Source organism: Rutidosis leptorrhynchoides, chromosome 11 (genome assembly GCF_046630445.1).
Source record: "Rutidosis leptorrhynchoides isolate AG116_Rl617_1_P2 chromosome 11, CSIRO_AGI_Rlap_v1, whole genome shotgun sequence".
NCBI lineage: Eukaryota > Viridiplantae > Streptophyta > Magnoliopsida > Asterales > Asteraceae > Rutidosis > Rutidosis leptorrhynchoides.
Window position 1 is genome coordinate 281,007,535 of NC_092343.1, and position 72,089 is coordinate 281,079,623.

Genomic DNA, 72,089 nt, shown 5'->3' on the forward strand with positions numbered 1-72,089 from the left:
CCGGAAATTTCCGACCAAATTTAAACCTAACCTTTATATGTTTCCGACACGATAAGCAGAATTTGTAATGTTGAATCTCAAAAAGTTTGGAACTACATTCATGTAATCAATTACCCTTTGACCGTGTTCGATGATTCACGAACAATTATGTGTATATAGATATGTATATATAATATATAATAACTGAAAACATTAACAAAGTATTTGATATATATGATACTTTACATGAACATATTTGTTTCGATATATTTATCGACAGAATTCAGAGATAATATCAAATGATTGAATTATCAGATACATTATGATATGATTACGGGCCAATGTTATGAGGTCCACTGTGATTTAAGAAATCTATTTTTTTTGACAATATTCGGAAAATGGTAAAGTGATCTATAAGTAAGAACGTGGAGTGTAAATAACTTAGATGTTGGATATCGACAAGTTAAGTAACTCGACATTTTTCATTAAGATGATTTCATACGTTTATTAAACCTTTGGATTTTATCCCATGCTTCACCAACAGACTGTAATTTAAAAACTTGAAACCTATTATGAATATATATAATTCTACTTTTCTAAAATGTTTTATGATATAACGATTTAAATTAATATTAAATATATTTATACACGTATTATACGTACATAGTTTTATACTTTTACTATACTTTAACTTTACCTTTACTTTACTTTTACTTTACTTTTACTTTAATAATTCACTTTAATAATTCACTTTAATAATTCACTTTAATAATTCATACTTTAATAATTCACTTTAATAATTCATACTTAATAATTCACTTTAATAATTCATACTTTAATAATTCACTTTAATAATTCACTTTAATAATTTAAAAATCTATTATAAATAGAATTCAATAGGTTTTATTATTTTATAGAAACTTGAAAATATATTTCTCTAAACTCTCTCAATCGAATTACATATATATATTTACTTAGTATTATTTCAAGATATTATTAGTATACATAAAATACTACGACGGAGTTATATTCAGACGATTTCAAAATAAGTTTTCAAACGGGATAGAGCTAAGGAAATTATGGGTTATAGCTATGGAGGTTATGGATATTGTTCGAGGGTATTGCTCGTGAGGTCAACCTAACGTTTATCATTTTCGTTGCGTCTACTTACTTTCCTGCAATATTGAATCACAATATTGATACGTGAGCATTCATATCTTATCTTTTATATATTAATAGTGTATCCCTGACTAGTGCTCGAGTATATATGATTATGCATGTTTGTATGCTTAGTTTCGTCGTTAAATAGTTTATGATAAATCACGAATTTGATACATATGCTATTGAGATAAGGTATATGATATGCATGTCGTTGAAAAGCTAAAGAAAAATTAATAACTTTTCATTTAGAAATCGTGTGGGTTCGATGAACGGATTAAAAGATATGGTCAACTGAATTATTATTAATTTTAATATTATTATTAAAACGATTATTATAATTGTTATCAGTTGATGTTATTACTAAAATTATTTTTATTACTAAAAATTAATATTTTTATTGAAACTATCATTTTATTATTTTTATCATTATTATTATTATCAATATTATTTAATCAAATAAATATGCGTACAAAGATATTTTTACCACACGTAATATAATTACATTAATAATACATACCACTATATTTTTATGATATTAAGTGAATTTTTTAAATTTTATTACTTGAGATATATAAAAGTATATTTTTATCATATATGAATTTAAATATAAATTTTTATTTATTAATAAATGACTTGTATTATTTAGTATAATAAGATCTGATAAATATATTTAAATATATAAAACGACTATATATAAGTTATATAATAAACATGTATAGATTTTGGAAGTCATTTTGGGTCAAGTTGACTTTTGTTGACTTTTGTATGTCGGTCTCGAGCATTAGGATTGTGATACACTACGACCTGACCTAAATTGTTAGACAGATATTGACCAACATATAAATATATATATACTTAATATAGGTTCATGAATCCGAGACAAACCCTGCACTTGTTCAGTGCCGTCATATACATAATTGCTACGAAATACAGTATTGTGAGTTTCATTTGCTCCCTTTTTAATTGCTTTTGCAATATATATTTTTGGGCTGAGAATACATGCGCTGTTTTATAAATGTTTTACGAAATAGACACAAGTACTAAAACTAATTCTACGTGGGTTTAAACCAGAAATATACCCTTAGCTTGGTAACATTAAACTACTTGTCTATGTACGGTAGGCGTGAATCCTAAAGATAGATCTATTGGGCCTGACAAACCCCATCCTGACTATGGGATTCTTTAGTACTTCGAGGTTATATTAAACACACCTGATCTGGTGTACTTCAGAGGGTAAAACATGAATGTTAAGGCTTGTTACCGGGTGCCTACAACTTATAGAATACTTTTATACACTTGCGAGTGTACATATATTTATAAACAAAAATCTTGTGGTCTATTAATATATTGAAATGATTGATATGATAAACCTATGAACTCACCAACCTTTTGGTTGACACTTTTAAGCATGTTTATTCTCAGGTATTAAAGAAATCTTCCGCTGTGCATTAGCTCAATTTAAGGATATTACCTGGAGTCATTCATGACATACTTTGAAAGACGTTGCATTCGAGTTGTTGAGTTCATCAAGATTAATATTAAGTCAATTATAGTTGGATGTAATATGAAATGGTATGCATGCCGTCAATTTTTGATGTAAAGAAAGTTTGTCTTTTAAAAACGAATGCAATGTTTGTAAAACGTATCATATAGAGGTCAAATACCTCGCGATGTAATCAACTATTGTGAATCGTTTATAATGTATATGAACGGATCCTTTCAGTTGGTATCAGAGCGGTGGTCTTAGCGAACCAGGTCTTGCATTAGTGTGTCTAACTGATAGTTGTTAAGATGCATTAGTGAGTCTGGACTTCGACCGTGTCTGCATGTCAAAAGTTTTGTTTATCATTTTTAGTCGGAAATCATCTACTTACCATCCTTAGGAAATTACCTGCTTATCATTCTTAGTCTAGACACGTCTTGCTGCATTGATTGCATGAATAGTGTATAGACAAAATTCATATCTTAGCGTATCTGCTAAATCATATCTTATCGTATCTATTACCGTAAACTTTGCCAAACATATTCCGTAAATTCCTCCGTAATCTATGAAATCTTTTGATCTATATATATATATATATATATATATATATATATATATATATATATATATATATATATATATATATATATATATATATATATATATATATATATATATATATATATATATATTCTATGTAGTTAGAATACCACCCGATAGCCGGAAAATCATTTCGTATCAAAAAAATCCTTTATCAAATCGTACGAAATGGAATTCGTCATCAGTTCAAGTTCCTCAGATTCCGAAATGGAATCCCACTCAAGCTCCGAAAGCAGTGTGACTGGAATGGCTCAACCAATCAGCCATCATCTATTCTGGATGAATTGGGGATGAGTTCGTAGCCTCCTTAATCATTGGAGACAAGAATAAGGCGATCCTTTCCATCCACCACATTGCCCTCTTGGCAATGAACCTGAAGCACTTACCGGCGAACCTGTCTGAAACACCATTTTTTCTCTCATTTCCAGAGTATCTCGTCATGATTATATACTACACCAAATTCTAGATCTTATTTATCTGCTCGTCCGAACCGACAATCACCCCTGTGTAATAGAAGAAGTCAACGAGCTTCGCGCTTGGGTAGTGGCTTTGGAGAATATGGTGCAAAGGTTACAAACACCAGCAGCAGCACCAGCAGCATAACCAGTACCACCATCAACAACATCAACAGTACCATTACCACCACTAACAACAACCGCATCGCAAACCTCAACTTCACAATCTGTCCCACGAGCATCGACGTCATACGCCATGTAGATACCAAGGAATACCACAACGATGAAGTACTGATTCATAACTTCATTGGGAAAACATTCTACGATGATTATGTAATTTCTAAAGTTTAGAAATTATCTATCCTAGCCTTAACCATAAATCAAATGAGTTTAATTTAATATTAACTCATTAAATCTATATTACATCTGAAGAAATATACACATATATATTTCCATAAAGACTGTAATAAAATTCTTTTGTACAAAATATTAATTGTGAAATTTTTTTTAACGGGTAGGTAATACCCGAGAGATATATAAATTCACAATTAATATGTTACATTCTTCGAATCTGATTCAGCAAATCATCCATTATACTCCCTACTTTCACAAAAATATACATTCTTTTATAGAAATCAAAACAACCATACTCATTCAAAATCTAATTACATATTCTGATTTTGAAATCTCAGAATTCGATTCAAGATATAACCGAAATCATCACTCTTATATTTCTACATCTTTCAAAACTATACTTTGACTTCAAAACTGTCCTAGAACCTCATTTCTATTCATGGAACTCACAAAAATATTTATATCATTCAAAATCTTAGAACATCATATGTATATTAACAATTACAATATGTGTTCAAACACTTCGAAATTATTAAAGACATGCGAGATTGTAAGACCCAAATATTGATTGTACATAATGTATTTATGGTGTATGATGCGTGTATGAAGTGTACGTGTTGCTTGCTCGAACGTCGAAGGAAACTGGACGTTGTCCGATGTGACAAGGTGTGTACGTATCTTTTTAACCCCAAATAAAGTTTGAGTTGATGTTTCAAAGCCTTACCATTGGATAGAATATCTTATTACGTTTCCAACGATATTTGATTCATCAAAAACGGAGTTACGGTCGAAAAGTCATGGCCAAAACAAGTTGCTGAAACCTGTTTTGGGCTCGACCACAATTTCCAGTTATTTGGAGCGGCGCTCCACATTCTGGCGCGGCGCGCCGATTTCTGCAGAGGCAATTTTCAGCCTTTTTAAAAGGTTTAAATGAAGGGCAATTGGGTAATTTCACTTGGGGCCGGATTTGTGAGCCATATTGGCTGGTTTGGATCAGTTTTGGATCATTTTCACATCCATTCATCACTCTCAAACTATTTTAGAGAGAGAGAGAGAGATTCTAGAGAGAGATTTAGGGTTTTGGTGAAGAAGGAGGCCGAATTGATCAAAAGCTCGAGTTCTAAAGTTGTTCCTTTCGTTCCTAGCTACGTTGTGGTGGTATTGGTAAGCTCAAACTCCGAATTTCATCTATTTGATTTGATATTCAAGTTAGGGTTTGAGTTAGTTTGATGAAAAACCCTTTTAGATGATGAAATGGGTTTAGTGATGCTAGTAATTGGGTTTATTGTTAATTGTTGGTGGATTTTGGGTTGGTGAACTAATTGGCCATGTTTAGGACTTGAAATTGAGTTTAATCACTTAAGTTAGTGATTATGGAAGTATTGAAACCCATTTAAGGTTATTTGGTTGACTAATTGTGACTTTGGGTCAAATTAGGGTTTGGTGGTGATTATGACCCATTTGGCGATTTAATGAGGTTTATAAACTTAAAATGGATTAAGTTGAAGTATTAAACGAAGTTAAATGTGTTTTGGTGTTAAAACTTGTAAATGGTGAGATTTTGACTTAATGGGCCAAAATTAGGGTTTAAGTGTCAAAATGGGTATGACACGTGTTTAACACTTGAGTTCGGGTTTAATTGGCGTATTAGGACCATTCTCACTTGTGTTAGTGATTATTGGTTAGTTTTGGGCACGGTTTGTGCTTGGAAGTGCATTTGGGTCGAAATTGCACTTAGTGACGAATTGGGTTGATTTGTAAATCCACTCTAAGTGTATTGTTGTAATTGTGAAAATGGAATAGGTACTTTCCATTGGCGAGTTGCGGATTATTTGGAAGCATTCTTCAAGACTTCAAGGTGAGTGTTAATATCCTATATGCATATGTATGTGTAGGATGGGTGCGGGTCGGGTGAAGTGGTTCTCGGTTATAGAGCTCACTTCACATATAGGTGGATTTGATGGACTTGTGTATAGGTCCAATTGGCACGGTTGTGCGTTTTAGTTTACCACCTTTGGCGAGGTGCACACTTTGTGTGTACGTTATCACATGGGCGTGTGATGTGGATTATATAACCCCAATGGTGAAGGGTTAATATTGTGAGTGGAGTAATTATACATGTATGTATATGGTATATTTATTTGTAAGCTATGGTGTGACCCACGGAGCCGGGAATGCCATAGTGTGTGTGTGAATGTGCTATGATGTGAACCACGGTGCCGGTAGCATCATAGTGCATGTTTGAGATGTGAACCATGGAGCCGGTAGCATCGGAGTGTGAACCACAGAGCCGGTAGCACTATAAAATGAGGTGTGAACCACGGAGCCGGTAGCACCAAAGTGTGAACCACGGAGCCGGTAGCACTATAAAAGAGTATGACTCAAATGCGTAGTGACGTGAACCACAGAGCCGGTAGCGTCATAGCATTGCGTATGGTGTGAACCACGGAGCCGGTAGCACCATGACGCGTTTATGGTTAACCATATAGTTGTTTATGTATATGTTGTGATGTATCGTATTATGTTGTTGGATATTGTTAGCATGTTAAATATTGAATACGTATAATGTTGTATTGTCGTGATGTAGCTAACCCTCCGGGTGTAGCTTATTGGCATTGTTCACATCATTGCTGGTGAACTTATATTTTGTTGATATATCTTTAGCTCGTTGCTTAGTGATCTTACGGTATGCTTAGACTAGCTTGCCTTTATGCTTGGATGCTCCGGTATGCGGTATTTGGTTTTGTGTGGCGTGTCCATTTTATACATATATATGTATGTAGTATGTTATCATTCACTAAGCGTTAGCTTACCCTCTCGTTGTTGACTTTTTTATAGATTGCATGGATGCGGAGGCTCGGGTAAGCGGGGACTAGTGGACTCGCGTAGTTGCTTTAGAAGGCTTGCTTTTGGATTGATTAGGATTGGGTAGCATATCCCCAATCGCCATGCTCGACCTTTATTTTGTATTACAAATCATGTGGTTGAAAACTCGTATTTTCGTACGAAAGTCGTAAAACGGCCGATGTGGGCCCGGTCTTCGTAAAACTAATTTTATTAATGGAACGTGTTAGTTCTACATATATTAATGTATGGTTAAAAGCGTTTTGTCTAAATACGTCGGGAAGTGGTCAAACATTTTCGCATTTCATGACTTTTTGGACAGGCCACTTTGGCTCGCCGCGAGGCCATATGGCACGCCGCGCCATGTGCTGTACCAGCAAAAAAAAAATTTTTTTATCCGCGTTATTGGTTGGTTAATGGGTTGGGTTGTTACAAGTGGTATCAGAGCATGGTCTAAGGGATTTAGGTGACTTGAGATAGGTGCCTAGACTTAGACTTGTGTGTGCTTAAATTGTTGCGGGACTTGTAGGATTACGGGTCGGAATGGGTTTGGTTAGTGCCTTGGCTATAGGTTGACTAACGTTTATATTAGTAATGCGGATATTATTGATATGTTGTTGTGTTGTGATAATAATTCTCGCGTGTGTTTGTACCGCGTAGAATTTTGGTTGTGTTTGTGTATATCGTCGAGCGAGACGGCCGTTGTACTAACGAGTCGATGCGGCATGTGTGCGTAATAAGAACTTGCAAACCTTATTACGGGTGCAAATCGTGTCTAACAAGTGATGTACGATGAGTGTTTAGCAAGATGGGGCTGTGTCGTGCGTACGGTTTTACACGTTCGTGGACTAATCGTTTTGCATTCTTTAGAATGACGACGCGAAACGAGACCGAGGCGAATGACGCGGAGTTTAACACTAGGGTTGCGGCCGCCGTTGCGGAGCAAATGGGTGCGTTAGAAGAAAGAATGGAAAGGAGGTATTCCGAACTTCAAAGTAGTGGTGAAATGGAGCGTTATCTTAAGAGCTTCATGAGGACTAAACCCCCGATGTATGACGGAAAGCCGGATCCTTTGGTATGCACAACTTGGATTTCGGACGTCGAAGGGTGTTTCCGTACTATTGATTGCCCTCCCGAGAGAAAGACGAGACTCGCTACGAGTTTGTTGCGGGGTAGGGCAAGGGATTGGTTGGATGGTAAGATTGATCTTGTCGGTGGTGAACCGTTTATGGCGTTATCATGGGACGAGTTTAAGAAGGAATTCTTCGAGGAGTTCCGAACTTCAGCCGATTTGTGGGAATTGCGTAATGAGTTGCGAAATTTGCAACAGGGTTCTATGGATTTGAATACTCTCAAGACAACCTTTATGGCGAAGGCTCGTTTTTGCCCGGAGTATTTGGGGAATGATCATTTGTTGATGCAAGATTTCTATCGAACCTTGAATGATGACTTGAAGAGTAATATTAGCAGAGTTCAGGCGAAATTGTTTACGGAGTTATTCGCCGCGGCTAGAGGTTTCGAGTCGTATTCACGATCGGAGAAGGGTGAACCCTCAAGGGAGAGAAGGGTTGTTTCTTATGGTGATCCGAGTAAGAGGACTAAGGGTCCGAGTGTGAGCACGGGTGGTACGCGAACGGGTATACCGGATTCTAGTGCGGCTAGATGTTACAATTGTGGTGTGAGGGGTCACAAGTCTTGGGAATGTTCGGTACCAAAGGATGATGGCATGGTGTGCTTCCATTGCCAAGAAGAAGGACATCGTAAGTCGAAGTGTCCCAAGTTAGCGGGGACAGGTGCGGCAAGGAGACGTTAAGGTACGTTTCATTTTAATAAATATGTCCTTTGATTATTTATTATGTGCCGTTGAGTTGAGTTTATTAGATGCATTATGTTGTGCTTGATATTGTTGTTATGGGTGACGTTCCTAATGGAAGTACCATATGGTGACATTTTGATTGTTGGGCGAAGGGCGTAAGACTTGGTGCAACCAAGCATTCCTTAGTATTGGGAAATGTTTCTACCAAGCCATGTGGATGGGCTTAGGTGTTCGGATGTTAGAGCGTGTTCGCCCTCGTGTTAAAGTTGATGAACCGTGAGGTTCGTCGGGTGGTTGGAACCCTTGAGATCGAGTGTTTTGGACCTCGATGTATGTTGGTAATGGAGTCTACATGACGCGACATTAGGTACCTCTCTTATACCTACTAGCGTGGTGTTCGACTCCGATAGTGATGCGGTTACGTTGTACTTAGGGTACCGGAGAAACCCTTAGGTACATGAGTGACTGGGTTGAAATCTGACAAACTAAAGCAATTGGATGATTGCGAGAGTATAGTTTGCGCATTTTGTGGTACACTTTCATTCGAAGTGTTTAAGGATCGTTGAAATCCTTTGTATGCTCATGGTTGGAGCAAGATGTAGTGATGGGTCGTGTGAACCCAATTGTTGGTAAAGTCTACCTTTGGTAGCATTGTACGAGTTGTGGATATTGGAATGTAGTTCCAAGTGGGGGAGTTACACTCCCGCACGAGGAAGTTTTAGTGTGAGATTTCAGATGATGCTTTTGGTAGATCCGGAATTTTGGTCGAGACACAGTCTGGGTCGATTTGTGGTAGAGTACAATTTTGGTTAACTTGTACTTATGATATTGGATTTGTAAATTATCACTGAGGTGGTATGTTGGTGAATCTCGTTCAGAGATAATGGACGTGTTTGACGAGCAAGGTAAAATCCCTCGGTTAAGGGATGTGTGTGAGTCGGGTTCTCTTTTGGAGAATTATTGTTTGGTACCTATGATCGATATAGGTGGTTCTTGCTCGATTGTGGATGGTTAGTGGTATCCGCTAGGGTTCACTATAGTGTAACTGAGCGCGATGTTGCACTACTCGTTGTTTGAGGCCGAAAGTGCTTATGTGATTGATGAAGCATGACCTTCGGGGTCCGCTGACTTCATCGTGGTATTGATGAATGATGAAGCATGACTTTCGGAGTCCGCTGACTTCATCAGGAGAGTAGTGTTACGTCGGCATGGCATAGCATTATCGGGAAATGCGAGTACCGGTGGGAAATGAGAGTACCATTCTTGAGTTGTGTTGTGGGAACTATCGGTTGTTTTATACGCCGATGGTGGGGTTGTGAGGACCGTGTGGTGTGATTTGTGATGCGATAGCCGTGTTTCGCTCACATGTTATCACGGGTGTGACAATAGCCGATTTTGTACACCTTAGGACTAGCGTTGCCATAGTCGTTTTGGGCACTATCGGTTTTAACCGTTTGTGATGATGTTACGGTAGTGGCATATGGGTCATATTGCGCACTACAAGGGATGTTTAGTGATTGGTGTTATCCGTAAGGATTCGTTCGGATCGGTCTTCATCGTTTCAGGTTGTTGACCTTGGATTGAGACTTGGTTGTTTTTAGCATTGTACTTGGAAAGGGTACACTATAGGGTTGATAACTCGGTACGAGATCGGTTGAGTTTTCCTGATGAATGGGGGATTGAGCAGGTTTTAGTGCTCGGATTTTAGTTTCGATAAAATTGCGGGTGACGATTTTAGTTGTTAAAGGCGATTCGTTGGGAAGAATTGCTTAGAAAAGTCGGATTAGGACTTATAATTGAGGACCATTGAGTAGTTCCGAATTGGTTAAGTGGAGAAGATCACGAGCACGTGATCGAGTTTAAGTGGGGGAGAGTTGTAAGACCCAAATATTGATTGTACATAATGTATTTATGGTGTATGATGCGTGTATGAAGTGTACGTGTTGCTTGCTCGAACGTCGAAGGAAACTGGACGTTGTTCGAAGTGACAAGGTGTGTACGTATCTTTTCAACCCCAAATAAAGTTTGAGTTGATGTTTCAAAGCCTTACCATTGGATAGAATATCTTATTACATTTCCAACGATATTTGATTCATCAAAAACGGAGTTACGGTCGAAAAGTTATGGCCAAAACAAGTTGCTGAAACCTATTTTGGGCTCGACCACAATTTCCAGTTATTTGGCGCGGCGCGGCGATTGCTGCAGAGGCAATTTTCAGCCTTTTTAAAAGGTTTAAATGAAGGGCAATTGGGTAATTTCACTTGGGGCCGGATTTGTGAGCCATATTGGCTGGTTTGGATCAGTTTTGGATCATTTTCACATCCATTCATCACTCTCAAACTATTTTAGAGAGAGAGAGAGATTCTAGAGAGAGATTTAGGGTTTTGGTGAAGAAGGAGGCCGAATTGATCAAAAGCTCGAGTTCTAAAGTTGTTCCTTTCGTTCCTAGCTACGTTGTGGTGGTATTGGTAAGCTCAAACTCCGAATTTCATCTATTTGATTTGATATTCAAGTTAGGGTTTGAGTTAGTTTGATGAAAAACCCTTTTAGATGATGAAATGGGTTTAGTGATGCTAGTAATTGGGTTTATTGTTAATTGTTGGTGGATTTTGGGTTGGTGAACTAATTTGCCATGTTTAGGACTTGAAATTGAGTTTAATCACTTAAGTTAGTGATTATGGAAGTATTGAAACCCATTTAAGGTTATTTGGTTGACTAATTGTGACTTTGGGTCAAATTAGGGTTTGGTGGTGATTATGACCCATTTGGCGATTTAATGAGGTTTATAAACTTAAAATGGATTAAGTTGAAGTATTAAACTGAGTTAAATGTGGTTTGGTGTTAAAACTTGTAAATGGTGAGATTTTGACTTAATGGGCCAAAATTAGGGTTTAAGTGTCAAAATGGGTATGACACGTGTTTAACACTTGAGTTCGGGTTTAATTGGCGTATTAGGACCATTATCACTTGTGTTAGTGATTATTGGTTAGTTTTGGGCACGGTTTGTGCTTGGAAGTGCATTTGGGTCGAAATTGCACTAAGTGACGAATTGGGTTGATTTGTAAATCCACTCTAAGTGTATTGTTGTAATTGTGAAAATGGAATAGGTAATTTCCATTGACGAGTTGCGGATTACTTGGAAGCATTCTTCAAGACTTCAAGGTGAGTGTTAATATCCTATATGCATATGTATGTGTAGGATGGGTGCGGGTCGGGTGAAGTGGTTCTCGGTTATAGAGCTCACTTCACATATAGGTGGATTTGATGGACTTGTGTATAGGTCCAATTGGCACGGTTGTGCGTTTTAGTTGACCACCTTTGGCGAGGTGCACACTTTGTGTGTACATTATCACATGGGCGTGTGATGTGGATTATATAACCCCAATGGCGAAGGGTTAATATTGTGAGTGGAGTAATTATACATGTATGTATATGGTATATTTATTTGTAAGCTATGGTGTGACCCACGAAGCCGGGAATGCCATAGTGTGTGTGTGTGAATGTGCTATGATGTGAACCACGGTGCCGGTAGCATCATAGTGCATGTTTGAGATGTGAACCATGGAGCCGGTAGCATCGGAGTGTGAACCACGGAGCCGGTAGCACTATAAAATGAGGTGTGAACCACGGAGCCGGTAGCACCAAAGTGTGAACCACGGAGCCGGTAGCACTATAAAAGAGTATGACTCAAATGCGTAGTGATGTGAACCACGGAGCCGGTAGCGTCATAGCATTGCGTATGGTGTGAACCACGGAGCCGGAAGCACCATGATGCGTTTATGGTTAACCATATAGTTGTTTATGTATATGTTGTGATGTATCGTATTATGTTGTTGGATATTGTTAGCATGTTAAATATTGAATACGTATAATGTTGTATTGTCGTGATGTAGCTAACCCTCCGGGTGTAGCTTATTGTCATTGTTCACATCATTGCTGGTGAACTTATATTTTTTTTGATATATCTTTAGCTCGTTGCTTAGTGATCTTACGGTATGCTTAGACTAGCTTGCCTTTATGCTTGGATGCTCCGGTATGCGGTATTTGGTTTTGTGTGGCGTGTCCATTTTATACATATATGTATGTAGTATGTTATCATTCACTAAGCGTTAGCTTACCCTCTCGTTGTTGACTTTTTTATAGATTGCATGGATGCGGAGGCTCGGGTAAGCGGGGACTAGTGGACTCGCGTAGTTGCTTTAGAAGGCTTGCTTTTGGATTGATTAGGATTGGGTAGCGTATCCCCAATCGCCATGCTCGACCTTTATTTTGTATTACAAATCATGTGGTTGAAAACTCGTATTTTCGTACGAAAGTCGTAAAACGGCCGATGTGGGCCCGGTCTTCGTAAAACTATTTTTATTAATGGAACGTGTTAGTTCTACATATATTAATATATGGTTAAAAGCATTTTGTCTAAATACGTCGGGAAGTGGTCAAACATTTTCGCATTTCATGACTTTTTGGACAGGCCACTTTGGCGCGCCGCGCTGCCATATGGCGCGCCGTGCCATGTGCTGTACCAGCAAAAAAAAATTTTTTTTTATCCGCGTTATTGGTTGGTTAACGGGTTGGGTTGTTACAGAGATGATGATCCAACCACACATTACCCACTGCTATGCACCTGAAAAGCTCTCGAAACCAAAGTTATAGTTTAACACGTATCCATGTCAGATCCTTTGATATTTATTACCAAATATAATTTTTCAATCTCTTTCCAAAATAGACAGTTTTGTCATAGCTTCAACAAATCACCTTCATTTGTTTATACGAATAAACCTTATTATAACAATTACCCCTTCATCATTGTTACCGGGGAACCTTTCATATCTCGCCACATTAGCAGTAAACTTATCAACAACTTCATTAACCTTCGACTTAAGCCTCTCCGAAAAGCCACTATACTTATTCATTAAAACCCCATCATGTACTCACCTACATCCTATAACAATAATTATCACACCAACTACTGGGAATTAGCAATCAGTATTTTGAATTTCAGAACAATTTTACGTCAAAAGTTATATGTATACATATAGCGTCTATCTCCTAGACTTACATACTTCGAATGTGAATTTTCTGAAAAACATCCCAAACTATGAACTAGTTCTCCGAAATTGGAAAAATGCTAATGAAGCAGCAAAAACTGTAAACGACTTTAACAGTCAAAAGTTTGATGATAAAGAATAGTATGGTGGTAAAGCTGAGAAAAAGAGAAGGTTTAAAACTGGAAAACGGATTGAGCAGACCATGAATGAGGCTGTGGACAAATCACAAAGACTAAACCTGCCTTCAAAGGATCCAAATGATTCAGTGTCTACTGAAATAGTTAGCAAACACCTTACTTCTTATTCTAAACCTTCACAGACAAATCTTCTTCATCATCCATCCATGTTAAGAATTCTAAGATATTATCGTATCTTTTATTATAAATATCTTCGATATTCCTGAAGATATTTTCACAACTATTCTTATCCAAAATCTTCTATCTATTCGCAATATCTGCGTTACAACATAAAAAGAAACTGTGTTAGTTTCTAAATTCTGAAGAAAAAAAAATTCGAATTTAAAATAGGAATGTTTTTGAAGTAGTATTGGGAACTGAAGCATGAGTTAGTATAATATAATGACACTTGATCAATGTGATTATATTACAATAAGTCATACTGAGTTTCTAATGGAACGTGATGATTCACAGAACATACCGTCATCATGTACTATTTACACGACTCTTACATTCTACCCAATTTCCAAACATATTAAGAACATATCATCTTGATAGCTCTATATTTTAGGATATTCTGGTAATTTGCCAAATCAAGATCGTGCCATTACGATTTTCTTCTTGGAACATTAACTATGTTCATCCAAAAATTCATATCTACAAATTCTGGACCATTATCCGCTTGACTTAAGGTCGGGAAGAGAAAACGAAAGCATGAAGCTCCGAAATATAATGGAGAATATAAAGCCCGATAACAACCCCAAAATTACAAACCTTGTATATCAATGCGTATAGCAATATAAAGACACGGGAGGATGAAAAACACAATAACCCCAAGGTAATGGTAGAAGAAAATAACTTCCTCCGATGGTAGATGAAAAAGAAGAATGATAGATATGAAAGTTAAGAGTATATCAAGAATCAATACTGGATGAAGCATATTAACGAATGCTTTAAAGTATGAATTGGGGAGAAAGACTAGAAGGTGTGAACTGTGGAAATAAAGAAACGAAGGGGTGGATTTATAGTAAAATATCAGACAGAGAAATCGAGACAGATTATCGCATTTAATCAAATAAGTTCCTGATTTCCTTAATCGCCATAGAACCAAATCTTATTGCAAAGATTTTCTTTAAATTCCATGAATTCCGGAAATCAATCATAACTACGTCATCGGTTAAAACGAATATACGTTTACTCATTTCACTCTCTTGCGATAGCTTCACTTATACTCTTCGCGTAATCAAATTGTTTTATCTATATTACTCAATGATGATAAAACTCTATTTATCAACTCATATTAGTCATGAAAACATTTTTAAAGTTAGCCATGACGACCTCGATCAAATTTCGGGACGAAATTTCTTTAACGGGTAGGTACTGTGACGACCCGGAAATTTCCGACCAAATTTAAACCTAACCTTTATATGTTTCCGACACGATAAGCAGAATTTGTAATGTTGAATCTCAAAAAGTTTGGAACTACATTCATGTAATCAATTACCCTTTGACCGTGTTCGACGATTCACGAACAATTATGTGTATATAGATATGTATATATAATATATAATAACTGAAAACATTAACAAAGTATTTGATATATATGATACTTTACGTGAACGTATTTGTTTCGATATATTTATCGACAGAATTAAGAGATAATATCAAATGATTGAATTATCAGATACATTATGATATGATTACGGGCCAATGTTATGAGGTCCACTGTGATTTAAGAAATCTATTCTTTTTGACAATATTCGGAAAATGGTAAAGTGATCTATAAGTAAGAACGTGGAGTGTAAATAACTTAGATGTTGGATATCGAAAAGTTAAGTAACTCGACATTTTTCATTAAGATGATTTCATACGTTTATTAAACTTTTGAATTTTATCCCATGCTTCACCAACAGACTGTAATTTAAAAACTTGAAACCTATTATGAATATATATAATTCTACTTTTCTAAAATGTTTTATGATATAACGATTTAAATTAATATTAAATATATTTATACGCGTATTATACGTATATAGTTTTATACTTTTACTATACTTTAACTTTACCTTTACTTTACTTTTACTTTACTTTAACTTTAATAATTCACTTTAATAATTCACTTTAATAATTCACTTTAATAATTCATACTTTAATAATTCACTTTAATAATTCATACTTTAATAATTCACTTTAATAATTCACTTTAATAATTTAAAAATCTATTATAAATAGAATTCAATAGGTTTTATTATTTCATAGAAACTTGAAAATATATTTCTCTAAACTCTCTCAATCGAATTACATATATATATATTTACTTAGTATTATTTCAAGATATTATTAGTATACATAAAATACTACGACGGAGTTATATTCAGACGATTTCAAAATAAGTTTTCAAACGGTATAGAGCTAAGGAAATTATGGGTTATAGCTATGGAGGTTATGGATATTGTTCGAGGGTATTGCTCGTGAGGTCAACCTAACGTTTATCATTTTTGTTGCATCTACGTACTTTCCTGCAATATTGAATCACAATATTGATACGTGAGCATTCATATCTTATCTTTTATATATTAATAGTGTATCCCTGACTAGTGCTCGAGTATATATGATTATGCATGTTTGTATGCTTAGTTTCGTCGTTAAATAGTTTATGATAAATCACGAATTTGATACATATGCTACTGAGATAAGGTATATGATATGCATGTCGTTGAAAAGCTAAAGAAAAATTAATAACTTTTCATTTAGAAATCGTGTGGGTTCGATGAACGGATTAAAAGATATGGTCAACTGAATTATTATTAATATTAATATTATTATTAAAACGATTATTATAATTGTTATCAGTTGATGTTATTACTAAAATTATTTTTATTACTAAAAATTAATATTTTTATTGAAACTATCATTTTATTATTTTTATCATTATTATTATTATCAATATTATTTAATCAAATAAATATGCGTACAAAGATATTTTTACCACACGTAATATAATTATATTAATAATACATACCACTATATTTTTATGATATTAAGTGAATTTTATAAATTTTATTACTTGAGATATATAAAAGTATATTTTTATCATATATGAATTTAAATATAAATTTTTATTTATTAATAAATGACTTGTATTATTTAGTATAATAAGATCTGATAAATATATTTAAATATATAAAACGACTATATATAAGTTATATAATAAACATGTATAGATTTTGGAAGTCATTTTGGGTCAAGTTGACTTTTGTTGACTTTTGTATGTCGGTCTCGAGCATTAGGATTGTGATACACTACGACCTGACCTAAATTGATAGACAGATATTGACCAACATATAAATATATATATATACTTAATATAGGTTCATGAATCCGAGACAAACCCTGCACTTGTTCAGTTCCGTAATATACATAATTGCTACGAAATACAGTACTGTGAGTTTCATTTGCTCCCTTTTTAATTGCTTTTGCAATATATATTTTTGGGCTGAGAATACATGCGCTGTTTTATAAATGTTTTACGAAATAGACACAAGTACTAAAACTAATTCTACGTGGGTTTAAACCAGAAATATACCCTTAGCTTGGTAACATTAAACTACTTATCTATGTACGGTAGGCGCGAATCCTAAAGATAGATCTATTGGGCCTGACAAACCCCATCCTGACTATGGGATGCTTTAGTACTTCGAGGTTATATTAAACACACCTGATCTGGTGTACTTCAGAGGGTAAAACATGAACGTTAAGGCTTGTTACCGGGTGCCTACAACTTATAGAATACTTTTATACACTTGCGAGTGTACATATATTTATAAACGGAAATCTTGTGGTCTATTAATATATTGAAATGATTGATATGATAAACCTATGAACTCACCAACCTTTTGGTTGACACTTTTAAGCATGTTTATTCTCAGGTATTAAAGAAATCTTCCGCTGTGCATTAGCTCATTTTAAGGATATTACCTGGAGTCATTCATGACATACTTTGAAAGACGTTGCATTCGAGTCGTTGAGTTCATCAAGATTAATATTAAGTCAATTATAGTTGGATGTAATATGAAATGGTATGCATGCCTTTAATTTTTGATGTAAAGAAAGTTTGTCTTTTAAAAACGAATGCAATGTTTGTAAAACGTATCATATAGAGGTCAAATACCTCGCGATGTAATCAACTATTATGAATCGTTTATAATGTATATGAACGGATCCTTTCACCTTTCTACTCAAAGCGTTGGCTACCACATTTGCCTTCCCCGGGTGGTAACGAATCTCAAAGTCGTAATCATTCAACAGTTCAATCCACCTACGCTGTCTCATGTTCAGTTGTTTCTGATTGAATATATGTTGGAGACTTTTGTGGTCGATATATATAATACTTTTGACCCCATATAAGTAGTGCCTCCAAGTCTTTAATGCAAAAACAACAGCGCCCAATTCCAAATCGTGAGTCGTATGATTTTGCTCGTGAATCTTTAATTGTCTGGACACATAAGCAATTACCTTCGTTCGTTGCATTAATACACAGCCGAGGCCTTGCTTTGAGGCGTCACAATATATCACAAAATCATCATTCCCTTCAGGCAATGACAATATAGGTGCCGTAGTTAACTTTTTCTTCAACAATTGAAACGCTTTCTCCTGCTCATCCTTCCATTCAAATTTCTTCCCTTTATGCGTTAATGCAGTCAACGGTTTTGCTATTTTGGAAAAATCTTGGATGAATCTTCTGTAGTAACCAGCCAATCCTAAAAATTGACGTATATGCTTCGGAGTTTTCGGGGTTTCCCACTTTTCAACGGTTTCAATCTTTGCCGGATCCACCTGAATACCTTCTTTGTTCACTATGTGACCGAGGAATTGAACTTCTTCCAACCAAAATGCACACTTTGAAAATTTAGCGTACAGTTTTTCTTTCCTCAACAACTCTAGCACTTTTCTCAAATGTTCTTCGTGCTCTTGATCATTCTTTGAGTAAATAAGTATGTCATCGATGAAAACAATGACAAACTTGTCAAGGTATGGTCCACACATTCGGTTCATGAGGTCCATGAACACGGCTGGTGTGTTAGTCAACCCAAACGGCATAACCATAAACTCGTAATGATCGTAACGCATTCTAAAAGCAGTCTTCGGAATATCATCCTCCTTCACCCGCATTTGATGATACCCAGAACGTAAATCAATCTTCGAATAAACTGACAAGCCTTGTAGTTGATCAAATAAGTCGTCTATTCTCGGTAGTGGATAATGGTTCTTGATGATAAGTTTGTTCAACTCTCGGTAGTCGATACACAACCTGAATGTACCATCCTTCTTTTTGACAAACAAAACAGGAGCTCCCCATGGTGATGTACTTGGTCGTATAAAACCACTCTCTAAAAGTTCTTGTAGTTGGCTTTGGAGTTCCTTCATTTTGCTGGGTGCGAGTCTGTATGGAGCACGAGCTATTGGTGCAGCTCCTGGTACAAGATCTATTTGAAATTCAACGGATCAGTGTGGAGGTTATCCCGGTAATTCTTTCAGAAATATATCGGGAAATTCTTTTGCGACGAGAACATCATTGATGTTCTTTTCTTCGGTTTGTACTTTCTTGACATGTGCTAAAACAGCATAGCAACCTTTTCTTATTAGCTTTTGCGCCTTCAAATTACTAATAAGATTTAGCTTCGCGTTGCTCTTTTCTCCGTACACCATTAAGGGTTTTCCTTCTTCTCGTACAATGCGAATTGCATTTTTGTAACATACGATCTCTGCTCTCTCCTTTTTCAACCAGTCCATGCCAATTATCACATCAAAACTCCCTAAATCTACTGGTATCAAATCAATCTTAAACGTTTCACTAACCAGTTTAATTTCTCAATTTCGACATATTTTATCTGCCAAAATTAATTACCGTTTGCTAATTCGAGTAAAAATTTATTATTCATAGGCGTCAACAGACCACTTAATTTAGCACAAAAATCTCTACTCATATAGCTTCTATTCGCCCCCGAATCAAATAAAACATAACCAGATTTATTGTCAATGAGAAACGTACCCGTAACAAGCTCCGGGTCTTCCTGCGCTTCTGCCGAATTAATGTTGAAGACTCTTCCACGGCTTTGCCCATTTGTATTTCCTTGGTTTGGGCATTTACTCTTGACGTGGCCCAGTTTTCCACATCCATAACAAATAAAGGCGGCATTACTTGTCCCGACATTACTCATTGCATTATTTTTGTTAATCACCGGTCCGTAGATTTCACACTTCCTCGCGCTATGACCACCTCTCTTACACTTAGTACACGTTGTCGTACAGAACCAAGTCGGATGGTATCCTTCACACTTCTGACATGGTTTTTGCCTTTTGTTATTATTGTTGGGATGGTTGTTGTTGTTGTTGTTGGGACGTTTGTTATAGTTATTGTTAGGATTGCGATTATTGTTGCGATTGTTGTGGCGGTTGTTGGGATAGTTGTTGCGATTGTTGTTGTAATTGTTGTTGTTGTTGTATTGGTGACTCTTGTCACCGTTTTTCTCCCACTTCCTCTTGAGTTGTTTCGTGTTGGCTTCTTTAGCCGCATGCTCTTTAATTCTTCCCTCAATCTGATTTATGAGTTTATGAGCCATTCGACTTGCCTTTTGTATGGAAGCTGGCTCGTGTGAACTCACATCTTCTTTAATCCTTTCTGGTAACCCTTTTACAAACGCGTCGATCTTCTCTTCTTCATCTTCGAACGCTCCCGGACACAATAGGCACAACTCTGTGAATCGTCGTTTATACGTGGTAATGTCGAACCCTTGTGTTCGTAACTCTCTAAGCTCTACCTTGAGCTTATTGACCTTGTTTCTGGGACGATACTGCTCGTTCATCAAGTGCTTGAATTTTGACCACGGTAACGCGTAGGCAGTATCTTGTCCCACCTGCTCGAGATAGGTATTCCACCATGTTAATGCAGTACTTGAAAAGGTATGCGTAGCGTACTTTACTTTGTCTTCTTCATTACATTTACTTATGGCAAACACCGATTCAACCTTCTCGGTCCACCATTTCAATCCGATTGGACCCTTGGTTCCATCAAATTCCAAAGGTTTGCAGGCAGTGAATTCTTTGTAGGAGCATCCTACAAGATTTCTTGTGGAATTAGTTCCACTGCTAGAACTAGAGTTATTGTTGTTATTTTGCATTACGGCCTGAACTGCGGCTATGTTCGCAGCAACGAAAACACGGAAGTCTTCCTCGCTCATGTTCAAGTTCTGACGAGTAGTCGGTGCCATTTCCTTCAAAAATAGCCAAAAGAATTAAGTTAATCATATAGAATATTAAGAGTAGTCAATAGTATTTGGTAGCATAATATGAACTTATTTATAAAATCTTTTTCTTCATATTAGTGTTTTATAAGTTTTAATTCGGGTAGTACCTACCCGTTAAGTTCATACTTAGTAGCTAACATACAATTTAACTACTACAATTCTATATGAAAAACTGATTACAATAAATTTCACGTTAAACTTTTATACAATATTTTACAAATTTACAATACTGCTATTTTACATATAGCATAAAATATAGCATACAATAATTTTCATACAAAACAGTTGTGACAACAATCCTAGTTGATACGCAAGTCGTTCAACAAAGGCAATAAAAACACGTAATTCATAAGTCCAGAAACAAGTCATGCATTCTGGTTGTACTAATATTATTTCTCATCTTTGGTTATGTGGCAGATAACCATTATGACCGTTAGCTAGGCAGCATGTTGTAACGTCATCAAAAGGACGAGGGTTTCGTAATGCCCAACAGCCCCGTAACAATCTAAAAACCTTGTTTCTCACCCCAACTCCCGAATCCGTCACTTGTGGGAAGGTTTTATTTAAAAGTTGTAATCCGATGTTCTTTTTCTCACTTTGGTGAGAAGCGAACATCATTAACCCGTAAGCATAACATGCTTCTTTATGTTGCATGTTAGAAGCTCTTTCTAAAGCACGAAGTCCTATGTTGGGATATGTTGAGTCAAAATAGGTTCTTAACCCGTAGCATAAAATTGCACTTGGGTTCCCCGCATTTAACGCTTTAAAGAAAACACGGCGTAACTTAAGGTCTCCCCAATGTGATATACTCCATCTTTCAAAAGAAAGCCTTTTATTAACTAAGGCATGCCTGGAACGTTCTTCAAATGTTCTACAAACTAATTTTGCCGTAAACAATTGTGCCGACGAATTCTGACTGACTCTAGACAAGATTTCATCAATCATGTCCCCGGGTAGGTCTTCTAAAATTTTTGGTTGTCTATCCTTAACATCCATTTTGTGTTTTTATAATGTAAAAATAGACGAGGGTTAGATTCATAAAAGATATTTAACAAATAATACAAGCAATTTTTACATTTATCATAAAAGCACAAGCACACTATTTTACATATATTACATCGCATGATTACAACTCTTTATTCCGACTCACTTGTTTCTTCTTCTTCGGACTTGGTTTGTTTCGCTAATTTCCTAGGGATATATGGTGCTCCCCTAATACGAGCCGTCATTTTCACAAATGGTTTAGAAAAATCTGGTGGCTTAGAGGTTCCCGGGTTATTGTTAAAATTTAAGAAGTACGGGTGTTTACGATATATATAAAGTTCATCGGGGTTGTAATCAGGTTTCTCTATTTTGATGCCTTTTACCTTATTGTTTTCTTTTGCTTTTTCAAATTGGGTCGAGGTAATTTCTATAACATCATCGGAATCCTCGTCGGGATCCGATTCATCAGAAAATTGGTAATTTTCCCAATATTTTGTTTTCTCGGCGGAAACACCATTGACCATTATTAACTTTAGTCCGTTGGTTGAGGATTTTCTTTTATTTAATCGTTTAACTGTAGGTATTAATATTTCTTCCTTCGAAACATCTTCTTCTTCCGGTTCCTCCTCTTCCGATTCCTCTTCTTCCGGTTCCTCCTCTTCCGGTTCCTCCTTGGGATTTTGTGAATCTTCCCAAAATATATTCGCCTCTTTATTATTATTAGGTAAGTCGATGGGATTGTACTAGAAGTAGACATCTATCACACAATATCAAACACGTTAAGAGATTAATATATCACATAATATTTACATGTTAATAGTTTCCAACAAAAAGTGTTAAGCAATCATTTTTGAAGAAAACACGGTCGAAGTCCAGACTCACTAATGCATCCTGACAACTCGGTAAGACACACTAATGCAAAATTCTGGTTCTCTAAGACCAACGCTCAGATACCAACTGAAATGTTCCGTTCATATTGATTATAAACGTTCCATATTAATTGATTTCGTCGCGAGGTTTTGACCTCTATATGAGACGTTTTTCAAAGACTGCATTCATTTTTAAAACAACCATAACCTTTATTTTATTGATAAAGGTTTTTAAAAAAACATTACGTAGATTATCAAATAATGATAATCTAAAATATACCGTTTACACACGACCATTTCATAATGGTTTACAATAAAAATATATTACATCGAAATAAGTTTCTTGAATGCAGTTTTTACACAATATCATACAATCATGGACTCCAAATCTTGTCCTTATTTTAGTATGCAACAGCGGAAGCTCTTAATAATCACCTGGGAATAAACTTGCTTTAAACGTCAACAAAAATGTTGGTGAGTTATAGGTTTAACCTATATATATCAAATCGTAATAATAGACCACAAGATTTCATCTTTCAATAACATACAATCTGTATAAAAATCATTCATATGTTGAACACCTGGTAACCGACATTAACAAAATGCATATAGAATATCTCCAAAACAGAAATCCATCAGTATTAATAACTCGAAGTACTAAAGCATACCATTTTCCAGTATAGGGGAGTTAGTGCCCGTAGATCTACCTTTAGGATTCGCGTCAATTAGAGTGCATGTTCCCTAATTCTTAGGCTACCAAGCTAAAAGGGTGATATTCGGTGTTCATAATCCAACATAGAATGTAATTTCAAGTACTTGTGTATATTTTGTAAAACATTTACAAAACTGCATGTATTCTCATCCCAAAAACATTAGATTTAAAAGTGGGACTATAACTCACTTTCACAGATTTTTACTTTGCCAGAAATAAGACTTGGCCACTGGTCGATTCACGAACCTATAACAAATATGTACATATGTATCAAAGTATGATCAAAATATAATTACAACATTTTTATTACGTTTTAATGATTTGAGTTTGTTAAGTCAGCAGTCCTCGTTAGTAACCTACAACTAGTTGTCCACAGTTAGATGTACATAAATAAAGTAATATATATTATCTCGAATCAATCCACGACCTCGTGAATACAAGTCTCAGGCTAGATCACAACTCAAAGTATATATAATATTTTGGAATCAACCTCAACCCTATATAGCTAACTCCAACATTACTGCATATAGAGTATCTATGGTTGTTCCGAAATATATATATAGATGGGTCGATATGATATGTCAAAACATTGTATTCGTGTCTATGGTATCCCTAGATTACATAATATATGTTAGAATACATGTATAATACAATATAAGTTAGTTAAGTTATGATTTGTATAATTTTGTTACAAATTTCACGTAGCTACAACAAGCAAAATTATCCAATATTGTTTTACCCATAACTTCTTCGTTTTAAATCCGTTTTGAGTGATTCAAGTTGCTATGGTTTCATATTGAACTTAAGTTTATGAATCTAAACATAAAAAGTATAAGTTTATAGTCGGAACTACAGGTTACAAGTCATTTTTGTAAAGGTAGGCATTTCAGTCGAAAGAACGACGTCTAGATGACCATTTTGGAAAACATACTTCCACTTTGAGTTTAACCATGATTTTTGGATATAGTTTCATGTTCATAAGAAAAATAATTTTCCCAGAAGAATAGCTTTTAAATCAAAGTTTATCATAGTTTTTAATTATCAAACCTAAAATAGCCCGCGGTGTTACTACAACGGCGTATGTCCGGTTTTATGGTATTTTTCGTGTTTCCAGGTTTTAAATCATTAAGTTAGCATATCATATAGATATAGAACATATGTTTAGTTGATTTTAAAAGTCAAGTTAGAAGGATTAACTTTATTTGCGAACAAGTTTAGAATTAACTAAACTATGTTCTAGTGATTACATGTTCAAATCTTCGAATAAGATAGTTTTATATATGAAATGAATGATGTTATGAACATCATTACTACCTCAAGTTTAGTACGTAAACCTACTAGAAGTGACAAAAATTAATCTAGCTTCAAAGATTCTTGGATGACTTGAAAGTTCTTGAAGTAGAATCATGACACGAAAACAAGTTCAAGATTATCACTCGAAATAAGATTGTTATAGTTATAGAAATTGAACCAAAGTTTGAATATGAGTATTACATTGAATAAGAAAGATATCTTACTATAAATAAGAAAGATTTCTTGAGATTGGATGATCATTTGAAATGGATTAGAAAGCTTGGAAGTAGACTTGTAAACTTGAGAGTATTCTTGATTTTATGAAACTAGAACTTATAGAATTTATGAAGAACACTTAGAACTTGAAGATAGAACTTGAGAGAGATCAATTAGATGAATAAAATTGTAGAATGAAAGTGTTTGTAGGTATTTTTGGTTGTTGGTATATGGATTAGATATAAAGGATGTGTAAGTTTGTTTTCATGTAAATAATTCTTGAATGATTTATAATATTTTTTGTAATTTTGTGAGATATTTCATGCTAGTTGCCAAATGATGGTTCCCACATGTTTAATGACTCACATGGGCTACTAAGGAGCTGATCATTGAAGTGTATATACCAATAGTGTATACATCTACAAGCTGTGTATTTGAGTACCAATACGGGTGCATACGAGTAGAATTGTTGATGAAAATGAATGAGGATGTAATTGTAAGTATTTTTGTTAAGTAGAAGTACTTTGATATGTGTCTTGAAGTCTTTCAAAAGTGTACAAATACATCTTAATACACTACATGTATATACATTTTAACTGAGTCGTTAAGTCATCGTTAGTCGTTACATGTAAGTGTTGTTTTGAAACCTTTAAGTTAACGATCTCATTTAATGTTGTTAATCCATTGTTTATTATATCTAATGAGATGTTAAATTATTACATTATAATGATATTATGATGTATGAATATATCTTAATATGATATATATACATTAAAATGTCGTTACAACGATAATCATTACATATATGTCTCGTTTCGAAATCCTTAAGTTAGTAGTCTTGTTTTTACATATGTAGTTCATTGTTAACACACTTAATGATATACTTAATTATCATTTTATCATGTTAAACATAGTGTATCTATAACTTAATATGATTCATATGTATTTAGTAAGACGTTGTTATAACGATAATCGTTATATATATCGTTTCGAGTTTCTTAATTCAATAATCTCATTTTTATGTATATCACTCATTGTTAATACACTTAGTAAGATACTTAATTATCATAATTTCATGTTAACCATATATATGTCTATATATATAACATCATGTAGTTTTTACGAATTTGTAACGTTCGTGAATCGCCGGTCAATTTGGGTGGTCAATTGTCTATATGATACCTATTTCAATTAATCAAGTCTTAACAATTTTGATTGCTTAACATGTTGGAAACATTTAATCATGTAAATATTAATTTCATTTAATATATATATAAACATGGAAAAGTTCGGGTCACTACAGGTTATAGGTACGGTTATATGTTTGAGAAGTGTCTGGAAAAGAATGAGAAAAGAAGAAGAATAGTTTACACTTAAGAAGGTTGGAACCCATACCCCACTTTGCAAGAATATTTACCAGTTATCTGATATCTTTCGTACTTCGTTAGGCGGCCCTAACGGAGTATAAATTAAATAAACAGACCTATTTCGTTACCCTTTTTATAAACTGGTCCTAACTAAACAATCAGATAACTCTAAAAACTTAATTAAAGTAAAAGCACATAAAGACACATATAAAAACCCTAAGGGAAAAACCGCCATTTTACATCTAGCCTGAGTTTCCGTCTGTTATAAAAGTGGACTATGAGTTAGACCGCTAAAGTGGACTATGAATTAAACCACATAATGAGTGGGTTATGAGTTTGACCACGGAGCGAGTGGACTATGAGTCAGGCCACTAAAGTAGACTATGAGTTAGGCCACTAAAGTGGACTACAAGTTAGACTACTAGATGACTAGTGACTTTAAATTGAGGCATTAGATGACGTTGGGCGGCCACCCGAAGATTTGGATATTTATATGTGTTATTTATGTAACAACACAACCCAATATCCAAACGAAATACGCAAATTTTTATTTTTTTTATATTGAACAGTGCGCGGCGCGCAGCACCCTAGGGTGCGCGGCGCGCACAGGCCATTCTAACTTCTGTCCGATTTGGTCATTTTTCAAATAAAGATCTCCCACTTCCCGACGTATTTAGACGAAACGCTTTTCACAACATGTTCAAATATGTAAAACTAACACATTTTAATGATAAAACAAGTTTTATGAACCCGGGCCCACATATGGCTGAAATACGAGTTTCGTACAAAATATATAAGTTTCAACCGAATTAGTTTAAATTCCAAACGACACTATAGCATGATGTTTGGGGGTTAAACTACCCAAATCTCGGTCAACTCCAAAGGCTATCACATCAAAACCGTCCCCTACAAACAAAGCGGGATCTCTAATCCATACGAATGCCCTTACCATTGTCTCCGCCGGAGCCTATAAAAAGATAAACAACGAGAGGGTAAGCAAAGCTTAGTGAGTGCAACAATTATACATACACATATATAACCCATCTATTTGCGTTCGCACCCACCAAATACCTCATACGAAAATACAACTCAATTAGCATGCCGTCATACTCATAATGCTAACAACTCGTACACTATCACAACACCACATTAGCATATACTCAACACAATATATATATATATATATATATATATATATATATATATATATATATATATATATATATATATATATATATATAGCATGCTAAACAATATCCAACAACATAATATTGTTAACCATAACGCTATGGTGCTACCGGCTCGTGGTTCACACCATACGCAATGCTATGACGCTACCGGCTCGTGGTTCACGCTACTAAGCATTTGAGTCTCACTCGTTTATAGTGCTACCGGCTCGTGGTTCACACTTTGTCGCTATCGGCTCGTGGTTCATGCCTCATTTTATAGTGCTACCGGCTCGTGGTTCACACTTGATGCTACCGGCTCGTGAAAGGACCCGTTCATATACATTATAAACAGTTCACAATAGTTGATTAAATCACGAGGTACTTGACCTCTATATGATACATTTTACAAATACTGCATTCGTTTTTAAAAGATAAACTTTCAATACATCAAAAGTTGATGGCATGATACCATTTCATAATATATCCAACTATAATCGACTTAATAATAACCTTGATAAACTCGATGACTCGAATGCAACTTCTTTTGAAATATATCATGAATGACTCCAAGTAATATCTCTAATATGAGCAAATGCACAGTGGAAGATTTCTTTCATACCTGAGAATAAACATGCTTTCAAGTGTCAACCAAAAGGTTGGTGAGTTCATTAGTTTATCATAAACATTCATTTCCATCATTTTAATAAACCACAAGATTTTCATTTCTCATAAATATATGTCTCATGCATAGAGACAAAAATAATCATTCATATGGTGAACACCTGGTAACCGACATTAACAAGATGCATATAAGAATATCCCCTATGATTCCGGGAAATCCTTCGGACATGATAAAAACGAATTCGAAGTACTAAAGCATCCGGTACTTTGGATGGGGTTCGTTAGGCCCAATAGATCTATCTTTAGGATTCGCGTCCATTAGTAGATCGGTTTACTAATTCTTAGGCTACCAAGCAAAAGGGGCATATTTGTCACGACCCGGAAAATTTCGACTAATTTTAAACCAAACTCTCGATACGATTTAATATTTTTGACAAGATAAGCAAAGTCTGTTGGGTTGAGTCTCAAAAAGTTTGAACTGTTTCATATATTCAATTGATATTCAACCATTTCCGACGATTCACGAACAATTACTTGTAAATGAATATGTATATGTATATATATATGTATATATATATATGTATATATATATATGTATATATATATATATATATATATATATATGTGTGTGTGTGTGTGTGTGTGTGTGTGATAATTTGAAATAAAATACAATTTAATTATTAGAATTAAAGATGTAAAATATTATATGAAATAATAAAAATTGTTAAATGGGTCTATATATATAATGTATATTAAATGAAATTATTAAATGATTGTAACCCTCGTTGATCATTCGATTATTATTTAGATAAACTTAATTCCAACTTATGTGATTTTAAAAAGATAAACGATGATCCATAATTAAGATATATAAAATTTGGAATTTAGCTGAGTACTTTTTATCCGCCCCTGATTTATCAACGGAGTATGATTTAGGAGTCCATGAACACTGTCGGTAACAAACTTACAAAACATTGATGGCTTACTGTACTAGATTTCGATGATTGAAGAATTAATATCATAGAATTATTATTAATTATTATTAAATTAATATTATAGTACATGAGCTGAGCTGTAAAAATGTTTCAGAATTTGTGTAAGTTGTTATACGTTCCTTTCAACTTTTCTTTTAATGGATTTATATTAGAATTATTAATAAGTATCACTATTTATCTTCTATTCTCTACTTTATATATAATGTAGAGGAGTCAAGGAACACCCATTTCATTTTTATGTTTCCTTTCAACAACAACCAAAACACAAACCACCGGAGTTATCACCACCAAACTTGTTTTATTATCTAGTGTTTTCTCTTCTTGTTTATGATTGTGCACAACGACATTACCATCGAACACCTAAACAAATCACCACCCTTCTTCATATCCATTCTTCGTGAACCCATAAACACCACCAACAAAACCGGCTACCACCTATGACTACAACCGTATTACCCCTTCCTTCGCCACCATATAACTTCCGGTCACCATCTTCAACCACCGAGAACAACCGTCACCCAACACCCTTAACAACCCACCTTGATCACTAACTCAAACTGCCGCCCACAACCACTAACACCACCTTCTTGTTTTGCTTCATGTTTTGCTATTAATCGACACCCTCATCACCTAGCCTAAACAAAGAACCATCAAACTCACTTCTTTCTTTCTACCACGACAACACCATGATCATCGTACAACCAGTGAAAATCACCACCACTATTACGATCAAACCAACATCATCGCCTTTAATACTTTTGTTTCTCTTTATTTGATCCTATGATTATCTCCTGTCTTGCTTCTGTCTGCAACTACATCCCAAACACCACTATTATACCACTTAAGTTACCACCACCTCTTGTCACCTTCGGTTTCTGTTTGCAACCATCACCGAAGCCACTATACTACTTGTTTTCTGTTACTTGTTACAACTGAACCCATATAAACATTTTCATTCGAACCTATTTATGATGTTCATTAAGTCTGAATTGAAAGAAGAAATAAAAAAAAGGGTGATCGAATATATTTTATTTGAAAGATATTGGGTCACATAAAATATATATATAAGGAGTAGGTATAGATATGGATATATCATGGGAAACAGCTGGGGTACAAGATCAATAAGTAATTATTAGAGATATAGAAACAGGAACCGAATTTGTTTAGGTAGTGTCAAATAAACTGAGATTGGGATTGGGCCATATAAGATTTGTTTGTTGGGCTTGTGATCGAGTTGGGCCAAGATCAAATTTTCATTTGGGTCGGGTTAGATATAGACTTAAACATAGGATTTCCATGATACAAGCCATCGAAACCAAGTGACTGTTATTTCTGTAATTTTATGTTCACCATAATAGTCACCATGAAATACTGCTACTGTAGCGATGCTGATTTATGATAATGATGACTGCAAATGAAGATAATAATGATTTTATGATCGCTATAGGATTATGATTATGATAATGGTTAGACAACAATTAGGATTATGGTTTGATTATGATATAGATAAGAATAAAGTTGGTTAAGGAATGAATATGATGATGAATTATAATTGGATGAAGAGATGATTAAAAGATGATGATGAAGGCCGTGAAGTAAGAAGGTGAAAATTTTGATAATTAGATCGTAATATTTAAGAATGATGATATGATGATGATGAAGATATGAATTAAATAGGTTTTGTTTAGGAAGAAGACAATAAGTTTTATAAGGTTAAATAAATTTACCTTGCTGATTAGTTCACGAAAGTAAATATGATTTAGTGGTTCAGAGTGTTAGTTGGGTTACAAATGGTTGTGAGTTCAATCCCAAGCTACAGCAAATTATATTTTTTTTTCGTTGAGGGGCTGTTTGCTTCGTTTTCCAATTGGGCCGAGGATTAGAAATCCTCTTGGGCCGAGATATTATTTCACTTGGGCCGATTATGGGTAATTGTTGTTGGGCCATGATTAAATTGGGGCGAAATAGATAAGAGGTAAACAAATACGTTGCGGATTATAACATAAGAAAAATATGAATGGTGGAATGGTTTAAGGTGTTGCTGGGTTTCGAGAGGTTGAGGGTTCGAGTCCAGTTCACAGCAGTCTTTCTTTTTAAGACTACTTTTGAGGTAGCCACTTAATCAATATTGTTATTATTAGTATTATTATTATTATTATTATTATTATTATTATTATTATTATTATTATTATTATTATTATTATTATTATTATTATTATTATTATTATTATTATTATTATTATTATTATTATTATTATGATTATTATTATTATGTTATAATTATTATCTACTAGGATTATAGTATTACTAATATATCAAATAAAGATTTTTTTTCTATATAAAATATATTATTAACATAAAACATAACAATATTAAGATTTTGTAATAAATACGAGTTCTATTTAATAAATATATCTAATTAAGTATTAATGAATCATCTACTTATCATCCTTAAGAAATTACCTGCTTATCATTCTTAAGTCTATACGCGTTTTCCTACATTTATTGCATAATAGTGTATAGACGAATTCTTATCTTAGCATATCTGTTACTGTGAACTTTGACTGACATCTTTCAAAGATTCCTCCGTAATTTATGGGATTTTGGTATTATATATACATATGTAAATTATGTATTGAAGAATACCAAATCTAAATTCTACAATCTATTTCACACCAAAAATACTTTCCCTGATCATACAAGATGGATCCCTCAACCAGTTCGAGTTCCTCGGATTCCGACAGCTATGCCGATATGGATTTCCACATGAGCTCCGAAAGCAGCGTGACCGGAATGGATCAACCAATTAGCCATCATCTATTTTGGATGAATTGGGGATGGGTTCATAATCTACTTAACCATTGGAGACAAGAAGAAGGTGATCCCTTTCATCCACCACATTGCCCTCTTGGCAATGAACCTGAAGCACTTACTGGTGAACCTGTCCGAAACACAATTTTCTCTCTCATTTCCAGAGTATCTCGTCATGATTATATACTACACCAAATTCTAGATCTTATTTATCCGCTCGTCCGAACCGACAATCACCCCGGTGTAATAGAAGAAGTCAACGAGCTTCGCGCTCGGGTAGTGGCTTTGGAGAATATGGTGCAAAGGTTACAAACATCAGCAGCAGCACCAGCAGCATAACCAGTACCACCATCAACAACATCAACAGTACCATTACCACCACCAACAACAACCGCATCGCAAACCTCAACTTCACAATCTGTCCCACGAGCATCGACATCATACGCCATGTAGATACCAAGGAATACCACAACGATGAAGTATTGATTCATAACTTCATTGGAGAAACATTCTACGGCGATTATGTAATTTCTAAAGTTTAGAAATTATCTATCCTAGCCTTAACCATAAATCAAATGAGTTTAATTTAATATTAACTCATTAAATCTATATTACATCTGAAGAAATATACACATATATATATTTCCATAAAGACTGTCATAAAATTCTTTTGTACAAAATATTAATTGTGAATTTTTTTTAACGGGTAGGTAATACTCCAGAGATATATAAATTCACAATTAATATGTTACATTCTTCGAATCTGATTCAGCAAATCATCCATTATACTCCCTACTTTCACAACAATATACATTCTTTTATAGAAATCAAAACAACCATACTCATTCAAAATCTAATTACATATTCTGATTTTGAAATCTCAGAATTTGATTCAAGATATAATCGAAATCATCACTCTTAGATTCCTACATCTTTCAAAACTATATTTCGACTTCAAAACTGTCCTAGAACCTCATTTCTATTCATGGAACTCACAAAAATATGTGTATCATTCAAAATCTTAGAACATCATATGTATATTAACAATTACAATATGTGTTCAAACACTTCGAAATTACTAAAGACATGCGAGATGATGATCCAACCACATATTACCCACTGTCATGCATTTGAAAAGCTCTCGAAACCAAAGTTATAGTTTAATACGTATCCGTGTCAGATCCTTTGATATTTATTACCAAATTTAATTTTTCAATCTCTTTCCAAAATAGACAGTTTTGTCACAGCTCCAGCAAATCACCTTCATTTGATTATACGAATAAACCTTATTATAACAATTACCCCTTCATCATTGTTACCGGGAACCTTTCATATCTCACCACATTAGCAGTAAACTTATCAACAACTTCATTAACCTTTGACTCAAGCCTCTTCGAAAAGTCACTATACTTATTCATTAAAACCCCATCATGTACTCACCTATATCCTGTAACAATAATTGTCACACCAACAACTGGGAATTAGCAATCAGTATTTTGAATTTCGCGACAATTTTACGTCAAAACTTATGTGTATACATATAACGTCTATCTCCTAGAATTACATACTTCGAATGTGAATTTTCTGAAAAACATCCCAAACTATGAACTAGTTCTCCGAAATTGGAAAAATGCTGATGAAGCAGCAAAAACTGTAAACGACTTTAACAGTCAAAAGTTTGATGATAAAGAATAGTATGGTGGTAAAACTGAGAAAAAGAGAAGGTTTGAAACTGGAGAACGGATTGAGCAGACCATGAATGAGGCTGTGGACAAATCACAAAGACTAAACCTGCCTTCAAAGGATCCAAATAATTCAGTGTCTACTGAAATCGTTAGCAAACACCTTACTTCTTATTCTAAACCTTCACAGACAAATCTTCTTCATCATCCATCTATGTTAAGAATTTTAAGATATTATCGTATCTTTTATTTTAAATATCTTCGATATTCCTGAAGATATTTTTACAACTATTCTTATCCGAAATCTTTTATCTCTTCGCAATATCTGCGTTACAACATAAAAAGAAACTGTGTTAGTTTCTAAATTCTGAAGAAAAAAAATCGAATTTAAAATAGAAATGTTTTTAAAGTAGTGTTGGGAGCTGAAGCATGAGTTAGTATAATATAATGACACTTGATCAACGTGATTATATTACAGTAAGTCATGCTGAGTTTCTAATGGAACATGATGATTCACAGAACATACCGTCATCATGTACTATTTACACGACTCTTACATTCTACCAAATTTCCAAACATATTAAGAACATATCATCTTGATAGCTCTATATTTTCAGATATTCTGGTAATTTGCCAAATCAAGATCGTGCTATTACGATTTTCTTCTTGGAACATTAACTATGTTCATCCAAAAATTCATATCTACGAATTCTGGACCATTATCCGCTTGACTTAAGGTCGGGAAAAGAAAACGAAAGCATGAAGCTCCGAAATATAATGGAGAATATAAAGCCCGATAACAACCCCGAAATTACAAATCGTGTATATCAATGCGTATAGCAATATAAAGACACGGAAGAATGAAAAACACAATAACCCCAAGGTAATGGTAGAAGAAAATAACGTTCTCCGGTGGTAGATGAAAAAGAAGAATGATAGATATGAAAGTTAAGAGTATATCAAGAATCAATACTGGATGAAGCATATTAACAAATGCTTTAAAGTATGAATTGGGGAGAAAGACTAGAAGGTGTGAGCTGTGGAAATAAAGAAACGAAGGGGGTGGATTTATAGTAAAATATCAGACAGAGAAATTGAGACAGATTATCGAATTTAATCAAAGAAGATCATGATTTCCTTAATCGCCGAAGAACCAAATCTTATTGCAAAGATTTTCTTTAAATCCCATGAATTTCGAAAATCAATCATAACTACGTCATCGGTTAAAACGAATATACGTTTACTCATTTCACTCTCTTGCGATAGCTTCACTTATACTCTTCGCGTAATCAAATTGTTTTATCTATATTACTCAATGATGATAAAACTCTATTTATCAACTAATATTCGTCATGAAAACATTTTTATAGTTAGCCATGACGACCTCGATCAAATTTCGGGACGAAATTTCTTTAACGGGTAGGTACTGTGACGACCCGGAAATTTCCAACCAAATTTAAACTTAACCTTTATATGTTTCCGACACGATAAGCAGAATTTGTAATGTTGAATCTCAAAAAGTTTGGAACTACATTCATGTAATCAATTACCCTTTGACCATGTTCAACGATTCATGAACAATTATGTGTATATAGATATGTATATATAAGATATAATATTAACTGAAAACATTAACAAAGTATTAGATATATGTTACTTTACATGAACGTATTTGTTTCGATATATTTATCGACAGAATTAAGAGATAATATCAAATGATTGAATTATCAGATACATTATGATATGATTACGGGCCTATGTTATGAGGTCCAATGTGATTTAAGAAATCTATTCTTTTTGACAACATTCGAAAAATGGTAAAGTGATTTATAAGTAAGAACAAATGTGTCAATTAACGGGAACTAGACAAGGGTTAGTAGAAATTCCTGTTTAATTTTCAAGGCATGTTTTATAATATTTTCCTCGTGACCTTGATAAGATAACTATGTTAACTTTCATTTTATTTAATATGAAAATAAGAACGTGGAGTGTAAATAACTTAGATGTTGGATATTAACAAGTTAAGTAACTCGACATTTTTCATTAAGATAATTTCATACGTTTATTTAACCTTTGGACTTTATCCCATGCTTCACCAACAGACTATAATTTAAAAACTTGAAACCTATTATGAATATATATAATTCTACTTTTCAAAAATATTTTATTATATAACGATTTCTATTATTTTAACCTTTTAACAAAATGATTCTTAAATATATTTAGTTTTGGAAAACAAAATTATCATATTTATTTGATTTAGTTTCAAAAGTACAAAAAAAAAATTATTTTTAGTTTAAAAAGAACTTTATTATTAAAACGTATATATCTTTTATAAATATCTAGAACCACTTTTGACAACTCATTACTTAACCAGTATGATAAGGATAACGATATTTATATTTTATTTTATTAAATATATATAACGATTTAAATTAATATTATATATATTTATACGCGTATTATACGTACATAGTTTTATACTATTACTATACTTTAACTTTACCTTTACTTTACTTTTACTTTACTTTTACTTTACTTTAACTTTAATAATTCATACTTTAATAATTCACTTTAATAATTCATACTTTAATAATTCACTTTAATAATTCATACTTTAATAATTCACTTTAATAATTCATACTTTAATAATTCACTTTAATAATTTATACTTTAATAATTCACTTTAATAATTTATACTTTAATAATTCACTTTAATAATTCAAAAATCCATTATAAATAGAATTCAATAGGTTTCATTATTTCATAGAAACTTGAAAATATATTTCTCTAAACTCTCTCAATCGAATTACATATATATATATTTACTTAGTATTATTTCAAGATATTATTAGTATACATAAAATACTACGACGGAGTTATATTCAGGCGATTTCAAAATAAGTTTTCAAACGGGATAGAGCTAAGGAAATTATGAGTTATAGCTATGGAGGTTATGGGTATTGATAGAGGGTATTGCTCGTGGGGTCAACCTAACGTTTATCATTTTCGTTGCGTCTACGTACTTTCCTGCAATATTGAATCACAATATTGATACGTTCGTGAATCCGAGACAAACCTTGCACTTGTTCAGTGCCGTCATATACATAATTGCTACGAAATACAGTATTGTGAGTTTCATTTGCTCCCTTTTTAATTGCTTTTGCAATATATATTTTTGGGCTGAGAATAAACAAGGATGTTGATGAATTCGTCTAGGTGGATAAGGACAGGTTATTACAATATTCGGCTTCGATCATTCACCCATATAATGTAGTTTCAATTACTTGTGTCTATTTCGTAAAACATTTATAAAAATTGCGCATGTATTCTCAGTCCAAAAATATAAAGGGTAAAAAGGAAAATGAAACTCATAATACTGTATTTTGTAGTAAAAATACATATGAAGACATTGAACAATGCATGGTTGGCCTTGGATTCACGAACCTATATCAATTGTATATCTATTAAAACTTATACTTGTAATCAGACAAATATATACATTATTATGAGTAATATAATTTTTAATGTTAATAAACTATATATCTTATTAAGTATATTCATTTTATATATTTTAATAAATAAGATATAAATATAGTTTTTATGATGTATATTAAGTATATCGTTATATGAATATCATTTGTTAGTTAACTTTATGAAAATATTAAAAATAAGGGTAATAATACTATTAGATTTGATAATAATAATAATTATGAAAATTTTATATAATTTGATAATTTTAATGATACTTATAATGTTAATAATAATGATACTTCTAGTATTAATGATAACGGTAATAATACCGATATTAATAATAACTATAAAAATAATCATTTTATTACTAAAGATATTAATTTTAGTAGTAGTTCATTAAACTATATTTATGTTAATAATAATAATAATAATAATAATAATAATAATAATAATAATAATAATAATAATAATAATAATAATAATAATAATAATAATAATAATAACAACTTGATAATAATACTAATATTAATGATAATAATAATATTTTGCGTTATTTTTGTAATAACAATAATAATACTGATCATAATCATACTTATATCAATGATAATAATAATAATACTAATACTATTAATACTTAATGATATTCCATAATAATAACTAAAATGACAATAATAACAATATTCCTAAATAATAATACATGTTAGTGATAATAATATTAGTAATAACAATGTTAATATTAACTATAATTACTATAATTGTAATAATGTTAATAAGTAATAAATAACAATGATAATAATTATAAGTCTAATAATAATAATAATAATAATAATAATAATAATAATAATAATAATAATAATAATAATAATAATAATAATAATAATAATAATAATAATAATAATAATAATAATAATAATAATAATAATAATGAAAATGAAAATATAAAAGTGTATACCCTTTTGAAAGCTTTTCTAAAAAGAATTGCCCATGACGGGGCTCGAACCTGGACCTCTTGCTCACCCTCATCATACCCAACCACTGGACCATTTCGTTTTTCTGGTTAAACTCCCATATCATTTATTTTTAACCCCTTATTCGTCTGTTTCTTTCCCTCTTCTTTTTCTAAAAAAATGACATGGCCGTGGATTGAACCCGCGACCTCCTGGTCATCCACAACACTACCAAACCACTCCACCATCACAGCTTTCTATTTTAATAAGTAATATAATTATTTATAAACTGATTTAATTCGTTTCCAATTCATCTCCATCTTCACTGAATCGATCAACAACCCCAAAAATCATTTACAGCCAATTAACTTTGGAATTTCGAAAAACAAATGGTCTATAAAGGTTCTTGAATTGATTGAAACACAAAAAAAAAAAAAAAAAAAAATTGCAGGTACCCTTCTGTTCGTCGTAAGCCTTTAAAAAAAAATTGATTTTGCAATTGAGCATGTTTTGAACAAAATTTATAACACGAATTTGATTTGAAATCTATATTAGAAACTATAGGAATCGTTAATTGTAGTTGAAACATAAATACGAACCCGAATTCCTTCAAGAACAATTTCATTGACTTTTTGAAAAATAGCTTTGACTTCGAAATTCGATCTCAATTCTACAAGTTTTGATTTGATACTTTCCAGAAAGTTTCAAGAGAATAAAATAAGTGTTTCTGCAATTTTAGTTTTCCTCGAATCCTTAGAAATCAGTCGTGAAGTCAAATGGGTCAAAGATGAATATGAACACCAAAAATTAATCGAATTCTCTGTGAATATGTTACTGTAAAGATAAAATGATGATTTACAAAGTTTAGGAATCATAACATGAACGAATTATAGTATTTAATTCATATTGAAAAGTTTTAGAAATGGATTTTTGGTTTGTGGGTCTTTCGAATGAATGAAAATCGAACAGGAGTTGTTTTCTCCTTTTTTTTAGATGAAAAGGATCCAAGTATATGGTAATTGATATAGACAATAGCGAATTCATCTGATTTTGTCAACTAATTGATGAATGATTAACAAGTCAACATAGAATCACAGGTGCACAGAAGGATAATAAAAAGCTAAAACTGATTTTTGACTTATGCAGAAATCGCCTAATTATTGTCTCTATTTTATTTATTTATTATTATTATTATTATTTTTTTATTAATATTAATAAATATTTTTTTTATAATAATACTATTAATATTATTTTAAATTAAAACTTTTTATGAGTAAAATATTATATTCTATCATTTTGTAAAATATATTTCAAAAATGTAACTTATCTATATTATGAATTTTTATTATTTAGTCTTTCAAACGATGTTTATATTTCAGAGTATAATCGTTTACATAATAGAAAATATTGTACTATACAACGTTTTCTAAACTTTAATAAATATAGTTTAGTAGTACTAGTGTTTACTTTAACTTCTTAACGTACTAGTTAGCATGTCCAATTATTAATCTCATCAATAATCGAGTGTTGCTATCTAAAATCAAATATACCTAATATACATAAACATGTCTTAGTACACGTTGTAGGTTATTAGTTCTAACAAACAACATTCCAACTTATGTATATATTCAAATTCATTAGAGGGTTCATTTATATCATAAAATACTATGAAAACTAAAAGATTAACTTATCAAAAGACATGAGACAATTATTGTAAATCATGCTCTTGAAAATTAAACAAGAATCTCACTAACCTTTTGACTAACTTTCGTTAATGGACACATTGTCCTAACATGAAAATCACTTTATCATTATTTTTCGAATATCGTTAAAATGGAAAGGTTTCCTAAATCAAAGTGAGCCTCTCAATAGGGACTTGTAATCATCAGTGGCGAGTTTAGGTTTTAGGGAGCGGGGTCCCGTGACACCACTAGTTTTTCGAAATTTCTTACAAATATTTTTTTTTATGTAGGATACCACTAAATATAAAAATGTGAACCCATATATTTTTAAAATTTATAATTTAATAGTTTAGACTACTAAAATATTTGAAATTAGCCCACTTATGATTTTATGGTACGGGCCATTTAAATATTAAAAATAAAAAATAATATAAAATAACAAACCCTTTATCTAATTTCCTCCAGAGTCCAGACTCCAGACCTACAACTACTTCCCTTAATCTCAATTTCTTAATTCATATCCTGCTTCCTACAATCTTCAATTCTTTAATTCTTCATCAATCATTCTTCAAGATTATGCAATCTGCCTTAAATCCTCAATCAACTCATCCATACATCATATATGCTAGCTTGGTAAGCAATGATCTTTTATTAAGGTTTTATTATTTATGGAAATTATAAAATGCTTGATTCTGTTGTTAGCGTATATATGTGTCTAAGTTCTAATTTGTTTCTTTAAATTATCCATGGTGACAGGACATAATGTTATTATTTATTAAATTTGTAAAATTGATAATTGCAAATTGCTCGATTGGTTTGTATCTTGTTGGTACTAACCTGATGTAGTGATTTATCATTTATATAATTATATATATGTTTATAATTTGTTTGTTGAAATTATCCATGATTAATACATAGTGTAAATGTGTAATAATTCATAGTTAATAACATGATCGATCTTTCACTGATTCATTCTTTTGTCTTAAAAAATTGCACATTTATAGCTATTGTTTCATATATTAAGTTGAAGTGTATTAACTTAATTTTGGTTTTGAACTTGACAGCTTTTGTTAATATGTTAAGATACTTCAAAAAGTCAGGGTCTGCTAGTGATTCGGTAAACGCCGATGAAGAACAACCTTATGTCCAGAAAAGAGTATTTGAAGAGGATGAATGTCAAGCCCCTTTCAGAAAGTATACAAAAATTGATTTAAATGAACTTCCAAATGATCCGGGAGAGCGTCCGAGCATGGAACACTATCACCCAAGTCAACGAGATGAAATTAGAAGAACATACTTACTAAAAGGTCCTTATCAACCCCGAAATCATACTTTTCTGTAAAGAGAGATCGGAGGTAAAAGCCATAAATTTATTTCAGTATGGTTTGATGAACATAAATATTGGTTGGAGTATAGCATAAAGAAAGAAGCAGTATTTTGTTTGTGTTGTTATCTATTTCAATCCAAGATAAAAGTCCAAGGCGGAGCGGATACTTATGTTAAAGGTAGATTTCAGGCATGGAATAAGAAAGAACGCTTAGATGTACATAGTCATAGCAAGCCACATAATATAGCTATCGAAAAGTGTCAAAGTTTGTTGAACCATAAGCAGTCCATCACTATAGCCTTTTTAAGCAAAATTATGCACTTAATAAAAGTTGCCATATTCGGCTAATTGCTTCTATTGATTCTGTGAGATTCTTATTACGACAAGGTTTAGCTTTCCGTGGTCATAATGAAAAGGAAGATTCAATTAAAAAAGGTAACTTTCTTGAATTACTACATTGGTTAGCAGATCAATGTGAGAAAATAGGTCATGTTGTGTTAAAGAAAGCACCAAGAAATTCACAAATGAAGTGTAGCTCTATACAAAAAGATATTGTGCGTGCTACTGCAGTAGAGGTTGAGAAGGCTATAGCAAAAGAGATTGGAAATGAGTTCTTTTCTATTCTAGTAGACGAGTCCCGTGATGTATCTTGCAAAGAGCAAATGTCATTGGTTTTGCGATTTGTAAGTAGTGAAGGGGCTGTTGTGGAGAGGTTTGTTGGTATTAAACAAGTCAATGATACTTCAGCTTTGTCACTAAAGTCAGCCATTTATTCAATGTTGTTAGGACAAGGGTTGAGTCCATGTAGTATTCGGGGGCAAGGTTACGATGGAGCTAGTAACATGAGTGGCGCGTTCAATGGTTTGAAGACCTTAATCATGAAAGAATCTCAATCTGCACATTTTATTCATCGTTTTGCACACCAGTTACAATTGGCACTTGTGTTTGTTGCAAAAAATCATTGCTCAATAAATGATTTCTTTGAGCAAATTTCCGGATTGTTGAACATGATTGGCTCATCTTATAAGCGGCGAGACTTACTTAGAAAAAAACAAGCAACATATATAGTGGAGGCATTGGCTACAGGTATGTTGTAGTATAATTTTTTTTTTTCACATCTGACTTTATATACATTAATACATATAGTGTTATAAGTAAGGACTGTCTAAATTATATATGCATATGTTATGGACTCCTAAAATTATATATGTTATGGACTGTTGAGATTATGCAAATGTTATAGACTATTGAAATTATATAATGAGTCTAATTTATGCATATGTTATGATTTATGCATAGAGTAGGCTTAAATTGGTGTGTTTTGAACATAAAGTAGGCATACTGTGCTAGGCTTAAAGTGGTGTTATGATTTATGCATATGTTATGCTTAATGTACTAGGCTTAAAAGTGCTATTATTTGAACATTAAGTAGTGTTTTGGGTCTGTTCACTTCCATGCTTTATTTTAGCATAAATATAATCTTACAACAGGTGAACTTGAAAGTGGTACAGCTCAAAATCAAGAAGTTGGAATTAAACGTCCGTGTGATACTCGTTGGGGTTCTCACTATGGTTCACTTCTAAATATATTGACTATATATTCTTTAATTTGTGAAGTACTTAAGGACATCAGTGTGAATGGTAATTGTTAAGATCAAAGAGCAGAAGCATTTCATCTTTTGAGGACATTACTAAAGTTTGATTTTGTTTTTTTGTCTACACTTAATGGTTGATGTCTTGGAGATTACAAATGATTTAAACACAACATTTCAAAGAAAAGATCAAGATATTGTAAACGCAATGCATCAAGTGAGGGGTTCTAAGACAAGACTTCAATGTATGAGAGACGATGGATGGGAACTACTTTTTGGGAAGGTTAGTTTATTTTGCGAAAAAATGATATCGAGATTACCAATATGGAAGACCCATATTATGATTGCATAAGTCATCGTAGAGGTTCACATGTTAGTTCATTACACCACTACAAAGTGGATGTATTTTATATGGTCATTGATATGCAACTTCGAGAGCTTAACAATCGTTTTAATGAGGTGAACACAACATTACTTATTTCTATGGCTTCTTTGAACCCAAGTAAGTCGTTTAAAGCATTTGAAGTGGAAGATCTTATGACGATGGCTGAATTTTATCCTTCTGAGTTTCCAAAACACGAGCTTGGATTTCTTAGAGGACAACTTATGAATTACATTAGTGACGTACGTGGTGATGAAAGGTTTAGTCATTTGAAAGGAATTGGGCAACTTGCAAAGATGATGGTTAAAACGAACAAGAGTATAATATATCCGAATGTATATCTTCTTTTGAAACTTGCGTTGATTTTGCCAGTTGCAACATCCAAAGTGGAGCGTGCCTTTTTAGCAATGAAGTTAATAAAGAACGATTTGCGAAACAAATTGGGAGATCAATTTATGAATGATTGTCTACTTGCATATATTGAAAAAGATGTGTTAGATGGTATTAGTAATGATGCAATTATGGACAAATTTTATCGTATGAAACCTCGTAGAAAACAATAAAAGCTAACTTTTAGTACTTAGTGGATTGAATATATGATATTTTTTATATAGGGGCTTATTTGTGGAAATATTCCCTTTTTGTATAAATGATAATCTTTTGTATAATACTTGTTGTAATGACAATAGTAAAAAGTATGAATAACCTTATATTTTGTGACTACTATCCAATTTTATGTTTATGTTTTGGGTACTACCCGACCCGACCGACCCGACCCGATTTGACCCGATACATTCAATATTTTGTGCAAGTAAGTTATCGAAAAAAAATTGGGACCCCATTGAGTTTTGATCCTAGAATCGCAACTGGTAATCTTCATTCAATGTATCTAATAATTCAATCATTTGATATATCTTCTAATTCCATCGATAATATATTTTGAAACAAATACGTTCACGAAAAGTATTATACGTCTAATATTTTATTAACGTTTTCAAGTTATAATATATACACATATACATACATAATTATATACGTTCATTTAATGGTTCGTGAATCATTGGAATTTGGTCGAGGTTAAATGAATGTATGAACACAGTTTAAGATTTTTGAGATTCAACTTACAAACTTTGCTTATCGTGTCAGGAATATATAAAGATTAAAGTTTAAATTTGGTCAGAAATTTCCGGGTTGTCACAATACCTACCCGTTAAAGAAATTTCATCCCAAAATTTGATTGGGATGGTCATGGCTGACAATTAGTATGTTTTCATGACGCATATAAGCTAAAGATTAGAGTTTTATCATCATTGAATAATATGGATAAAACCATTTGATTTTGTGAAGAGTACGAGTGAAGCTATTACCAAAAGAGTGAAATGAGTAGGTATAGATTCGTCATATCTTTTGACGTAGATAGGATTGATTTCCAAGTTCAAGAGATTTGGTGAAAATCTTCGTAATAATATTTGATTAAGCAAATTAGGATCCGCTTTAAATGCGATCATCCATTTTGATTGCTCTGTCGGATATTTTACTATAAATCCACTTCCTTCGTTTCCTTACAACTCACACTTCTCTTCTTTCTCCTTCAGCTCATACTTTAAAGTATTTGTCGATATGCTCCATCCAGTTCTGATTCTCGATATACTTCTAACTTTCATATCGGTCGTTCTTCTTTTTCATCTACCGCCGGAAGAATCTATCTACTTCTACTATACTCTTGGGTTTTGTAATGACCCGCACTTTTTCGATCGTTCTATACTTATAAGATTAATATTTACATAAATTAAACCTTACCAACATGATAAGCAATCCAAATTGTTGAGACTTATGTTTTCGAAAAGAGATTTACACAACGTTTGACCGTCTAGTTTGACCGATGATATCACGAACTATACAATATATGATAATTATACGTTTGTGTATATATATGTATATATACATATTTAACATGATCTAAGAATGTTTTAATATCTCATTTTGTATTAATAACAATAAGTTATAAGTATATTTTGAAACTACTAACTTAAGTTTTCAAAACGATAACCATACGTAACGTTATTTGACATTAATACTTATGACTTATAATGTTTATACATATATCGTATAAGTAATGTATTTAATCACTTTTAATAACTTAAATACATAAAACAATATAAGTGTATTTACAAAAGATAGCTATATTTGAATCCTCGTTCCGTTTTCTCAAAGATTTCTATACGTATACCTAGGGTATATGTACCCGTATCATACGCAGCTTCTAGATGTATTTACTATTGGTATATACCAATAAAAATCTGCTCCTTAGCAGCCTTAAATAATTAAGAAACATGTGGAACCAACCATTTGTCAAGTAGCATGAATTATTTAGCAAGAAAACAAAGTTAGGTATCTTTTTTTTCCTTTATAACCTAAAAACGTTTTTATGCATGCACACCATTTCTTCACCCCATTTTCTCATACTTACACTTCCATTTCTCTCTTAAAATACTCTTAACATCATACTTGATCATCTCCAAGCATTTTCCCCATGAATTAGCTTCAAAAACCTTACTTAAACACCATAAGAAAACCATACAAAAACACTTCAAGAAATCCTTCCAAGAACACAAACTTACTTCCAATCTTTCATCCAATTCCATCACCCTTTTGGTTCTAGGTTTTTACTCCTCTTTTACAGCAACCTTGTCCAAGGAACTTGAGGTAGAATCTATGTTTCTAACCTTATTCGATTCATATATATATAGCTATCATATTTTGTGGTATACAATTTTAACAACAAGAACATAGTTTGAAAGTTTTCAAACTTGTTTGCAAACTAAATAGATCCTTCTAACTTAACTTTTAAAATACTTCAAGACCTGTAATATAACTTAAATATATGCTAATTTAACAAGGTATAACTTGGTTTTTCAAAGAATATCTTAAAAACTGTTTTTACGACGTCGGAGTGTCACCGGGGACTGTTTTGGGTTGGATAATTAAAAACCATCTTAAACTTTGAATTGGAGGTTTATGTTCTGGAAAAATGATTTTTACTATGAATATGATAACACATAAAAATTTCATGATTTAATTCAAAGTATAAGTATTTTTAGAAAAATAACCATTTAAGGTTGTTTACATAAAGGAAAATGTTTAACTTCATAAGTTTCACTAAAGTTTCACCTATGCCGTGTGATTTTGAATACAAACTAAGGTATTTACAGTTCATAGTCTTAAAGAGGGACTCGATCCAAGGAGATGGCAAGTTGAATCAACGAAAACGGAGTTGTAACGAAGAAACTATGACCGAAACAAAATTGGTTATCCAAGACTAGTTTAACTTCGGGATTAATTGGGAAAAATTAAATAAAATCACATCTTTCTAAGATAACATGATATTTTATATATATGTACTTATAATTCAATTTTATATGGTTCAGGATCACCCGTAAACAACACGAGAAGATTAATCATAAGATCCCATGATTGTACGCAACACGTCATTTGACCACACCGGTACTTTATGTACGCAACACGTCATTTGACAACACCGGTACCATGGGTCAAGATTAATCTCGACCAATACATATACGATGGGGGTTTTTATTTATTTCATTGGGGGTTTATTAAACACCTAAAAATGAACCATTAAAATTGAATTACTAACATCGGACTGCTAACTACGGACTAAGAAATTATTAAAACTATTAAAAGTATAAAAAGTATATATATGTGACGATTGTTTAAAATAGAAATATATTGATAAACTATATATGGATAGGTTCGTGATATCAATCGGAGACCAAGTCGAAATTACATATCTTCAAGACGAAAGTGAGTATATAGTCCCACTTTTAAACTTTAAATATTTCGGGATGAGAATACATGTATTTTATGTTTTACGATATGGACACAAGTAACTGAAAAATATATTCTACGTTGAGTTGTACCACTGGCATACTTCCCTGTAGCTTGGTAACTACTATTTACAGCGGTATTGTATACGCGAATCCTGTTGATAGATCTATCGGGCCTGACAACCCCAACCGGACTGGACGACCAGTATTCAACGGTTGCACAGTACTTCGTTTCGTGACTACACTTGGTACGGTGTAGTAAGATTTCATAATAAAGGGAATATGCGACGTGATTAAATGTTAAGTATGGTTACCAAGTGCTCAACCACTTAGAATATTTTTATTAAACTGTTTATATATGAAATCTTGTGGTCTATATATATATTGTTGCCGGCACTAAACCTATATCTCACCAACTTTATGTTGACGTTTTAAACATGTTTATTCTCAGGTGATAATTAGAAGTTTCCGCTGCATTATGTTGAATTTGAGCAGGATCTTGCGTACGCATATTTGTGTCAAAAATAAGACTGCATATCCAAGAACTTGTGTTGTAAAATATGCTAGAAATCGTGTTGTTATCATCATTTGTAAAGTTTGTAAGTCGAAGATTATCGCTAAACGATAATCATCTTTATTTTGTCCAAAGCTTGTATCAAAAATAAGAATCATGGTTTGTAATGTATAATATATGCAGTTTTTCTTTTAAAAATGTCGCATATAGAGGTCAATACCTCGCAATGAAATCATACGTTATCTAACACGTTCTTACGGTTAAGGACGGGTTATGACAGGTTTATAGTGTTTTTAGTTCTCCCGTGTCTTTATATTGCTATTCGCATCGATATATACGGTTTATAATTTCTGGGTGGTTGTTGGATTTTATATCTTCTCTTATATTTCGATGTCTCTACTTCTATCTCCCATAATCATTGTCATCTCCAGTTAATGCTCTCTTTTATTTGCTGCGATTTATACCCTAATTTCTATTTCAGAATTTTGTCCTTTCGTTTCTTCTTCTTGCGATTAAGCACCGCTTGTAATGGTCCAGAATTCGCAGATATGAATTTTGGAATGAACATTGTTAATGTTCTAGGAAGGAAATTGTAATGGCACGATCTTGACTTTTTAAAATTACCAGAATACCTCGGAAAAAGCCGAATCATCAAGAAATATTTTCTTGATATTTTATAGGTTAAATAGAATACAAGAGTCGTATAACATGGCACATGATGATGTTATGATCTGTGAATCATCACATTCCATTTAGAAACTCAGCATGACTTACTGTAATATAATCACGTTGATCAAGTGTCATTATATTATACTAACTCATGCTTCAGCTCCCAACACTACTTCAAAAATATTCCTATTTTAAACTCGAATGTTTCAGAATTTAGAAACTAAAATATTTTCTTTTATGATATAATACAGATAGCGCGAAGAGGTAAATGATTTCAGATAAGAATAATTATGAAAATATCTTCAGAAATATGGAGGATATTTATAATGAAAGATATGATGATATCTTAGGATTTCTAATATCAGAGGATGATGAAGAATATTGTCCGCAGGGGTTTAGAGTCAGGAGCAAGGTATTCGTTAATGACTTCAGCAGGTACTGAATCATTTGGATCCTTTGAATATAGGTTTCGTCCTTGTGATTTGTCCACAGCCTCTTTCATACTTTGCTCAATCCGTTTTCCAGTTCCAAAACTTCTCTTTTTCTGAGCTTTGCCAATACACTATTCTTTATCATCAAACTTTTTACTGTTAAGATCGTTTTCAGTTATTGCTGCTTCGTCAGCATTTCAAGAACTAGTTCGCAGTTCAAGGTGTTTTTCAGAAACTTCACATTTAAAGTATGTAAGTCCAGGAGATAGACGTTGTACGTACATATATAACTGTTGGCGTAGACATGCTACAAGATTTCAAAATACTGATTGCTAATTCCCGATGATTCGTATGGCAATTCTCGTTATAAGATGCGAATGAATAAATGATGGGGTTTTGATAAATATAATGATTCTTCGGAAGGTCAAAGATCAGTGAAGTTGTGAATAAGTTTATTGCTAATGTGGTGGAACATGAAAGGTTCTCCGGTAATAAAAGGGTAATCATATATTATGATAAGGCTACTCCGAATGAAAAATCGAACTTGTCTTGCTGGAGCCGTGATAGAATTTGCTACTTTGAAAAGTAATTGCAAAGTTATTTTTGCTAATAAATGCCAAAGGATCTGACACAGATATTTGTTGAATTATGACTTTGGTTTCGAGAGTTTTTTTTTTAAATACATAACTGTGGGTAATATGTGGTTGGATCATCATCTCGATTGCTCATTATTTGAAGTGTCTTCAGAAATTTTCGAAGGGTTTGAACACAGATTGTAATCGTTAATATACATTTGATGTTCTAACACAGTTTTGAAGTCAAAGTATAGCTTTGAAAGATGTAGGAATCTAAAAGTGATGGTACCCGTTATATCTCGAATTGAATTATGAGGTTTCAAAATCAGAATATATAATTGAGTTTGAATGAGTATGGTTGTTTTGATTTCTATGAAAGAATGTATATTATTGTGAAAGTATAGTTGATAATTTGCTTAATCAGATTTGAAGAATGTAACATATTAATTGTGAATATATATATATATATATATATATATATATATATATATATATATATATATATATATATATATATATATATATATATATATATATATATATATATCTCGGGTATTACCTACCCGTTAAAAAAAAATTTTACAATTAATATTTTCTACAAAAGAATTTTATGACAGTCTTTATGAAAATATATATGTATATATTCTCTTCAGATGTAACATATATTTTAATGAGTTAATACTAAATTAAACTCATTCGATTTACGGTTGGAACTAGAATTGAATAATCCCTTAAAGGCTTTAGAGATTTCATAAGTATTCCTTCAATAATATTGAAATTATGAATCAATACTTCGTATTTGTTGAGGCGTGATGTTGGTTTTCGTTAAATTCTTGTGAACTTCGCAAAATACGAATGATGTTATCTGAAAAGTTTCGGGTACATCGATGATGAAAGTGTAAAATCAAATATATACTTGATTTATTATGAATTGGAGTTTGTTGAATTGAGACAGAGATTGTAGTTAACTATGGTTAAGTTGCGGGCGAATGACGTACATTATTGCATATTTGTAATATGAATTAACCGAGTAGTTAAGATTCACACACAATAACTTAGCACGGAAAGATTTATTATGGTTTGGAAATTTATATATATATATATATATATATATATATATATATATATATATATATATATATATATATATATATATATATATATATACATATAAATCCTTCAGTGGAAATGAGTTAATACTTCATATCTTATTGATATGACATACTTGTTGTTGATTTGTAATAATGTCCATGGTGATTCTTGAACTGTCAGAGCTTGTGATGTTATAGGTGCTTCTAGGGCTGATGAAGCTGACGATACTGATGGTGCTGGTGATGCTACGGTACTGTTGATGCTGTTGGTAAAACAAGTCTAGCTTGTGAATCACGCATTATTCTTGTCAGGGTTTCTACTCTTCCTTCTATCATTTTGGTTCACTCATCTAATTTCTGGTTAGGGTTAGAATAGATAATCTCTAAGACTTTAGAGATTATATAATCATTGTAAAATGTTTCTCCAATGAAGTTATGAATCAACACTTCATCGTTTGTTGTTGGTGGTATTTCTTGGTATCTATAGAGTGTATGACGTTGATGCTCGTGGGACAGATTGTGAAGTTGAGGTTTAATACGCGGTTGTGGTTGGAGGTGGTAATGGTACTGTTGGCGTTGATGATGGTGGTACTGGTTATGCTGCTGGTGCTGCTGCTGGTGTTTGTAACTTTTGCACCATATTCTCTAAAGCCACTACCCGAGCACGAAGCTCGTTGGCTTCTTCTATTACACCAGGGTGATTGTCGGTTCGGACGAGCGAATAAATAAAATCTAGAATTTGATGTAGTATATAACCGTGATGAGATACTCTGGAAATGAGAGAGAAAATGGTGTTTCGGATTGGTTCGCCGGTAAGTGCTTCAGGTTCTTCGTCAAGAGGGCAATGTGGTGGATGAAAGGGATCACCTTCTTCTTGTCTCCAATGATTGAGGAGGCTACGAACCCATCCCCAATTCATCCAGAATAGATGATGGCTAATTGGTTGATCCATTCCGGTCACACTACTTTCGGAGCTGGAGTGGGATTCCATTTCGGAATGCGAGGAACTTGAATTAATGATGAATTCCATTTCGTACGATTGAATACGGATTTTTCTATTTGAAATGATTTTCGGTTATCGGATGGTATTCTAATTACATAGAATATCCATAGATATAGAACAAAAGATTTCGTAGATTACGGAGGAATTTGTGGGATATGTCAGGCAAAGTTTAAAGTAACGGATACGATAAGATATGATTTGGCAGATACGCGAAGATATGAATTTTGTCTATACACTATTCATGCAATTAATGTAGCAAGACGTGTCCAGACTAATAATGATAAGCAGGTAATTTCATAAGGATGATAAGCAGATGATTTCCGACTAAAAATGATAAGCAAAACTTTTGACATGCAGACACGGTCGAAGTCCAGACTTACTAACGCATCCTAACGACTTATCAGTTAGACATACTAATGCAGACCTGGTTCGCTAAGACCACTGCTCTGATACCAACTGAAAGGACCCGTTCATATACATTATAAACGATTCACAATAGTTGATTACATCGCGAGGTACTTGACCTCTATATGATACATTTTACAAACATTGCATTCGTTTTTAAAAGATAAACTTTCAATACATCGAAAGTTGACGGCATGATACCATTTCATAATATATCCAACTACAATCGACTTAATAATAATCTTGATGAACTCGATGACTCGAATGCAACGTCTTTTGAAATATGTCATGAATGACTCCAAGTAATATCTCTAATATGAGCAAATGCACAGCGAAAGATTTCTTTCATACTTGAGAATAAACATGCTTTCAAGTGTCAACCAAAAGGTTGGTGAGTTCATTAGTTTATCATAAAAATTCATTTCCATCATTTTAATGGACCACAAGATTTTCATTTCTCATAAATATACGTCCCATGCATAGAGACAAAAATAATCATTCATATGGTGAACACCTGGTAACCGACATTAACAAGATGCATATAAGAATATCCCCTATCATTCCGGGAAATCCTTCGAACATGATAAAAACAAATTCGAAGTACTAAAGCATCCGGTACTTTAGATGGGGTTCGTTAGGCCCAATAGATCTATCTTTAGGATTCGCGTCAATTAGTAGATCGATTTACTAATTCTTAGACTACCAAGCAAAAGGGGCATATTCGGCTTCGATCATTCACCCATATAATGTAGTTTCAATTACTTGTGTCTATTTCATAAAACATTTATAAAAATTGCGCATGTATTCTCAGCCCAAAAATATAAAGGGTAAAAAGGCAAATGAAACTCACAATACTGTATTTTGTGGTAAAAATACATATGACGACATTGAACAATGCAGGGTTGGCCTTGGATTCACGAACCTATATCAGTTGTATATCTATTAAAACTTATACTTGTAATCAGACAAATATATACATTATTATTAGTAATATAATTTTTAATATTAATAAACTATATATCTTATTAAGTATATTCATTTTATATATTTTAATAAATAAGATATAAATATAGTTTTTATGATGTATATTAAGTATATCGTTATATGAATATCATTTGTTAGTTAACTTTATGAAAATATTAAAAATAAGGGTAATAATACTATTATATTTGATAATAATAATAATTATGAAAATTTTATATAATTTGATAATTTTAATGATACTTATAATGTTAATAATAATGATACTTCTAGTATTAATGATAACGGTAATAATACCGATATTAATAATAACTATAAAAATAACCATTTTATTACTAAAGATATTAATTTTAGTAGTAGTTCATTAAACGATACTTATGTTATTAATAATAATAATAATAATAATAATAATAATAATAATAATAATAATAATAACTTGATACTAATACTAATATTAATGATAATAATAATATTTTGTGTTATTTTTGTAATAACAATAATAATCATATTCAGAATCATACTTATATCAATGATAATAATAATAATACTATTAATACTTAATGATATTACATAATAATAACTAAAATGACAATAATAACAATATTCCTAAATAATAATACATGTTAGTGATAATAATATTAGTAATAACAATGTTAATATTAACTATAATTACTATAATTGTAATAATCATAATAAGTAATAAATAACAATGATAATAATTATAAGTCTAATAATAATAATAATAATAATAATAATAATAATAATAATAATAATAATAATAATAATAATAATAATAATAATAATAATAATAATAATAATGAAAATGAAAATATAAAAGTGTATACCCTTTTGAAAGCTTTTCTAAAAAGAATTGTCCACGACGGGGCTCGAACCCGAGACCTCTTGCTCAACCTCATCATACCCAACCACTGGACCATTTCGTTTTTCTGGTTAAACTCCCATATCATTTATTTTTAACCCCTTATTCGTCTATTTCTTTCCCTCTTCTTTTTCTAAAAAAAATGACAGGGCTGTGGATTGAACCCGCGACCTCCTGGTCATCCACAACACTACCAAACCACTCCACCATCACCGCTTTCTATTTTAATAAGTAATATAATTATTTATAAACCGATTTAATTCGTTTTCAATTCATCTCCATCTTTACTGAATCGATCAACAACCCCAAAAATCATTTACAACCAATTAACTTTGGAATTTCGAAAAACAAATGATCTATAAAGGTTCTTGAATTGATTGAAACACAAAACAAAAAAAATAAATAAAAAAACCGCAGGTACCCTGCTGTTCGTCGTAAGCCTTTAAAAAAAATTTGATTTTGCAATTGAGCATGTTTTGAACAAAATTTATAATACGAATTTGATTTGAAATCTATATTAGAAACTCTAGGAATCGTTAATTGTAGTTGAAACATAAATACGAACCCGAATTCCTTCAAGAACAATTTCGTTGACTTTTTGAAAAATAGCTTTGACTTCGAAATTCGATCTCAATTCTACAAGTTTTGATTTGATACTTTCCAGAAAGTTTCAAGAGAATAAAATAAGTGTTTCTGCAATTTTAGTTTTCCTCGAATCCTTAGAAATCAGTCATGAAGCCAAATGGGTCAAAGATGAATATGAACACCAAAAATTAATCGAATTCTCTGTGAATATGTTACTGTAAAGATAAAATGATGATTTACAAAGTTTAGGAATCATAACGTGAATGAATTACAGTATTTAATTCGTATTGAAAAGTTTTAGAAATGGATTTTTGGTTTGTGGGTCTTTCGAATGAATGAAAATCGAACAGGGGTTGTTTTCTCCTTTTTTTTAAGATGAAAAGGATCCAAGTATATGGTAATTGATATAGACAATAGCGAATTCAACTGATTTTGTCAACTAATTAATGAAGGATTAACAAGTCGACATAGAATCACAGGTGCATAGAAGGATAATAAAAAGTCAAAACTGATTTTTGACTTATACAGAAATTGCCTAATTATTGTCTCTATTTTATTTATTTATTTATTATTATTTTTTTATTAATATTAATAAATATTTTTTTATAATAATATTATTAATATTATTTTAAATTAAAACGTTTTATGAGTAAAATATTATATTCTATCATTTTGTAAAATATATTTCAAAAATGTAACTTATCTATATTATGAATTTTTATTATTTAGTCTTTCAAATGATGTTTATATTTCAGAGTATAATCGTTTACATAATAGAAAATATTGTACTATACAACGTTTTCTTAACTTTAATAAATATAGTTTAGTAGTACTAGTGTTTACTTTAACTTCTTAACGTACTAGTTAGCATGTCCAATTATTAATCTCATCAATAATCGAGTGTTGCTATCTAAAATCATATATACCTAATATACATAAACATGTCTTAGTACACGTTGTATGTTATTAGTTCTAACAAACAACATTCCGACTTATGTATATATTCAAATTCATTAGAGGGTTCATTTATATCATAAAATACTATGAAAACTAAAAGATTAACCTATCAAAAGACATGAGACAATTATTGTAAATCATGCTCTTGAAAATTAAACAAGAATCTCACTAACCTTTTAACTAACTCTTGTAGGACACATTGTCCTTACATGAAAATCACTTTATCATTATTTTCCGAATATCGTTAAAATGGAAAGGTTTCCTAAATCAAAGTGAACCTCTCAATAGGGACTTGTAATCATCATTCAATGTATCTAATAATTCAATCATTTGATATATCTTCTAATTCCACCGATAATATATTTTGAAACAAATATGTTCACGAAAAGTATTATACGTCTAATATTTTATTAACGTTTTCAAGTTATAATATATACACATATACATACATAATTATATACGTTCATTTAATGGTTCGTGAATTGCTGGAATTTGGTCGAGGTTAAATGAATGTATGAACACAGTTTAACATTCTTGAGATTCAACTTACAAACTTTGCTTATCGTGTCGGGAATATATAAATATTAAAGTTTAAATTTGGTCGGAAATTTTTGGGTTATCACTGCTCGTGGTTCACATCATGACACTAGTCACATACATGCTATGGTACTACCGGCTCGTGGTTCATACCATAACATACGCCATATACATATACGCATAATTATTCCACTCACCTTAATGATTTGGTGACGGTTTTATCATTTCGCAAGCTTCAAAGCCAAGTACTTAATACAATAAGTACTCGATCAACACACCACATAGTTGGGATAAATACCAACAACTTACTCATGTGCATTTAATGATTTAATGCATTAAATACCCCATTCACACCAAAACCGTCCATTTAAGGTCAATACCATCTTAAATCACTAAAAGCTACTGATTAAGGTTCAACAACACTAACTAATGCACAATTAGGGTATTTCATACCCATCCTTTCCCTACTAGGTCAATTATTACCAAGTTAACCATTTTAAATTCACACACCCATTTCGGGTCATCCACTATAACGACTCTCATTTTTCCATTCTATATTTCTCATTTTTCCATTCTATACTTCTCCTTATTAAATGCCCAAAAAAATAATTAACCTTAATAATTAAACTTTAATCGATAATTGTTAAGAGTTAAAAAATATAAAATACGATAATTAACTTTGTACATTAATTGACAAGTTAATAAAAATAATAAGCTAATAAACTTTTGTGAGTAAAGAAATAACTTTAAAACTTGTGTAATTAAAATAATTAAACATGGATAATTAAGGAATTTATTAAGCTAAATTAAAGTACAAGGACTAAAGTGAAAAATCACAAACCCTAACCCTAAAAGCCCTAGCCGATTTTTAAAGGGTAAAATTACCCATTTACCCCTCAAATTTTCGGCCCTAATCATCCCTCCTAACCCCTTTTCCAAGCCAACTTGTTCCCTAAGTAATTCCTTATTAAAACCTAATTCTAGAATCCTCCTATCCTCCCTATAAATAGAGACCTAACCTAACCCATTCTATGTATCAAATCATAATTACATCTCTCTCCAAAATCTCTCCCCTCTCTCTCTAATTTTCGGCCAAAGCCAAGAATATCATCACCACCACCCATCAAAATCCTCAAGGGTTTCCAAGTGATCTTGGAGTTGTTTTTCGCGTTCTTCGTGTTCTTCAAGGATCTTCAAGGGTTTCTTCAAAATTTTCAAGACTTTGATCTTCAATCTTCAAAGTGTTCATCTTATCTTTGTTAATCTTCTTGGATCTTCAAAGGGTATAATATAAAACCCTAAACTATTTCCATAATTCTTTAATCTTTGTTTTAATCTATATTCATATAAATTCATAAACATATAAACATAAGAATAAACCTAGATCTATACGTGTAAAATATATATATATATATATATATATATATATATATATATATATATATATATATATATATATATATATATATATATATATATATATATATATATATATATATATATATATATATATATATATATATATATATATATATATATATATATATATATATATATATATATATATATATAATGTCGACTAGAAAAAAAAAGGAAACTTTGATCTTTAAAAACCCTAGATACAATTAGGAGATTTGTTAGTGTTAATTAAGAAAACAAAATAAACCTATATACGTATACATACAAATCGACATATACATATATATACATGTAGAAAATAAATTTTTGTATACATATATATATAGACATGACATCATATACATATATATAGTAAAACCCTAAACCCTAATTTAAATTATACTACTTTAATCAAAACCCTAGTTTTATTAAAAACCTAATTAATTATTAAACCCTAATTCATTAAACCTAACCATAATTAATTAATACCACTTTAATTATTAAACTCTAATCATTACCTAATCATTACTACATTAAATAAAACCCTAAATTACTAAACCTTAATTTATGAAATCCTAGGACATTAATTACTAAATCCTTGTTAATTAAATACTACTTTAAATAACTAACTTTAATTAATGAAACCCTAATACTACTTATACTATTAATTAACATGTATACACCATTACTATTATTAACACCTATAATCTACTACTTATATTATAACACGTAAAGACATTTTGTGATATGTATTAGAGATGTATAGATCTTCGAACTTTCTTGACGAATGGTTTCTACGAAACTCTAGGCGGAAGGGTTTGGATTTCCGATTTAAAGGGTCTTATAGCTCAAGCCCCTAGACCTGAAATGACTATTCGAAGAGAAAGGGGTGATTGAAAGCTTATCTAATACGGCAAGTATCCTAAAATGAAAAACACTCTTAAAGTAGAAACTTTCTAGTTATAGAAACTTTGTAAAACAAGCTATACTTAAAACGCTATCATACTTAAACTTAAACATGGGCAAAACACTTAACTACTCTTAAATGTCAATAGGTTGACTTTCCTGCTCACTCGTCCAACTTTCTATTCCGAGGAATAACTAGCTCTCTCTATTAAGGTGAATTCATAGCCCCTCTTTATTGCTAGCAAACTTATTTACTTTTCTTGGGGTGAGACACATGCTGTTTTTACTTTTTACAACTTAGACACAAGTACCAAACTGCTAAACTATGCTATACCCGGCTATGTCCGACTAAGTCCCTACATGTCATAACCCGTCCTTAACCGTAAGAACGTGTTAGATAACGTATGATTTCATTACGAGGTATTGACCTCTATATGCGACATTTTTAAAAGAAAAACTGCATATATTATACATTACAAACCATGATTCTTATTTTTGATACAAGCTTTGGACGAAATAAAGATGATTATCGTTTAGCGATAATCTTCGACTTACAAACTTTACAAATGATGATAACAACACGATTTCTAGCATATTTTACAACACAAGTTCTTGGATATGCAGTCTTATTTTTGACACAAATATGCGTACGCAAGATCCTGCTCAAATTCAACATAATGCAGCGGAAACTTCTAATTATCACCTGAGAATAAACATGTTTAAAACGTCAACATAAAGTTGGTGAGATATAGGTTTAGTGCCGGCAGCAATATATATATATACCACAAGATTTCGTATATAAACAGTTTAATAAAAATATTCTAAGTGGTTGAGCACTTGATAACCATACTTAACAATTAATCACGTCGCATATTCCCTTTAATATGAAATCTTACTACACTGTACCAAGTGTAGTCACGAAACGAAGTACTGTGCAACCGTTGAATACTGGTCGTCCAGTCCGGTTGGGGTTGTCAAGCCCGATAGATCTATCAACGGGATTCGCGTTTACAATACCGCTGTAAATATTAGTTACCAAGCTACAGGGAAGTATGCCAGTGGTACAACTCAACGTAGAATATATTTTTCAGTTACTTGTGTCCATAACGTAAAATATAAAATACATGTATTCTCATCCCGAAATATTTAGAGTTTAAAAGTGGGACTATATACTCACTTTCGTCTTGAAGATATATATAATTTGACTTGGTCTCCGGTTGATATCACGAACCTATCCATATATAATATATCAATACCTTTTCTTTTTAAACAAACGTCACATATATATACTTGTTATACTTTTAATACTTTTAATAATTCCTTAGTCCGTAGTTAGCAGTTCGTTGTTAGTAATTCAATTTTAATGGTTCATTTTTAGATGTTTAATATACCCGCAATGAAATAAATAAAACCCCCAACGAAATAAATAAAACCCCATCGTATATGTATTGGTCGAGATTAATCTTGACCCATGGTACCGGTGTTGTCAAATGACGTGTTGCGTACATAAAGTACCGGTGTTGTCAAATGACGTGTTGCGTACAATCATGGGATCTTATGATTAATCTTCTCGTATTGTTTACGGGTGATCCTGAACCATATAAAATTAAATTATGAGTACATATATATAAAATATCATGTTATTTTAAAAAGATGTGATTTATTTAATTTTCTCCAATTATTTTCGTAGCTAAACTAGTCTTAGATATCCGATCTCGTTTTGGTCATAGTTTCTTCGTTACAACTCCGTTTTCGTTGATTCAACTTGCCACTTCCTTGGATCGAGTCCCTCTTTAAGACTATGAACTGTAAATACCTTAGTTTGTATTCAAAATCACACGGCATAGGTGAAACTTTAGTGAAACTTATGAAGTTAATCATTTTCCATCATGTAAACAACCTTAAATGATTATTTTTCTAAAAATACTTATACTTTGAGTTAAATCATGAAATTTTTATGTGTTATCATATTCATAGTAAAAATCATTTATCCAGAACATAAACCTCCAATTCAAAGTTTAAGATGGTTTTTAATTATCCAACCCAAAACAGTCCCCGGTGACACTCCGACGTCGTAAAAACAGTTTTTAAGATATTCTTTGAAAAACCAAGTTATACCTTGTTAAATTAGCATATATTTAAGTTATATTACAGGTCTTGAAGTATTTTAAAAGTTAAGTTAGAAGGATCTATTTAGTTTGCAAACAAGTTTGAAAACTTTTAAACTATGTTCTTGTTGTTAAAATTGTATACCACAAAATATGATAGCTATATATATATGAATCGAATAAGGTTATAAACATAGATTCTACCTCAAGTTCCTTGGACAAGGTTGCTGTAAAAGAGGAGTAAAAACCTAGAACCAAAAGGGTGATGGAATTGGATGAAAGATTGGAAGTAAGTTTGTGTTCTTAGAAGGATTTCTTGAAGTGTTTTTGTATGGTTTTCTTATGGTGTTTAAGTAAGGTTTTTGAAGCTAAATGATGGGGAAAATGCTTGGAGATGATCAAGTATGAAGTTAAGAGTATTTTGAGAGAGAAATGGAAGTGTAAGTATGAGAAAATGGGGTGAAGAAATGGTGTGCATGCATAAAAACGTTTTTAGGTTATAAAGGAAAAAAAAGATACCTAACTTTGTTTTCTTGCTAAATAATTCATGCTACTTGACAAATGGTTGGTTCCACATGTTTCTTAATCATTTAAGGCTGCTAAGGAGCAGATTTTTATTGGTATATACCAATAGTAAATACATCTAGAAGCTGCGTATGATACGGGTACATATACCCTAGGTATACGTATAGAAATCTTTGAGAAAACGGAACGAGGATTCAAATATAGCTATCTTTTGTAAATATACTTATATTGTTTTATGTATGTAAGCCCTTTAAAAGTGATTAAATACATTACTTATACGATATATGTATAAACATTATAGGTTATAAGTATTTAAGTCAAATAACGTTACGTATGGTTATCGTTTTGAAAACTTAAGTTAGTAGTTTCAAAATATACTTATAACTTATTGTTATTAATACAAAATGAGATATTAAAACATTCTTAGATCATGTTAAATATGTATATATACATATATATACACAAACGTATAATTATCATATATTGTATAGTTCGTGATATCATCGGTCAAACTAGACGGTCAAACGTTGTGTAAAACTCTTTTCGAAAACATAAGTCTCAACAATTTGGATTGCTTATCATGTTGGTAAGGTTTAATTTATGTAAATATTAATCTTATAAGTATAGAACGATCGAAAAAGTGCGGGTCGTTACATTACCTCCCCGTTAAATAAATTTCGTCCCGAAATTTTAAAATTGTACCTATTTTGCGTCATCGAGAAACAAGTGTGGATACTTTTGTTTCATCTGATCCTCTCGTTCCCACGTAAACTCGGGACCTCTTCTAGCACTCCAACGAACCTTAACGATCGGTATGTTGCTCTGCTTGAGCTGTTTAACTTCACGATCCATGATTTCGATTGGTTCTTCGATGAATTGTAGTTTCTCGTCGACATGGATTTCTTCAAGAGGAATGGTGAGATCTTCCTTTGCAAGACACTTCTTAAGGTTTGAGACGTGAAAGGTATTATGTACTCCGGCGAGTTGTTGCGGTAACTCGAGTCGATAAGCTACCGGTCCAATGCGTTCGATGATCTTGAACGGGCCTACATATCTTGGGTTCAGTTTACCCCTTTTTCCGAAGCGTATTACACCTTTCCAAGGTGACACCTTTAGCATAACCATGTCCCCGATCTGAAACTCTAATGGTTTCCTTCGGACATCGGCGTAGCTCTTTTGGCGACTACGGGCTGTTTTCAATCTCTCCTTGATTTGTACTATCTTCTCAGTCGTTTCGTGTATGATCTCGGGACCAGTTAATTGTCGATCTCCTACTTCATTCCAATAGATAGGATATCTACACTTCCTTCCATACAATGCTTCGAATGGCGCAGCTCCAATGCTCGCATGATAACTATTATTATACGAGAATTCTGCTAACGGTAAATACTTATCCCATCCGTTTCCAAAATCGATCACACATGCCCTGAGCATATCTTCAAGAGTCTGAATTGTTCTTTCACTCTGCCCGTCCGTTTGCGGATGATATGCGGTACTCATATCTAAACGAGTTCCTAGTGCCTCCTGTAGTGCTTGCCAGAACTTTGAGGTAAATCTACTATCACGATCAGATATAATGGAAATAGGTATTCCATGCCTTGAAACAACTTCCTTTATATACAATCGTAATAGTTTCTCCATTCTATCTGTTTCCTTTATAGGCAAGAAATGTGCAGATTTGGTAAGACGATCAACAATTACCCAAATGGTGTCGTATCCCCAGGCAGTCTTTGGTAACTTCGTGATGAAATCCATGGTAATACCGTCCCATTTCCATTCTGGAATTTCTGGTTGTTGAAGTAACCCTGACGGCTTCTGGTGTTCTGCTTTGACTTTGGAACAAGTTAAACATTCCCCAACATATGTTGCAATGTCTGTCTTCAAATTAGGCCACCAATAATGCGTCTTAAGATCTTGGTACATCTTTCCAACTCCAGGATGTATCGAATATCTTGTCTTATGTGCCTCGTTCAATATCAACTTCCTTAATCCACCCAACTTCGGTACCCAAATACGATTTGCAAAATATCGAATTCCATCTTCCCGCATAATGAGTTGTTTCCCATACTTCTTCATTATTTCATTTCCTATGTTTTCTTTAGTAAGAGCTTCTCGTTGAGCCTCTTTGATTTGTGAGTTGAGATTCATGCGAATTTTTATGTTCATTGCTCGTACTCGAATTGGTTCTCGTTCCTTTCTGCTTAAAGGGTCGGCCACCACGTTTGCTTTCCCGGGATGCTAACGAATTTCACAATCATAGTCATTTATTAACTCAACCCACCTACGTTGCCTCATGTTCAGCTGTTTTTGATCGAAAATATGTTGAAGGCTTTTATGATCAGTAAACACAGTGCATTTAACCCCATACAAGTAGTGTCTCCATATCTTCAATGCAAACACGACTGCTCCCAGTTCTAGATCATGCGTCGTATAATTCCGCTCGTGAATCTTCAATTGTCGGGATGCGTATGCAATAACTTTCTTTCGTTGCATAAGAACGCAACCAAAACCTTGTCGCGAAGCGTCACAATATATTTCAAAATCATCGTTCCCTTCTGGTAACGATAAAATAGGCGCCGTAGTTAACTTCTTCTTTAGTAATTGAAATGCACTCTCCTGCTCAGAAGTCCATTCATATTTCTTCCCTTTTTGCGTTAACGCTGTCAACGGCTTAGCTATTCGGGAAAAATCTTGAATAAACCTTCTATAATAACCGGCTAAACCCAAAAATTGGCGTATCTGCGTTGGTGTCTTAGGAGTCTCCCATTTTTCAATGGCTTCAATTTTTGCTGGATCAACCTGAATTCCTTTGCTACTAACAACGTGGCCAAGAAATTGCACTTCTTTCAACCAGAAATCACATTTAGAAAATTTAGCATATAGCTGTTCTTTTCTCAACAACTCTAATATCAACCTTAAATGCTGTTCATGCTCTTGCTCACTCTTGGAATAGATAAGAATATCATCAATGAAAACGATAACAAACTTATCTAAATATGGACTACAAACTCGATTCATGAGGTCCATGAATACAGCTGGCGCATTCGTCAATCCAAACAGCATGACCAAAAATTCGTAATGACCGTAGCGTGTCCGAAAAGCAGTTTTCGGTATATCTTCTTCTTTGACACGTAATTGATGATAACCCGATCTTAGGTCAATTTTCGAGTACACACATGATCCTTGGAGTTGATCAAATAAGTCGTCAATTCTCGGTAGTGGATACCGATTCTTGATAGTTAACTTATTTAATTCACGATAATCTATACACATTCGGAAAGATCCGTCTTTCTTCTTGACGAATAAAATTGGAGCTCCCCACGGTGAAGTACTTGGTCGTATGAATCCACGGTCTAGTAATTCTTTTAACTGACTTTGAAGTTCTTTTAATTCGGACGGTGCAAGTCTATATGGAGCACGAGCCACTGGTGCAGCTCCTGGTACTAAATCTATTTGAAATTCTACAGATCTAAATGGAGGTAATCCCGGCAACTCTTCCGGAAATACTTCAGGAAAATCTCTTGCCACAGGCACGTCATTGATGCACTTCTCTTTTTCTTTCTTTTCGACTTTATTAACATGTGCTAAGATAGCATAGCACCCTTTCTTCAAGCACTTTTGAGCTTTCAAATAACTAATGAGTTTTAGCTTTGAGTTACCCTTCTCTCCATAAATCATTACGGGCGTTTTATTCTTACGAGGAATGCGAATTGCCTTCTTGGCACACACAACTTCAGCTCCTATTTTGGACATCCAGTCCATGCCGACTATTACATCAAAACTTCCTAATTCTACGGGTATTAAGTCAATTTTAAACGTTTCTCCGGCTAAATTTATTTTACAATCACGACAAATTTTATCGGCTTTAATTAGTTTACCATTAGCTAACTCAATCATGTACTTAGCATCTAGAGGTAATGATGAACAATTCAATTTAGCGTGAAAGTCTCTACACACGTAACTTCTATCAGCACCAGTATCAAATATAATAGATGCGGATAAGTTATTAATGGTAAACGTACCCGTAACAAGCTCCGGGTCTTCACACGCCTCTCTAGCATTAATAACAAATGCTCTCCCTCTTGCAGGTCCGATATTCTTCTCTGGATTCGGGCACTGGCTCATATAGTGACCTTGTTTTCCACACCCAAAACAAGTAATGGTAGCCAAAGCAGTTCTATTTGCATTGGTGGCAGGAGTCTTGGTACCATTTGTATTTGTAACGAGAGCCCTACAATCTTCAGCAAGATGACCCTTTCGATTACATTTGTTGCATACCACATTACAGTAACCAGAGTGATGTTTGTGGCATCGGTTGCATAAAGGATTTTGTCCTTTATAACCAAAGCTTAAACCACTACCCGCACCTTGCGTGTTTTCTTGTTTCTTAAAAGATTGTTGTTGGTTACCTCGATCATAATTTCCATTCCACTTTCTTTTGTTACCTGATACCTTCACATCAGTATTGGATACTTTCTTATCCATGATGACCTGATCCATTAGCTCGTTTGCCATAGTTATAGCTTCATGAATCGTCTTAGGTTTCGATGCTGTAACATTTGCCTTGACATTTTTGGGCAAACCATCTTTGTACATTTCAATCTTCCGTTCTTCGGTTGGAACCAATTCAGGACATAGCAAAACTAATTCCATGAATCGCTGATTGTAGTTGGTGATTTCAGTACCAATAACCTTCAGACTTCGTAACTCATCTTCCAACTTCCTAACCTCGTTCCTTGGACAATATTCGTTGATTAACATTGTTTTGAATTCTTCCCACGGAGTATCATAAGCTACATCTCCTCCTACAGCCTTCACATAATTTTTCCACCATGTGAGTGCACTATCTTGTAAAGTGCACGATGCATACTTGGTCATGTCCTTTTCAACACAACCACTGATTTTAAACACAGTCTCCATCTTTTCTATCCACCGGGTTAAACCGATCGGTCCTTCTGTTCCACTGAATGATGAGGGCTTGCAAGCTTGAAAAGTTTTGTAAGTGCACCCCACACGAGGATTTGGGTTAACTGCAGCACCTCTTGCAGCCTCGACCCATAACATTTTGTCGTTCACTCGCTGATTGATGAGTTCCTGGATTTCTTGTTCCGTCATTCGGTTCAATCGCGCCATATTCTTCTATACGAATGAAAAGAAAATAATTATTCACATGGAATATTATAGATGTAGTGTATATTTACAGTACATTATAGCTTATTAATAATATGAACCAGGTATTATTATAAAAGCCTTTTCTTCTTATTAGCGTTTTATAATTATATCTAGGGTAGTACCTACCCGTTAATGTCCATACTTAATAGCTTAGTACAGAATCAATTACTACCATCTAAATAATACTTAACCATGGAAAATTATTGCATTTCACACTTCACTATTTTACATATGCTTATCTTACATCGAACATTAAGCAAACCACACTAATAATATTATACAAAACATTATATGATCCCATGGTTTAATACGGCAGCGCATCATTTGGTCTATTTTCTAGGACGTTTAGGTTCAAAGAATCGCTTAACGCTTATCCTGGCTGTCTGCCTATATTTTGGCTGTGGGACTGAAGAACTGGATGCCGGGATAGAACGAATAGGAATAGCGGGAATAGGGGTGGTAGTGTCTAGTGGAGTTGGTGCCACATCATCCTTATTAAACTCAGGATTTGAATTTTCTAATTCATTAGCCTTTCGTTTCTTTCCTAGTTCGAACTCTTCTTTTGTAATTTCCTGTATTTCTTCCTCGGGTTCACTTTCCCCCTCGGGTTCACTTTCCTCCTCGGGTTCACTTTCCTCCTCGGGTTCACTTTCCTCCTCGGGTTCACTTTCCTCCTCGGGTTCACTTTCCGGGTTCTCTATAGTCGGTTCATCCGGAATTTGTGAGTCTTCCCCAAAGATATTATTTTCGTCATCGGATAGGTTAATGACTGGAACACCATCTGAAGATTCTGGTTCGGAGTCGCTGAATGTGATAACAAGTTTTGAGCCCGACATCTATCACACAACAACTAACCCATTAGTACTACATAATATTTACATATAAATTTTAACCAACAATGATAAGCAATGGTTTTTAAATCAGACCCGGTCAAAGTCCAGACTTACTAATGTATCCTAACGACTTATCAGTTAGACACACTAATGCAAACCTGGTTCGCTAAGACCACCGCTCTGATACCACATGTCATAACCCGTCCTTAACCGTAAGAACGTGTTAGATAACGTATGATTTCATTACGAGGTATTGACCTCTATATGCGACATTTTTAAAAGAAAAACTGCATATATTATACATTACAAACCATGATTCTTATTTTTGATACAAGCTTTGGACGAAATAAAGATGATTATCGTTTAGCGATAATCTTCGACTTACAAACTTTACAAATGTTGATAACAACACGATTTCTAGCATATTTTACAACACAAGTTCTTGGATATGCAGTCTTATTTTTGACACAAATATGCGTACGCAAGATCCTGCTCAAATTCAACATAATGCAGCGGAAACTTCTAATTATCACCTGAGAATAAACATGTTTAAAACGTCAACATAAAGTTGGTGAGATATAGGTTTAGTGCCGGCAGCAATATATATATAGACCACAAGATTTCGTATATAAACAGTTTAATAAAAATATTCTAAGTGGTTGAGCACTTGGTAACCATACTTAACAATTAATCACGTCGCATATTCCCTTTAATATGAAATCTTACTACACTGTACCAAGTGTAGTCACGAAACGAAGTACTGTGCAACCGTTGAATACTGGTCGTCCAGTCCGGTTGGGGTTGTCAAGCCCGATAGATCTATCAACGGGATTCGCGTTTACAATACCGCTGTAAATATTAGTTACCAAGCTACAGGGAAGTATGCCAGTGGTACAACTCAACGTAGAATATATTTTTCAGTTACTTGTGTCCATAACGTAAAATATAAAATACATGTATTCTCATCCCGAAATATTTAGAGTTTAAAAGTGGGACTATATACTCACTTTCGTCTTGAAGATATATATAATTTGACTTGGTCTCCGGTTGATATCACGAACCTATCCATATATAATATATCAATACCTTTTCTTTTTAAACAAACGTCACATATATATACTTGTTATACTTTTAATACTTTTAATAATTCCTTAGTCCGTAGTTAGCAGTTCGTTGTTAGTAATTCAATTTTAATGGTTCATTTTTAGATGTTTAATATACCCGCAATGAAATAAATAAAACCCCCAACGAAATAAATAAAACCCCATCGTATATGTATTGGTCGAGATTAATCTTGACCCATGGTACCGGTGTTGTCAAATGACGTGTTGCGTACATAAAGTACCGGTGTTGTCAAATGACGTGTTGCGTACAATCATGGGATCTTATGATTAATCTTCTCGTATTGTTTACGGGTGATCCTGAACCATATAAAATTAAATTATGAGTACATATATATAAAATATCATGTTATTTTAAAAAGATGTGATTTATTTAATTTTCCCCAATTATTTTCGTAGCTAAACTAGTCTTAGATATCCGATCTCGTTTTGGTCATAGTTTCTTCATTACAACTCCGTTTTCGTTGATTCAACTTGCCACTTCCTTGGATCGAGTCCCTCTTTAAGACTATGAACTGTAAATACCTTAGTTTGTATTCAAAATCACACGGCATAGGTGAAACTTTAGTGAAACTTATGAAGTTAATCATTTTCCATCATGTAAACAACCTTAAATGATTATTTTTCTAAAAATACTTATACTTTGAGTTAAATCATGAAATTTTTATGTGTTATCATATTCATAGTAAAAATCATTTATCCAGAACATAAACCTCCAATTCAAAGTTTAAGATGGTTTTTAATTATCCAACCCAAAACAGTCCCCGGTGACACTCCGACGTCGTAAAAACAGTTTTTAAGATATTCTTTGAAAAACCAAGTTATACCTTGTTAAATTAGCATATATTTAAGTTATATTACAGGTCTTGAAGTATTTTAAAAGTTAAGTTAGAAGGATCTATTTAGTTTGCAAACAAGTTTGAAAACTTTTAAACTATGTTCTTGTTGTTAAAATTGTATACCACAAAATATGATAGCTATATATATATGAATCGAATAAGGTTATAAACATAGATTCTACCTCAAGTTCCTTGGACAAGGTTGCTGTAAAAGAGGAGTAAAAACCTAGAACCAAAAGGGTGATGGAATTGGATGAAAGATTGGAAGTAAGTTTGTGTTCTTGGAAGGATTTCTTGAAGTGTTTTTGTATGGTTTTCTTATGGTGTTTAAGTAAGGTTTTTGAAGCTAAATGATGGGGAAAATGCTTGGAGATGATCAAGTATGAAGTTAAGAGTATTTTGAGAGAGAAATGGAAGTGTAAGTATGAGAAAATGGGGTGAAGAAATGGTGTGCATGCATAAAAACGTTTTTAGGTTATAAAGGAAAAAAAAGATACCTAACTTTGTTTTCTTGCTAAATAATTCATGCTACTTGACAAATGGTTGGTTCCACATGTTTCTTAATCATTTAAGGCTGCTAAGGAGCAGATTTTTATTGGTATATACCAATAGTAAATACATCTAGAAGCTGCGTATGATACGGGTACATATACCCTAGGTATACGTATAGAAATCTTTGAGAAAACGGAACGAGGATTCAAATATAGCTATCTTTTGTAAATATACTTATATTGTTTTATGTATGTAAGCCCTTTAAAAGTGATTAAATACATTACTTATACGATATATGTATAAACATTATAGGTTATAAGTATTTAAGTCAAATAACGTTACGTATGGTTATCGTTTTGAAAACTTAAGTTAGTAGTTTCAAAATATACTTATAACTTATTGTTATTAATACAAAATGAGATATTAAAACATTCTTAGATCATGTTAAATATGTATATATACATATATATACACAAACGTATAATTATCATATATTGTATAGTTCGTGATATCATCGGTCAAACTAGACGGTCAAACGTTGTGTAAAACTCTTTTCGAAAACATAAGTCTCAACAATTTGGATTGCTTATCATGTTGGTAAGGTTTAATTTATGTAAATATTAATCTTATAAGTATAGAACGATCGAAAAAGTGCGGGTCGTTACACTACAGTGATATTTTTAATTGCTGCTGCATGCTTAATTATTGGGGTAGGCCTATCGGGAGTAACGTCCCCGATACATTTGACTAAGTCTTTGTATTACTTAATAATGAAATTAAACCGACAAGGACAGACACAACTTGTCATGGGGAAAACTTGAACGTTTAGTCTAAATATCACGCTTTGGCATAACTTTTGATCCTGCGGGAGATCAACTTTACAAACTAAATCTTGTGGTCTAAAATAACGGTCAAACTTTTGTTAAACCTATGAACTTCACTCAACCTTTTTGGTTGATACTTTAGCATGTTTTGTCTCAGGTGCTGTTTGATTCAAGCTCTTATACTTACTGCTTATGTGATGCTACTTGGACATAGGATCAAGAGATATCGCATTTATTACTATTACATCTAAACATTTACTTATTCCTTTGTAACGACAGTTCATTTTTCCGCTGCGTACTCATTAACGTTTGATTTTATCATTTAGTATTGTTCTATTTGTTATAATATGTTGGTATATTTTGATATTAAGTCACATTTCGCCCAGGGCCTAACTGGGGGTGTGTTAGATTGGTATCAGAGCATAACCAGGCTGTTATAGAGAACCAGGATTGCATCTTTATGTGTGCCTTATTTGCTAGCTAGGGTGCCTTAGCAATCTAGAAAACTATAACCTTTCCTGCCTTAGACTTTAAAGCACTTAGGATTGCCCTATAATCTTAACATTTATGCTTTCCTAAACTTGACTAAAAGATTCTAATCAAAGTCTCTTTCCTAATGATAGGATGTCAAGCTCAAGCGTTAACAATCCCAACAAGGCAACTCACAACCCTACTAACGAAATAGGTGTTGGACACTCTGTAACATCAAGATCTGTTCGAAGTCCTTCTTACAGTCCTACTTCACCAAACTATAGTCCAAATACTCTGCGAAATTTTTACGCCTTGAAACGAGTAAAAAAAAATTTTTTTTTTTTTTTTTTTAAAAAGTTAAACATCTGGCCTGACCACGGCTTATGCCGCGGCGCGGCCCATACAGTCGCGGCGCGACATATCACTGTAAAAATTGCCTTCTTAACTCAAGTTCTGATTTCAATTGCTTTGAATTGTCGCGGCGCGAAGCCTCTTGCCGCGGCGCGACCCAACACGGGTCCAGGTCCTAACCTGCAACTTTGAACTTAAACCAAATTTTTCACATTTTAACATTTCATCATTTCACAAAACGTTTCGACAACAAAATACATAAACAAACTAAACCTCTAAGACTTACATTCATCATTTAGAAACATGATTATTACTTGGTCGCACACGACCCGTAGTCCAATATAAACGTGTCTCTTTTGACCCAAAATACCGAATTTAGCACTTAGTTTCAAAACATGATTTAAACACCTTTTGTCTCAATACACATTTGACTCTTGGCGTTCATAAGCGGTTATCGTGAAGCTAGATTCAATTAAGAGACTTGCATACCACTTGATAAATGTCGTTTGTTCTCCTACAACCTTGGTGTCCCAATTCTTCGCAACGCATAAGAACCTAGCAAACATTAACAACATAGCGGGGTAAGCAAAATGCTTAGTGAGTTAAGGGTAAGTGCGTATCTTAAACTTAAAACATAAACATAATCGTAAACACAACCATAACCTTCCAACCCGAAGGTGGATTTCGTAATTCGAACTTGATCAACTTGCCTCCTAGTCATAGCCAATTCTTGATACATAACATATACATATTTCAACCTTAAAACATTATCATATGTGTAAGTTCAAACTAACACGTTATATGGACATCGTCCAAGCTTACTCATAACATGGATATGAATCCAAGCTCATTACGTAATTTAGACGTAGACACCAAGTCTAAGCTTTACACCTTAACATAGACACAAAGTCTAAGCTTTACATCTTAACATAGACACAAAGTCTAAGCTTTACATCTTAACATAGACACAAAGTCTAAGCTTTACACATTAACATAGACGTAGAGTCTAAGCTTTTAACTAGTGAACTTAATCACCACCCTCTTGCACGGATGCAATCCGGGAGTATTAAGTCACCCTTGTTACCATATATCGTATTCAAAAACAACCATAAGTACTCCTGCATAGTTAAGCTCAAAGCATAGAACAATTTATAAAAATTTCTATTACATAACTTGTGATCATGGATTCTATGATCACCTTTGACCCGCCCATATTACCCCCATATAACTC

At 32.9% G+C, this 72,089-nt stretch overlaps 2 protein-coding genes across 2 annotated transcripts; both read left to right on the top strand.

Annotated features, from left to right (window-relative positions):
- The first annotated feature begins 41,120 nt into the window (after positions 1–41,120).
- LOC139875542 (uncharacterized) lies at positions 41,121–43,023 on the top strand. Its single transcript, XM_071862877.1, has 3 exons — positions 41,121–41,352; positions 41,760–42,458; positions 42,863–43,023. Exons 1-3 carry the CDS (start codon positions 41,121–41,123, stop codon positions 43,021–43,023), a joined length of 1,092 nt encoding a protein of 363 aa, XP_071718978.1.
- Positions 43,024–43,287: 264 nt separating this feature from the next.
- On the top strand, positions 43,288–43,908 carry LOC139875543 (uncharacterized). The gene has a single exon (XM_071862878.1). It carries the CDS (start codon positions 43,288–43,290, stop codon positions 43,906–43,908), a length of 621 nt encoding a protein of 206 aa, XP_071718979.1.
- The last annotated feature ends 28,181 nt before the right edge of the window (positions 43,909–72,089 follow it).

Bases quoted from the DNA above. Each gene is read 5' to 3' on its own strand.
- LOC139875542 (XM_071862877.1), top strand. From the start codon at position 41,121: ATGTTAAGATACTTCAAAAAGTCAGGGTCTGCTAGTGATTCGGTAAAC. The intron at 41,353-41,759 runs GTCCTTATCAAC...TATTACGACAAG, and splicing joins AAGAACATACTTACTAAAAG to GTTTAGCTTTCCGTGGTCAT. The intron at 42,459-42,862 runs GTATGTTGTAGT...ATCTTACAACAG, and splicing joins AGTGGAGGCATTGGCTACAG to GTGAACTTGAAAGTGGTACA.
- LOC139875543 (XM_071862878.1), top strand. From the start codon at position 43,288: ATGGAAGACCCATATTATGATTGCATAAGTCATCGTAGAGGTTCACAT.